We start from the raw sequence: 70,892 nt of genomic DNA, 5'->3' as shown, positions 1-70,892 counted from the left end.
GCGATCTGTACACAGTAAGGGTGGAAATAAGACTCCTGTTGCACAGCAGTTTCACCCATTCCAGGTTTTACTACCAGCTTGATCAGTAACAAGCTCAGGTGTGTCTGATTAGACTGATAGTGAAACCTGGAATGGATCACACTGCTGTGCAACTGGAGTCTTGTTTCCATCCCTGCACTGTAACCAATGCTTACAAACAGATACTTCTTTAACTGCACAAGTGAAACACACCAAGAACGCAAAAGTTAACCAAGAGAGGAAGATACATACCTGCTCTACATAAGACTATCTTTAAAAAAAGTTCAAATCTAAATAGCCACCCCATCAAATAAAAAATAAAAAATCTGGATTTCTGAAATGTAGTGAAAATTAGAACCGTTATTTCATTAGTTACTCAAGTACAAAGTTACAAAACAAATGCCGATTGTAGTAAAAATAGAAATAAAAACATAGATCAAGCAGTCAGGTCCAAACTGATAAAAAGGATCATCGATGCAATGGAAATACAATACAAGAATGATGAAAGGACAGGGAGCAGCTCACCCACCTGCTTTACATGTGGCACCACAGAAGTGACATCACTGCATGGTTTTGGGGGAGGCTATAAAGTTTGGACAAGTGTGGAAACAACGTTTTTTGTATTTATATTTGTTTCTCAAACACATCTTAATCACACATCATACACTGCAAGCATCTACTGTGTTATTACAGTACATTTGCATTCAGTTGTTAGTGTTGATAGTTCTATACAATCTGTTGTACTTTATAGGGGTCAGGACACACACACACACAGTCTATAGAATGGATGCAACCCCACTGTTTAAAGTCCATTTGTCTGAATTTAGCTCCAGTTACAAGGTACAAAAAGATTAGCTGCAAGTTTCACTTCAACGTTTTTGTCTTCTGTCTTTAAAAATTATGTATTTGTATTAAAAAATAATGGGTGTTTTTTTTTTTTCTCTGAAGATTTTTTTGGTTAATTTAAATACAAGATTCCTTTTATATTTCAAATAAGTCATGTTGTGTAATTAATTCCGTGGTATGTGGATTGGCCTCTTTAGTTCCAGAATTTAATGAACAAAAACTTAAAATGTTGATACATGTAAGGAAGGAAATAAGACTCCCATTGCATAGCACTTTCATCTATTCCAGATTTTACTTCGAGCTTGATTAGCCCCAGTGTGTATCAATAGCAAGCTCGGGTGCATCTTATTAAAGGGTACATAAGGACCTTTTTATTGTATTGTGTTACAGGTGTGTGTACTGTTTAAATTATTATTTTTTACATTTTGACCACTTTTTTAAACTTTTAAATTGCATTCCCTGCCTCAAGGTGGCTTCACATGTACCCGCATGGACCTCTCAGAACTACATTTCCCATCATCCCCCTGCTCGCTGGTAAATCCATCTCAAAAAATATTCATGGTGTCCAAAACATGAAAGGGTTAACGACGAGATACACAAGTGCAGCTGTAATCGAGTTCAGGTCTGCCGTACCTTGAGGTCGTCCAGCATCACCCGGTCTCCCAGTTTCAGCCCCAGCGAGGTCAGCATGAGGTTCCCCGGGATGTTGTCGTAGTTGGGCAGCGTGGCCTTGGGCAGGTTGCAGCTCAGAGGCACAGCGTCCAGCAGCAGCTGCTTCAGCTCCTTGGCCACCATGGCGGCCTCTGCCTTGTCCAGGGTCATGTCCATGGGGTCCGGAACCACGTCCGAAGGGCCCTGACCCTTGCTGTTCTGTGGGGGAGAGGGGCAGGGGGTCAGCTCACACCAGGACATCCCAGACGGGACACAAGCCTGCAAACTCACTGACTGTTATTGGGATCATCAATATTCTTATTGTCATGAGCAGCATTGTCATCATTAATAGGAGTCGTTTGCTTTTTACTACAAAGGGCAGAAACTCTATCTATCTATCTTGCTTGCTGAATTAAAAAACTTGATACTGTAGTTAAAAGGCTTGCTTTTTCTCTTTTTTGAAAAAAAAAACCCCAGGGGCTCCCGAGTGGCGCATCCAGTAAAAAGCACTCGCTAGAGTGCAGGATGCGCTCTATAGCCTGGAAGTCGCCGGTTCGAGTCCAGGCTATTCCACAGCCGACCGTGGACGGGAGCTCCCAGGGGGCGGCGCTCAATTGGCCGAGCGTCGTCCGGGGGGAGGGAGGGTTAGGTCGGCCAGGGTTTCCTCGGCTCACCGCGCACCAGCGACCCCTGTAGTCTGGCCGGGCGCCTGCGGGCTTGCCTGTAAGCTGCCCAAGAGCTGCGTTGTCCTCCGACGCTGTAGCTCTGAGGCGGCTGCACGGTGAGTCTGCAGAGTGTAAAGAAGCGGGCGGCTGACGGCACACGCTTCAGAGGACAGCGTGTGTTCATCTTCACCCCTCCCGAGTCAGCACAGGGGTGGTAGCGGTGAGCTGAGCCTAAAAAATAATTGGGCATTTCAAATTGGGGAGAAAATAATAAAAAAAAAACTAAGTGGCAATGACTAAATTAAAAAAAAAAAAAAAAAAAATTGCACTTTGTATTGCAGATTGTTAGCCATCATCAATAGACATTCTGGGAGAGTAGGGGAGGGAGTTGGGACCTAAATGATGCTAAAATTGAACAGCCCTAAATAACTATCTATTAGTATTGTAGCGTGCACGGGGGAAGGCAGCAGCAGGGCTGGTAGGTGACGGAATCACACACGAAGACAGAAGCCTGATATACGCTCCTTGCAAAGGTTCCGGCTCTTTGGTACAGCAGTATCGGCGCTATGCTTTAGTGCGAGAGGACCCGGGTTCGCGCCCGCCCTCCGCCTGTGTGTGGATCGCCTTGCTCTGTGTGATGCGCCTGCCTGTGTTAACCAAGATCGCTACAATATTATAAACCTCAAGTTCACACATCAAATCTTACCACGTGTGAAGTTTATACATCATTAAACCAGGAACCATAGATCTAACAATACAATGATGGATGTCGAAATTTGTTTTCAAGCTGATAACTGATCAGTATTATTATTTGGCAGACGCCTTTATCCAAGGTATGGTCCAGTTGCAGGTGTTACAGGGCAGTACGGGGTTACAATATAAGATTCATGTTTAAATACAGTACAGTTTACAGTAAGTGCAAATAATAATGTTACTAAAATACAATATGAACAATTGTATTTTATTGTATTCTTTACTTTGCTCTTATTTGAATTTGATCTTAGTTTCTAATGATCTTATTCTACTTTATAACTGCTCTTAACTGTAATGTGATATTTTGTAATAACTAAGTCGTCCTGGAGAAGGGCATCTGCTAAGAAATTAATAATAATAATAATAATAAATAATAATAATAATATTAATAATAATAATAATCTAGGATGCAACAAGTTAGGATTACAACAAGTTATATCTACAATGACATATTAGCAGTGCAATAGTGCAAGGAGAGCCACAATGGTTCGCTGCATGGTTTTGGGGGAGACTAACGGACAGACGTGGGGACCCCAGCAGGCGCTCACCCGGACGGTGGGGTTGGCTCCATGTTCCAGCAGACACTTCACAGCTCCCAGGCACAGGTTCGAGGCAGCGATGTGCAGGGAAGTCCCGTGGTGGAAATCACTGCATGTGGAGTTGAGCACTGCACACAACACAACAGTGTGAGCAAAGAAACCAGAAGCTGTGCACCATGCTGCAAAAAACACTCGCACATCAGGATGGGAATGAGACTCCTGTTGCATAGCAGTTTCACACGCACGCACGCACGCACGCATGCACGCACACACACACACACACTGGAGTAGTGGTTAGGGCTCTGGACTCTTGACTGGAGGGTCGTGGGTTCAGTCCCAGCTGGGGGACACTGCTGCTGTACCCTTGAGCAAGGTACTTTACCTAGATTGCTCCAGTAAAAACCCAACTGTATAAATGGGTAATTGTATGTAAAATAATAATGTGATATCTTGTAACAACTGTAAGTCGCCCCGGATAAGGGCGTCTGCTAAGAAATAAATATATATATAGCCTAGAACTTTTATATAAGTTTTTATTTTATGAGTTACTTTTCTTCTAGTGATTGATAAGTATTGTCTTTAGATATAGAGCTGTTTGCTGTTTTTGAATTCTCTGTATACACGGTATATATTTTTATAGGGGTGTGTATTTTGTGTCTGGTTAAACGCCTCGTTTCAGCTCACCTCTTGGCTTTGACCCTTTCAGTAAGATCCTGATGAGCTCGGGTACGTCGAAGTAAGCTGCATAGTGCAGCGCGTTCATGTTCGTCCAGCGACTCCGCAGACCGGCGTCAGCGCCCAGGGCAATCAGCCGATTGGTCAGCCTCAACGCCGCGGCCGGGTCACCTGTGAAAACCAGCAGGACAGTGACACAACAGGGTGACCAGAGACACTGCCAACGCACCTGCAATTAAACGATACCACAGCTTGCCTATGTATCTATTGACAGATATTTGTGATTTGCTTAGTGTCGACTAGCTGAAATCTATCACTTATTAATGTTATTCTGTGAAGACAATTATTATTATTATTATTATTATTATTATTATTATTATTATTATTAATAATAATAATAATAATAATAATAATAATAATAATAATTACTAACATTAAAATAAATATATACCTGGATTTACTTGTTTAATTACTATACGGATTAAATAAAGTAAGATTTTTTTTTTGTGATAATCTGATATCATTCAACAATTTAGTAGCGATTCAGTTCTGATGTGCCGTGTGCACATGTATTAGAACACCCTGTTGCTTCTGTAGTTTTGATTTGTTGTGCGTCTGAAATCAAACCACTGCAACCTGAAAATCTTGGAAAATTGTCAAAACGGGCAAAATTAGCCTGTGAAAATGTCAGACCACGGGTTCGCTACCTACCAACCCCATGAGCCCCTGCTTTGCAGGCGTAGTGCAGCAGAGTCATGTCTGTGAGTCCGTCTCGATCGTTCACGTGGCAACCTCGCTTTAAAATCTAGGGGAAACACCAACAAACACAAATCAGGTACAACTAGATCTAACTTTTCTTTTTTTTTTTTTTCTTTTTTATAAATTTAGTCGTCGCCAATTATTTTTACCCCGGTTTTCACCCCAATTTAGCATGCCCAATTATTATCTGTATCCCCGGCTCACCGCTCGCAACCCCCCCGCCGACTCGGGAAACGGAGGCTGAAACACGCGTCCTCCGAAACGTGCTCCTGCCAAGCCGTCATTTTTCGCACTGCAGATCCACAGCAATGCCACCAGACCTATAGTGCCGGAGGACAACACAGATCTGGCGGCTCCGCTGCAGAGCCACAGGCGCCCTATCGGCCACAGGGGTCGCTGATGCGCAGTGAGCCGTGGATTCCCCTGCCGACCTAAGCCCTCCCTACCCGGGCAGCGCTCAGCCAATTGTGCGCCGCCCCCTAGGAACTCTCGGTCACGGTCAGCTGTGACATAGCCTGGATTCGAACCTGCGATCTCCAGGCTATAGGGCACATCCTGCGAGGAGCGCCTTTACTGGATGCGCCACTCGGGAGCCCAACTAGATCTAACTAATAAATAAATAAATAAATAAATAAATGTCATAGACTTTAATCTACACTGTCCTTCACTCTTTCTGTCTGGGTGAACTCTGATGAGTAACCAAGCACAACTGAACTCGTCACAGTTAGATCTAGTTGCCAAGATTGGTTCGACCCTTAATGTGGTCCAGTATTGCCACTCAAACTGGTGCTGGCAATGCCTGTAATCCTGTAACGTGCTTTAAATAAATAAATAACACAAATATGGCACTTTTTGCTGCTTTATTTTCTACATCCACTAGGGGCAGTGTTGCAAGGGAACAGGTTAATACAGGGGTGTCCAATCCCATTCCTGGAGGGTCGTTCCACTCCAGGTTTAACATGAGATAATTAACTACTTCAGGGTTTGGACGGAGGCTTAATTGGTTCAATTAAACAACACAGAACAGGGTTGGAACAAAGACCAGGAGTGGAAGAGCTTAAATGTTCTTCTAGTTAGAATTTTAAAGGAGCTAAAAAGGAACATTTTCAAGTCAGTATCAGCATCAACTGCTGCCACACTCACCTTTAAAAACAGTTTGCCTTGTCTTTTGATTTGAGCAGTCCTGTCAGGAGAGAGGGACTGCTGACCCCCATCTAGCCTTACACATAATTATCAAGAGCCTTAGAGCATTTAGTCACAGCGCCCCCCTATGGCATGGTCTGGGATATGATCAGATATATAACCCAAAATGCATCGCCTAAACGTAGAACAAGGACTGAGATTACATCTGTTTGAATGTAAATGAATGTAAGTGTAAATGTTTCTGATCCCAGATTAAACGTATAGGATTGTCTTTTAGAGCGATGATGTTGTTTTTTAAATGATGTGAAATGACTGCTGTCTGTTGCTGGTCACCCTGTCAGGACACTCTTGTAAATGAGGCCTCGGTCTCAATGGGTTTATTCCTAGTTAAAATAATACATACATAACAGTGAAGGATTGTGGGTGATGCATTTCGAATTGTAACAACCAACAAGGCATGGTTTATTTGAAGTGGGGGTGTTGATCTGAAGGCTACAACAAACGCTTCTTACACACCACCGCTGCTCTATAGAAAAACAAGAAACGGGTTTGCTTAGTTTTGAGAGAAGATGTGTTTAAGAGCCTTTCTGAGGTCACCAACATGCTTTAAAACATTAAAAAAGGTCACCACGATGTGAAGACACATGGTGAAAGAAAAAGGGCTTGATACCAGGAGGTTCAAATCCCGGCTCAGCCACTGACTCACCGGGTGTGACCCTGAGCAAGTCACTTCACCTCCTTGTGCTCCGTCCTTCGGATGAGACGCAAAACAAACTAGCTCCTATTGGAAGAGACTCTGCAGCAGCAGTTGTTGATGAAGCATAGTTCACTCCCTAGTCTCTGTAAGTTGCTTTGGATAAAATGTTTGCTAAATTACTAAATAATAATAATAATAATAATAATAATAATAATAATAATAATAATAGTTAAGATAACCCAACCAAGTTTCTCTTTAAACTCCCCTGTTGCCTTCCAAACACAAGCAACCCTAAATCCAATCTCCACATCTGAATAACTTCAGAAACCTGCCAGGGTACGTTCATTTAGTGGCTTGGATACCGCGCGCCAAACCGGGCTAATGGAAAAGGCTTATTCTCAGAGCGATCAATCCTGCTGCCCAGACTCCATGGAATAAAAGCTGACATCCGGGGGGAATTTACTGCCTGCCAAATCAATAAAGCACTCCTGCAAAAGAGGGGTGAGAAGGGCCAGCCCACACACACCACTGCACTCTGATCAGTAGCCACAGCGCTTTTCAGCTTAACCCCCTGTTTTTATTTGTTTCTTTTTTATTAGTGCTTTTAAAAGAAGCAGCGAGGGACAATACAATGCGTGACTATAGTGTGCTTCACATAGACAGCCTTACTTAAATACACGGTCACTAACCGGAATGAAAAAGCTCAGAGGAAAACAGAAGTTTCCAGCAAACTTCGTAATACAGCTGGGCTTTTGATAATCATTTAAAAGCAGTGTCCCAATTCATAGAACAACAAAAAAATAAACAGAACTGAATTATGAGCAACAGCACTATGATTGCAATTATTGTAAAGTAAAAAAAATAATAATAATAATAATAATAATAAAAATAAATTTCATTTGACTTTAAACACAGACTGCCGAAGCGGCGTCACACTGAATGACAGTGTTATGGCAGGGATTTAGAATTATTTGGCCAAGCCTTCTTGCAGGCCCACCAGTTGAAACAAAAGCCTGGGCTGTTATTTTGGTGTCTCCCCCCACCCCCAGGACTGGAGTTGGGAAACCACAGCTTTATTAGATTTGCACAGCACTCAAGGCCCGTTTTAATAGCTACTTTAAAATCCTGTGCGGACCCATTGCGCTCTACAGAGAATTATATATTATGAATGTATATAGCCAGCTTTTATATCATTGCCTGACTGCTCATTAATCATGAGGCAAGAACAGAGAAAGAGAGAGGGAGAGAGAATTGATTTTCTGCTTCGGAGCAGTGTTTAGGGTTTAACTTTCAGACTGCTTTACAAGTAGAGAGTTGCTATAAATTTAAACCCTCTTGGCTGGCTGTTTTTTTAAATCTCATTTAGTTTGGATTGCTCTAGCTTGACAAAGCTTTGGGTTTTAAGGTCTCATCAGTACTGCTAACAAAGGATAATACATCACAAGGGTGATAGGGAGGTTTACAATACAAATGAACACAATCGCTCATTTGAGGATATTCAACAGCGATCTACCTATTAAAATATCAAAAACAGTCACTACAAAATGTAACACACATTAGAATTAACATTTGTAACATACTGTTTCTGAAACTATAGCAATAATTAACCAATTTCCAATCCCAGTGGTGTCCCCAATGGTTTTATCTTGGATTATATTAGTGGTTTGATGTTGTGCGTTTGTAAAAATGCTTTAGCAATAACAGGGCAATGTAGAAATAACATTGTTATTGTGGCACATCAAGAACACAAACATTTTACCTCGTTACAAAAAGGATATTGCTGCTCTAGAAAGAGTACAAAGAAGAGCAACCAGAATTATCCCTGCATGTCGTATGCAGACAGGCTAAAATAATTGAATCTATTCAGTCTTGAACAAAGAAGACTACGCGGCGATCTGATTCAAACATTCAAAATCCTAAAAGGTATAGACAATGTCGACCCAGGGGACTTTTTTGACCTGAAAAAAAGAAACAAGGACCAGGGGTCACTAATGGAGATTAGATAAAGGGGCATTCAGAACAGAAAATAGGAGGCACTTTTTTACACAGAGAATTGTGAGGGTCTGGAACCAACTCCCCAGTAATGTTGTTGAAGCTGACACCCTGGGATCCTTCAAGAAGCTGCTTGATGAGATTCTGGGATCAATAAGCTACTAACAACCAAACGAGCAAGATGGGCTGAATGACCTCCTCTCGTTTGTAAACTTTCTTATGTTCTTATGTACTTGCGCGGCAGTTAAAAGGGTCAAATTTATAAATTTGTACAGAACTGAAAAAACCTTCAGAAAAAAAACAATGAAAAGGGCCAGACCTAACGGGCTGAGAAAATGGATTTTAAGACCTTAACTTTGTGACCTCTGTTTCCCAGCAGGGAAAGGTACCTGGTGGCAGGAACCCACTTCTTACTCACCTCGTTTCCAATGACGTCGATTTTGTGCTGCACCTGCGGCACCCACTGTCTGATGATAGCGAAGAGCTCGGGGACGGTGGTCCGTGGATCAAGCAGGATTTCCTGGCAGGCAGGGTCGTTGGGGTCAAAAAAGGTGAAGGCTACAGTACAGGAACAAACATGAGACACACTTCAAAACAAACGATCCATCATTCCCGGGTAAAACAGAACGATCAGATGATGGTCACCTCAAACACATGCCTTTACTGTCGTCTTACATCTTCATGACGTCTGCTATCATTCGGTGCTTCTTGCAACGACTCAAAATATTGTATTTCACAAATTTGACAAACCTATAACAACGATTGGTTCATTTCTTGTACCCAATTTTATTATCCCACAGCTGTCACACGTTTTGTTATTTGGTACTTTTGATAAGTCGCCACAATTAAAGTTTAATCCAAGGGACAGCGCCACCCGGTGGCTAAATAATGTAACTGCTCTCAATCGTTACAAAGCTGTGAAACAGTTATTAATCGTCTCAATGTATTGCTGCCCCTCTGCAGTTTTGACTACAGAGGTTTGTCATGAAGGAGCGCACGCTGCACAGGGTTTGAAGATCTACTGAAGTTAAGGGAGGCACAGTCTACTGCAATGTGATGCAGCCCCTATTCTTGGAAGCAATGCCTTCACAGCAAAAAGACATCCTGACGTGCTCCCCTGCTGGGCTATTGATCGGATCAAGATTAATGCATGCCTTCACAGCTCCTCACACTTCACTGAACAATTGGGAGCACAGAATATAGTTTTATTTTTTTTTTATTTATTATTTTTTTTAATGTTCCCAGTGTTAGAACATAAGAAACGTTTGGGAACGAGAAAAGACCATTCATGCTGTACAGCTCTGGCCAAATCTTTTGCATCCCCCCTGTAGAACGAACTCATTTTGCTTCATAAAGTCTAATGAAACCTGCTGAATAATGTTACATTCACATATTGAATTGCACACCGCCGCTTTGGAGTTTTTCACATACTTAACAAAAAACTGACACATTGAACAAAATGTGACATTTTGAAATCTAATTGTGCTACTATTATGGCTTCCGGTAGACTTCTGGATTATCATTTTGTAGTTTATTTGATTACATGATGTTAAATAAAAGATCTGAATTACGTTCACATAGTTTTGTTTTTTTTATTGTCTCAATCCTAAAATTCTTGGGGATGCGAAACTTTTGGCCACAGCTGTAGACAATCAGTTTGCGCATGAGAAGTAAACTAGGCATTTGAAAATTATAATTATTATTATTATTATTATGTATTTCTTAGCCGACGCCCTTATCCAGGGCGACTTACAATTGTTACAAGATATCACGTTATTTTTACATACAATTACCCATTTATACAGTTGGGTTTTTACTAGAGCAATCTAGGTAAAGTACCTTGCTCAAGGGTACAGCAGCAGTGTCCCCCACCTGGGATTGAACCCACGACCCTCCGGTCAAGAGTCCAGAGCCCTAACCACTACTCCACACTGCTGCTAAAATCCACAATGATTTTAATTCTTCCATCTTAGGTGAAAACAGCATGTTTTTGTTTAGTAAAAAGCAGACAGAAAAGAAAAGTGTGCGAGAAAGAACAACAGACTAAGGAGAAAGTCACAACTATAGTTAAAATACAATCATGAGAGCTTTCAGACAATAATCTGAATTTTCATTCTCATCTGTACCATAGTCCTTGGGGAGGGGTGCTGGGGCAGAGTGGTGCACCATGGGCCTCTTCCTCGTCTCCAGAACCGGGCTCTGAAACCCTGAGGCTGGCTGGGCTTCCTCCACTTCTACTGCGTCCTCTTTCGTCATCTTTACACGACTACAGAAAAAGACAAACAAAAATCTGAAGCATCTAGAACCGTACAAATCACTGCATCAGAGGTCTCAGCGATAGGGTTGTCACGCTACACTAATGTTGCAATACGATGCATACCCTGGTATGCAGGTCGCAATACGATAGTGCGATGTTGTCACGATGTGCAGGTGACGATAAAATATGTATCACTTAATGCATCACGGCGCTATCGCGGTACATGTGTGTACTTTTAGGCTACGAGCGTGATGTTCAATTAGATAAAATTATCCTTTAACGATGGACTTTTTTTGCTAAATAACAGAAGTTAAACGAGTTAGGAGTTTTCCAATTTATATATATATATATATATATATATATATATATATATATATATATATATATATACACACACACACACACACACATATATATATATATATATATATATATATATATATATATATATATATATATATATATATATATATATATATATATATAGGTATTTTGGCATTGTTTCATTCGCCATTATTACAGACCGAAACACTATACACAGTACCACCAACATGCTATTACAAGTTAGCTCTGCATCTTAAAATGGCCACGAGTCGCTGTGCAACGGTAGGCAGTAGATTTCACTGCAGGGTGAAGAATGTCATTTAATTCTTTAACACTCCGCCAGAACCCCCCCCCCCCCCCCCCCCCCATTGCAGCCTTTCCTCCTCCAAAATTCGAAGCGCCTGACCGCCTTATGATTCACGTCATCACACATCTATTGCACACGTTTCTCTCAGCATCACGAATCAAGACAACAACATTATTTCAGAACTAAGCCCTTTAATTAAAATAAAATAGTTTCATGCATTAGGGAATATATTTTAAACAACATATATTAAAAAGCTATTGTAAAAAATGTCTCAGCTATATATATATATATATATATATATATATATATATATATATCTGAGACATATATATATATCTGAGACATATATATATATATATATATATATATATATATATATATATATATATATATATATAGATAGATAGATAGATAGATAGATATATATACAGACATACTGAATAGCAAAATTTATTTTATAAAATGCATTGTGGAATACAGAATCGCCCCTGATCGGTGCTTTTGGAAAGGATGAAAATAAATAAATTAATACGCACGCACGCACAAGGGGCGAACAAAATATCCTCCTTTACGAACTGGATGTAAATCACAACAACATATCGATTCCAAATCAAAGAACGCCCCAATACTAACATAACAGTGATAAATAATTCAATAAATAATTACCGGTTAAACAAAAGCGATTGCTATTATTATTATTATTATTATTAGTCTGTTGTTATTTCAATAAAAGTATGTATTGTTGTTTCACATGCATGCGCGTTCCGTTTGCATTTCCGTGGTTTCTCTCTGCAGGAACAAACGCGAGGCAGAACGCACACAAAAAAACCCCATCATCCTCGATTTTACCTTAAAAAGCAAAATATACAAAAAACTATTTTAAAAAACTGGCTTTATTATTATATGCGCGTCAAATAATATGGCTTTAGCGCTGAGATGAAAACACAAGCCTACCCCAGGAGCTAATTTTCTCTTCTTCGTTATCCTCCGTGTACCAGGAGTATACTGGTATATCTGTCTTATATCGATGGAGCACAACTGAATCAGACTGCTTGTCCCCCCTCGCCTCCTGCGTCATTCTGACTCACAGGGGGAACAACGCTACCCACCATTCTCCGCTCGCCCATGCATATTCTAGAAATGATCAGGACTGTCAATCCACGCTCATTCCCAGTGAAGCAGCAGCTCCTGAGTAAATATTCAGTCTTCAGAAAGAAACCCCTCATGCTAAACCAGCAACCTTGTTTCTGGTATATTTGGCCAAACATTTTTACAAAATAAAATATATTGTAGAGACAGGTACAGCATTATGTAAAATAATACAGACTCACCTATCAAACATAAGAAATAAAAAAAGGTAAATCAACCAATATTTCAACACTTTACAAAAGAAAAAAAAATTAATATAGCAAGGTGACTTTTATAAGAAAACACACACACACACACACACTCACACACACACACACACACACACACACACACACACACACATACACACGTTATTTGAAATTGTTTAAATAACTAATAGCAGAAATGCGAGTATCAGAAAACAGAATTTGTATTAAAGCAAGAAAAATGAAATATCTAAAAAATTTCGTGACTTAGGAGTCTGTGTGTCTAAGAAATGACCAGTATAAAGGGCCGAGATAGTCTTCCACAACATGTCAGTAATGTCAGTGGTCTTTTCAAGGGCTGTATTAGAATGATTTTTTTAAATTCTTTTGAATAGGTTTTAGCTCATTCTTTTTTTAAAAAAAAAAACACACAAAAAACATTCATTTTAAAACCTCCACTCATTGAAGTATTTATTGTAATATGATCGTTCTTTTTGTTTTATCTGTCAGGTGGGTATATCTGTATGTCCCTCAGAAGACTGGACAGTGTCCACGTAGGGTTCTGACCGATGAAGAGGAGAAGACTTCTATTCTGAATGAAGTTCATGCACTTTGAGATCAAGAGGAGGATGGGGAAAATCAATCAGTGGTTTTACTTCAAAGGGATTGTAAATGACGTGGAACACTGGGTACTTTTTTTTTTTTTTTTTAAAACAACTAACTTTTGGTTCTTGCCGCTTTTTCCATTCATGATTTAAGTATTACTTGTTTCATTACATTACTGAATTGTGAAGCAGACCCTGGTTCTGTAGTGAAACGTTTTGATTTGGAGAACACACTGCAGATGGGCAGCAATGTGGAGTAGTGGTTAGGGCTCTGGACTCTGGACCAGAGAGTCGTGGGTTCAATCCCAGGTGGGGGACACTGCTGCTGTACTGTTGAGCAAGGTACTTTACCTAGATTGCTCTAGTAAAAACCCAACTGTATAAATGGGTAATTGTATGTAAAAATAATGTGATATCTTGTAACAATTGTAATCGCCCTGGATAAGGGCATCTGCTAAAAAATAACAGATGCTTTGTCACTTAATTTGAATATTTCTAATCGTTCATTTTTAATTGGTCCAGTAGTCTTAGTTTCTGAGCTGCTGAATTATTGCCTGACTTGGTTATTTCCAGTGCAGAGTCATGAAAAGTAAATTGGATGTCAGTTATAACACCCATCTTGTTTAATGTAGTTATTGTGGACCGGAATAGCCTGTTTGGCAGTTGTGGAGTCACTGGATTTAAATTAAATTGTGCCAAATAATATGGGTGTAACATGATATGAAAGTACGGTAGATGTAATTCTGAATAACAGACAGCTTCACATTCTACATGGACGTGTGTCAGACAGTGCATATAATGCTTCAGCTTGAAATGTGATTTCCATTCCTATTACAGTGCCTTGCGAAAGTATTCGGCCCCCTTGAACTTTGCGACCTTTTGCCACATTTCAGGCTTCAAACATAAAGATATGAAACTGTAATTTTTTGTGAAGAATCAACAACAAGTGGGACACAATCATGAAGTGGAACGAAATTTATTGGATATTTCAAACTTTTTTAACAAATAAAAAACTGAAAAATTGGGCGTGCAAAATTATTCAGCCCCTTTACTTTCAGTGCAGCAAACTCTCTCCAGAAGTTCAGTGAGGATCTCTGAATGATCCAATGTTGACCTAAATGACTAATGATGATAAATAGAATCCACCTGTGTGTAATCAAGTCTCCGTATAAATGCACCTGCACTGTGATAGTCTCAGAGGTCCGTTTAAAGCGCAGAGAGCATCATGAAGAACAAGGAACACACCAGGCAGGTCCGAGATACTGTTGTGGAGAAGTTTAAAGCCGGATTTGGATACAAAAAGATTTCCCAAGCTTTAAACATCCCAAGGAGCACTGTGCAAGCGATAATATTGAAATGGAAGGAGTATCAGACCACTGCAAATCTACCAAGACCTGGCCGTCCCTCTAAACTTTCAGCTCATACAAGGAGAAGACTGATCAGAGATGCAGCCAAGAGGCCCATGATCACTCTGGATGAACTGCAGAGATCTACAGCTGAGGTGGGAGACTCTGTCCATAGGACAACAATCAGTCGTATACTGCACAAATCTGGCCTTTATGGAAGAGTGGCAAGAAGAAAGCCATTTCTTAAAGATATCCATAAAAAGTGTCGTTTACAGTTTGCCACAAGCCACCTGGGAGACACACCAAACATGTGGAAGAAGGTGCTCTGGTCAGATGAAACTAAAATCGAACTTTTTGGCAACAATGCAAAACGTTATGTTTGGCGTAAAAGCAACACAGCTCATCACCCTGAACACACCATCCCCACTGTCAAACATGGTGGTGGCAGCATCATGGTTTGGGCCTGCTTTTCTTCAGCAGGGACAGGGAAGATGATTAAAATTGATGGGAAGATGGATGGAGCCAAATACAGGACCATTCTGGAAGAAAACCTGATGGAGTCTGCAAAAGACCTGAGACTGGGACGGAGATTTGTCTTCCAACAAGACAATGATCCAAAACATAAAGCAAAATCTACAATGGAATGGTTCACAAATAAACATATCCAGGTGTTAGAATGGCCAAGTCAAAGTCCAGACCTGAATCCAATCAAGAATCTGTGGAAAGAACTGAAAACTGCTGTTCACAAATGCTCTCCATCCAACCTCACTGAGCTCGAGCTGTTTTGCAAGGAGGAATGGGCAAAAATTTCAGTCTCTCGATGTGCAAAACTGATAGAGACATACCCCAAGCGACTTACAGCTGTAATCGCAGCAAAAGGTGGCGCTACAAAGTATTAACTTAAGGGGGCTGAATAATTTTGCACGCCCAATTTTTCAGTTTTTTATTTGTTAAAAAAGTTTGAAATATCCAATAAATTTCGTTCCACTTCATGATTGTGTCCCACTTGTTGTTGATTCTTCACAAAAAATTACAGTTTCATATCTTTATGTTTGAAGCCTGAAATGTGGCAAAAGGTCGCAAAGTTCAAGGGGGCCGAATACTTTCGCAAGGCACTGTAATTGATATTAGACAATTACATTATTATTATTATTATTATTATTATTATTATTATTATTATTATTATTATTTATTTCTTAACAGGCGCCCTTATCCAGGCAATCGTAAGCAAATACATTTCAAGTGTTACATACTATACACTTTAAGATTATGACATGTCCATATGATTTACTGATAACATATATACATTTGTAATGTCATTTTTAGACAGGCAGCCTCTTTAAAGCCCTAAGTCAGGGCCTTTTGCCATGACAACGGCACCTCCTTTGTAGCAGAGTACCGGACAATAAATGTTACTGGACTAAAGGGCACTAACTACAATACACACAGTAATACAGAGCGTCCTTGTGATAACTTGCTTACCAAAGAATATGTCAGGCGTTTTTTTTTTTTTTTTAATGAAAACAAACCACAGTTGATTATACATCACAAAGGAATCATGTAAAATGATGCACAATGTAGCTGCGTGCACACATCACCCGTAATTCACCACAGACACAAACAGAATGAGCCGTGCCTCTGTGGGCCATCTCATATTACGCATGCGCATTGTGTCATGGGAGACAGGATCCTGAGGGGATGCAGAACTGGTTACAGCACAAATTAACTCTTTGAGTCGTCATAATTTATGAGACGGACAGCAGATGTCTTGTACCAACTCAGCTTTAAGCAAAAAAAAAATAAAAAATAACTGCGCCAATAACTGCGCCTTTGGAGGCTGGTCCAGTGGTTAAAGAAACGACTTTGTAACTAGACGGTCCCCGGTTCACATCCCAGCTCAGCCACTGACTCATCGTGTGACCCTGAGCAAGTCTCTTAACCTCCTTGTGCTCCGTCTTTCGGGTGAGACGGTTTTGTAAGTGACTTTGCAGCTGGTGCATAGTTCACACACCCTAGTCTCTCATATCTTGTAAAACGCTTTGTGATGGTGACCCACTTCTTCCTCCACCCCAACAAATACTGTGATGCCACACCTCCTCCCTCCCCTCTCCTGAACCTCCAGAGGCACAACTCTGGAGCATCTGCTTATCTGCGTCACACTCTCTCCGAAAGTACCATCGTGCAACAGGTTCTCGCTGACCTTGGCTTCATGGATCTTGTGTTTCTGCTCGAGTCCAACGCCCTTTCGGTTCTCCTGGGGTTGGTTGTGTTGCTGGTCCTGGTTTTAATGAGCCGCGGGTCTAGCGGTAAGACCAGTAGGCTGCCCCCCGGACCCTCTCCCTGGCCTGTACTCGGGAACTTGCTGCAGGTGGATTTGAAGAAGCCGTACAAATCTTACCTAGAGGTAAGCGATACTCCTATTGAATTCCATTTCTTCAATGTGAGCGCCGACTTCAGTCCTCGGTATGCTGTTTAGCAATAAGAGACGCGACACACCTTTAAGCCACTGTTGTTTGAAGATGACACCCGCTCACATTAAAAACATGGATGCAAAGTACGAAACGATGACCTTACAGTCAACAAAATTGCACAAGTGGACCTGCATATAGGGTTCCATGCACATAAAAGTGAAGCACAGTATTTCTGCAGCTTTAACATGCTTTTCCCATGGCTGTACAATATGTACCGTACCTCTCTTTTCTTTAAAAGGGTTACCTTTGCTATGCTTTTACTACGGGGAAACTGCTGCAAGGGTTAGTTTAATGTGGTTTATTTGTTAATATGCGTTACTGTGCTTTATTCCACTCTGCTGTGCTTTAACCTTGAGAAACCTGTACAATAGAATTTGAGGTATTGTGAAAATGTAAACGGGAGGTCAGCGTTTCTAAGGTTACAGGCAGGTATTATAATTCCTGATTTGATCTACTTGAATCTACCTGTTATGCAGAGCAGCTGTACTTAAGTCGTTTAACAATAGTACTGTGAAGATTGAGGTTGCAAACAAGTACAGTGTGTTCTTACCAGCCAAAACAAGATCTTCTATAAAGCAGGTTATTTTGGAAGAGTTCTGAATTGGCAGTGCCCTGTTTTCTTAATATGCTTTACTTATTATTATTATTATTTATTTCTTAGCAGACGCCCTTATCCAGGGCGACTTACAGTTGTTACAAGATATCACATTATTTTACATTATACAGGTATCACATTATTTTTACATACAATTACCCATTTATACAGTTGGGTTTTTACTGGAGCAATCTAGGTAAAGTACCTTGCTCAAGGGTACAACAGCAGTGTCCCCCACTGGGGATTGAACCCACAACCCTCCGGTCAAGAGCCCAGAGCCCTAACCACTACTCCACACTGCTGCCCACACTTTACTATACCTCTCTGTGCTTTACAATGCTTGCCTATGCTTTACCAGCCCTCTCTGTGCTTTACAATGCTTCCCTATGCTTTACCACACCTCTCTGTGCTTTACAATTTTGCAAAGGATGGTGGACGTACAGCCCCCTAACATGCAGGCGTTTCCTCCCCAGCTCAGTCAGAAATATGGTTCGGTGTTCACAGTGTGGTTGGGTCCGAAGCCGGTGGTGATTCTCAGCGGTTACGAGACGATAAGGGACGCTCTGGTGAACCAAGCAGAGGAGTTCAGTGGGAGAGCCAACTACCCCACATTACTGAGAGTGACCGGTGGTTATGGTAAGGAACTTTTAATGGTAGATCCAACACTAATGGCTGTATAATTCAACCAGGCTTTGCACTTGGGGTTTTATATGTTAACAGAACCCCCTGAGATGTAATAAGTTGAATTACTTAGCCTCGATTGTACCTATAATTGCGTCTTGCTGTTAACAACCTTCTCTGTCTGTGTATAGTGTAATCACTGAAGCCCATATCTTATTCGACGTACACTTTTGAGCATTTTATTTAGGCCAGCGTGTGCCCTCAGACAAAATCGACAACTTTTCACGTACAGGATTCAAACTACAATTGCATGACTTCTGGCTGCAGTGCTGTAATTCAGAGCTGCGGAGGATCCTGCTGTAAAGTTAACTATTCATGTCTCCCTCAGTTTCCTGGAGTTACATTTTGAGACAGGAGAAATATTCCAGATAGGAATGAAAGTGTCAAGCAATACTTTTTTTCTCTGTGCTGTTCTCTGTACTCGCCACTAGGGGTGCTGGTCAGCAGCGGGGAGAGGTGGAAACAGCTCCGCAGGTTTTCCATCACCACGCTGAAGAATTTCGGGATGGGACGGAGGAGCATTGAGGAGAGAATCCAAGAGGAAGCAAAGTCTGTGGTTGAGGCCTTTGCAGAAAAAGGAGGTAGGCTGTTTGGAAAGCGACATTAGTTTATCTTTAGTGTATTCACTTTGTGCCCACAGGACCAGCTCAGGTACATCATCGTGCAGACCCAAGTAGATCATAATTAAATAACAATACAACAATAAAGTAATTCCAAGCAATTACTATACAGCCACTATATGTTAGATTCTGTTTCCTTACCTGAACTTTAGACTTGAACGTGTTTAAAAAGAGGACATACTGGAATTTCTGCAACGAATCAAAACACCTGTCATGACAAGGCCTCTATTAGATGGTGGTTACTTCTGTTGTGAGACACATGAACTCGGAGAGCAGACTGAATAGATAACCGCGCAATGTAAAAACCATGCAGATGAACTCTACATCTGACACGCATATCTTTGGCAATGGTTAAATCGTTTTATAAAAATGTAACTCTTAGAAAATATAAACTTTTAAACTCCAAACTATTAACATGCCTACTTCATGGAACGGCACACAGTTTGACTTTCAAATTATTGTCTGATCTTTCACAGGAGCTCTTTTTAACCCCAAATTCATCCTTTACAATGCGGTCTCCAATGTCATCTGCTCCATTGTCTTTGGAAAGAGGTTTCAATACAACGACGAACAGTTCCAGCATCTTCTGCTGACAATAGACAGCTATTTCAAGGTTCTCAGCAGCTCCACTGGAATGGTAATGTGTTATTGTGAAGTGAGCATGCTTGCACAACACGTTTGAGATCACTGTGCAAGGTGCAGACCTGCACGCTTATAAGTGTCCCACAGTACAAGCACAGCAAAGTGCAATAAAGCACAGTGACAGCATGGTACAGCATATGTAAGTATTATAAAGCACACAGGTCTGGTAAAGCATAGGGAAGCATTGTAAAGCACAGAGAGGTACAGCATATGTAAGTATTATAAAGCACACAGGTATGGTAAAGCATAGGGGAGCATTGTAACGCACAGAGAGGTCTGGTAAAGCATAGGGGAGCATTGTAAAGCATAGAGAGGTCTGGTAAAGCATAGGGGAGCATTGTAAAGCACAGAGGTGTGGTAAAGCATAGGAAAGCATTGTAAAGCACAGAGGTATGGTAAAGCATAGGGAAGCATTGTAAAGCACAGAGAGGTCTGATAAAGCATAGGGAAGCATTGTAAAGCACAGAGAGGTCTGGTAAAGCATAGGGGAGCATTGTAAAGCACATAGAGGTGTGGTAAAGCACAGGAAAGCATTGTAGAGCACAGAAAGGTATGGTAAAGCATAGGGAAGCATTGTAAAGCACAGAGGTGTGGTAAAGCATAGGGAAGCATTGTAAAACACAGAGAGGTATGGTAAAGCATAGGGAAGCATTGTAAAGCACAGAGGTGGGAAAAACTGCAAAATCACTGCAATAATTTTATTGCATTGATTTTGCAATAATAAGTTATTTAAAGTAAAGGGACAGTAAACACTTTACATTTGCTGTGTATTTACATAGTAGTTGCGTGAAATGTGCAAGTACACAATTGTATCAGAAAAAGGATAGGGTAATTCAATTTCAAATAGACAGGCCTTTGTTTCATGAGTGCCTGGCATATTCGAGATGTTAGGTAAATCGTAAATTTAGTTTTGTGTTAAAATATTTAATATCCATGACATTTGCACTATATTTGTGATGACAAAGACTGTATGATCTACAAACTCCTGCCTTCCTCCATCCCCTCCCCTCGCAGCTCTACAACATGTTCCCCAATGTTGTCAAACACCTTCCTGGAACTCATAACAAGATGTTCGAAGAGATAGAAAATCTCAAGGACTTTGTGAAGGAACAAGCTCAAAGCCGGGAGAAAGACCTGGACCCTGACTGCCCTGGTGACTTCATAGAGGCCTTCATGATCAAAATGCAACAGGTGAGACTCCCGTAGCCTTCACACAGTACGCGTCGGAGGGTGTCAGAGGCACTAGGGTCTCTTATGGAATGTGCAGTGTTTTAAAAGTTCCTCTCATTTTGGGGTGCTGACATTTTTACCGCCGTAGTGCTGAATCTAAGTATCAGCGCACCCCGACTTAACACTGTCGTCTCCCCTGTAGGAGAAAGACAACCCCGAGACTGAATTCCACTATGAAAACCTGGTGGCGACGGTGTTCAATCTGTTCTCTGCTGGGACAGAAACCACTGCCTCCACATTGAGACAGGCTCTGCTGATCATGATCAAGTACCCCCACATTCAAGGTATTAACTTTCTATTGCACAGCTACAAGGAGACAACACTCTGTGGTCTGAGGAAGGCACTAGCTGAAACAATTAATCATTTGCTGTTCTAGACTGCATATTAACAGGGGATAGGGAACATGTTTATTCCCTGTTAATAAATCACCAGGATGGGAACATACAGATATACAAGTTAAGTATTAGTTACTTATGTTTTTACTAACATTAGGGTTACATTTGAATTGCAGTACCATTATTATTGAGGTTAGCTGTTCAGTGGTCCAGTACAGTGATGGAAATAAGGCTCCCTTTGCCTAGCCGTTTCATCCATTCCTGGTTTTGCTATGAGTTTAATAAGACACACCTGAGCTGGTACACTGTGGCTGATCAAGCTCGTAGTAAAACCTGGAATGGGTGAATCTGCTCTGCAGTAGGAGTCTTCTTGTTAATATCACTCTCCGCTCATCCCCACATTGAATTAGCTCTGGGACAAGTACCCCAGCATTCAAACTAACACTGCTGGCAGGCACTAAAATAAACACAATGATCTTTCAGAGAAGATTCATCGCGAGATCGACGCTGTGATTGGCTCGGAGCGAAGCCCCTCTACCCAGGACAGGCAGCACATGCCCTACACAGACGCTGTGATTCATGAAGTCCAGAGGTCAATGGATCTTGCACCGACTGCAGTCCCTCACAAAGTGATTAAAGACACTGAATTCAAAGGATACTCCATTCCAGAGGTGAGCAAACGAAGCTCCATGCAAGGGGGGTGTGCTGATACCCGCCTTCAAGAAGTATTTAAAAATTGGCAGGTATTAGGCACGCCCGTGCTCTGTGCCGTGTCCACTTTAGAGGGAGTTACGAATTAGGAAACAATGGATTGGCTTGGCAGTGGGATTGGAGGGCACTCAAATTGTAGGGGTTGACTTCAAAATAGAACTTAAAACATTTGCAACTGTCTTTGTGTCATTGATTTGCGATGAAAAATAAATGTATGAAAAAAACACAAATCAAAGACCGGACAAGGGTCAGTTTGGTCAGTCCTTCAGTCTCTTTGTGATTGGTTTGCCTAGGGGACCATGGTGCTGCCCCTGCTGTCCTCAGTCCTGTCTGACTCCAATCTGTGGAAAACCCCTGACAAATTCAACCCCGAGCACTTTCTGGATGAAGACGGAGGCTTCAAGAAGAACGACGCCTTCCTGGTCTTTTCTCTAGGTGGGTAAAAGCATTATGATAAGTCACAGTTAGGTCCTGGTGACAAACTTCTGTTAACCAAACTAACTGGGTCCCGGTGGTGTTTGGATACTTGATTTATGGCAGTGACATTTTACTACATGACTTTCCCAATCAAGGAACCTCCAAAAAAGATCTAATCCACCTGTACCTCTGCATGTATAACCTACAGCAATGCAGTGTTCTGTAGGTACCAGAAATGGAGGGCTGGTTGGAGTATTTTCTTGGCAAGCAGGGCAGAAGAGCACAGCACACAGCAAGGCAGGTTAACCAGGGGCTGTTGGGATAACAGAAGGGTTTGGATCCTCAGTTTCACTGTAAGCTGTTTTCCTTTTTCCCCCTGTGGCTGTGCACAGGGAAGCGGGTTTGCCTGGGAGAGGGGCTGGCTAGGATGGAGCTTTTCCTTTTCTTCACCTCTCTCCTGCAGAAGTTCCGCTTCACCGGGACTCAGCCCCCGGAAGAGATAGACGTCAGCCCTGCTCTGAGCAGCTTCGGGAAACTGCCCAAAGCTTACGAGTTCTACGCCCACCGCAGGTGCTGAAGATGGGGCTGAGAAGAGATCAGACGCAACAGTATCCCCTTCACCCCCATCCCTGCTCTGTTCCCTGTAGTACTCTGCTTCTGCCACAAGAGGGAGGCAGCACAATGCATTATACTGTGTTATTCATTCAATAAAACATATTCCCTATCAGAATTAAGTGTGAGTTTGTAAAGTAACATAGGTCAATAATTTACTGGGGTCAATCTGAATACACAAACAGCCGTTCTCAGTACAACATGTCTTTCTCGAAGGCAGAGCCAGCTCTGCATTATTATTTGTTCATTTAGCAGACTCCAAGGCAACTTGCAGAGACTAGGGCGTGTGAACTATGCATCAGCTGCAGAGTCACTTACAATTACATCTCACCTGAAAGACGGAGCACAAGTGACTTGCTCAGGGTCACACAATGAGTCAGTGGCTGAGGTGGGATTTGAACCGGGAACCTCCTGATTACAAGCCCTTTTCTTTAACCATTGGACCACACAGCCTCCATCATAGCTGATATAAAGACAGTGTGACTAGTGATCTAGGCTGTGTTACATTTAACTGGCTTGTCAAACTTGCACAAGTTTGGGAGGTGAGACCGTTAATCACAATTTGCTTCCAATCGGCTTTTAAGACGCTTGGTGCGGGAGTTAATTGCCATTGATTGATACTCCATTGTAAAGGTGAGGGAAGGAGAGCCTTTCTTGTTTGGAAACACTTCAATGAATGGATACATTTAGTACCTACCGCTAAATACGTCTTAAAAGCAATTGCGAGTACCAGTATCGGAACACCCCTACAAAAGATGCAGTGCTGGAGTTCTCAAATCAGGCTCTCAATATGTCATTAAAAAGTTTCACACACACACTCATATACAAAGAGTCTCAAGACTTACTGACTGTGGGCATTGCGGTGTTAAGCAAAACAAGTATGTCACAGCTTGGCTTCTTTGTTAAGGTGGGCCAGACTTTGTTTTCCTGATAGGGTCTAACAACACCCCCCCCCTTCCTCCTCCTCCTCATCCTCCTCCTCCTTCTCCTCCCCCCTCCCCAACAAATACTGTGATGCCACACCTGCTCCCTCCCCTCTCCTGAACCTCCAGAGGCACAACTCTGTTGCACCTGCTTATCTGCGTCACACTCTCTCCGAAAGCTACCTTCGTGCAACAGGTTCTCGCTGACCTTGGCTTCATGGATCTTGTGTTTCTGCTCGAGTCCAACGCCCTTTCGGTTCTCCTGGGGTTGGTTGTGTTGCTGGTCCTGGTTTTAATGAGCCGCGGGTCAAGCGGTAAGACCAGTAGGCTGCCCCCCGGACCCTCTCCCTGGCCTGTACTCGGGAACTTGCTGCAAGTGGATTTGAAGAAGCCGTACAAATCTTACCTAGAGGTAAGCGATACTCCTATTGAATTCCATTTCTTCAATGTGAGCGCCGACTTCAGTCCTCGGTATGCTGTTTAGCAATAAGAGACGCGACACACCGTTGTTTGAAGATGACACCCGCTCACATTAAAAACATGGATGCAAAGTACGAAACGATGACCTTACATTCAACAAAATTGCACAAGTGGACCTGCATATAGGGTTCCATGCACATAAAAGTGAAGCACAGTATTTCTGCAGCTTTAACATGCTTTTCCCATGGCTGTACAATATGTACCGTACAGTGTTTCTAAGGTTACAGGCAGGTATTATAATTCCTGATTTGATCTACTTGAACAGGTAAATACCTGTTATGCAGAGCAGCTGTACTTAAGTGGTTTAACAATAGTACTGTGAAGATTGAGGTTGCAAACAAGTACAGTGTGTCCTTACCAGCCAAAACAAGATCTTCTATAAAGCAGGTTATTTTGGAAGAGTTCTGAATTGGCAGTGCCCTGTTTTCTTAATATGCTTTACCAGACCTCTCTGTGCTTTACAATGCTTCCCTATGCTTTACCAGACCTCTCTGTGCTTTACAATGCTTCCCTATGCTTTACCAGACCTCTCTGTGCTTTACAATGCTTCCCTATGCTTTACCACACCTCACTGTGCTTTACAATGCTTGCCTATGCTTTACCAGACCTCTCTGTGCTTTACAATGCTTCCCTATGCTTTACCAGACCTCTCTGTGCTTTACAATGCTTCCCTATGCTTTACCAGACCTCTCTGTGCTTTACAGTGCTTCCCTATGCTTTACCATACCTCTCTGTGCTTTACAATGCTTAACTATGGTTTACCAGACCTCTTTGTGCTTTACAATGCTTGCCTATGCTTTACCATACATTCAGTGTGCTTTACTACACTTTGCTGTGCATTTACTACAGTACACTTTCATAAGGGTAGCGAATGGACAGCTGGTAAGATTTAAGGAGCTGTTTTTGCAAGCTAGGACCGCTTTGCAAAGGACGGTGGACGTACAGCCCCCTAACATGCAGCCGTTTCCTCCCCAGCTCAGTCAGAAATATGGTTCGGTGTTCACAGTGTGGTTGGGTCCGAAGCCGGTGGTGATTCTCAGCGGTTATGAGACGATAAGGGACGCTCTGGTGAACCAAGCAGAGGAGTTCAGTGGGAGAGCCAACTACCCCACATTACTGAGAGTGACCGGTGGTTATGGTAAGGAACTTTTAATGGTAGATCCAACATTAATGGCTGTATAATTCAACCAGGCTTTGCACTTGGGGTTTTATATGTTAACAGAACCCCCTGAGATGTAATAAGTTGAATTACTTAGCCTCGATTGTACCTATAATTGCGTCTTGCTGTTAACAACCTTCTCTGTCTGTGTATAGTGTAATCACTGAAGCCCATATCTTATTCGACGTACACTTTTGAGCATTTTATTTAGGCCAGCGTGTGCCCTCAGACAAAATCGACAACTTTTCACGTACAGGATTCAAACTACAATTGCATGACTTCTGGCTGCAGTGCTGTAATTCAGAGCTGCAGAGGATCCTGCTGTAAAGTTAGCTATTCATGTCTCCCTCAGTTTCCTGGAGTTATCTTTTGAGACAGAAGAAATATTCCAGATAGGAATGAAAGTGTCAAGCAATACTTTTTTTCTCTGTGCTGTTCTCCGTACTCGCCACTAGGGGTGCTGGTCAGCAGCGGGGAGAGGTGGAAACAGCTCCGCAGGTTTTCCATCACCACGCTGAAGAATTTCGGGATGGGACGGAGGAGCATTGAGGAGAGAATCCAAGAGGAAGCAAAGTCTGTGGTTGAGGCCTTTGCAGAAAAAGGAGGTAGGCTGTTTGGAAAGCGACATTAGTTTAGCTTTAGTGTATTCACTTTGTGCCCACAGGACCAGCTCAGGTACATCATCGTGCAGACCCAAGTAGATCATAATTAAATAACAATACAACAATAAAGTAATTCCAAGCAATTACTATACAGCCACTATATGTTAGATTCTGTTTCCTTACCTGAACTTTAGACTTGAACGTGTTTAAAAAGAGGACATACTGGAATTTCTGCAACGAATCAAAACACCTGTCATGACAAGGCCTCTATTAGATGGTGGTTACTTCTGTTGTGAGACACATTAACTCGGAGCAGACTGAATAGATAACCGCGCAACGTAAAAACCATGCAGATGAACTCTACATCTGACACGCATATCTTTGGCAATGGTTAAATCGTTTTATAAAAATGTAACTCTTAGAAAATATAAACTTTTAAACTCCAAACTATTAACATGCCTACTTCATGGAACGGCACACAGTTTGACTTTCAAATTATTGTCTCCTCTTTCACAGGAGCTCTTTTTAACCCCAAATTCATCCTCTACAACGCGGTCTCCAATGTCATCTGCTCCATTGTCTTTGGAAAGAGGTTTCAATACAACGACGAACAGTTCCAGCATCTTCTGCTGACAATAGACAGCTATTTCAAGGTTCTCAGCAGCTCCACTGGAATGGTAATGTGTTATTGTGAAGTGAGCATGCTTGCACAACACGTTTGAGATCACTGTGCAAGGTGCAGACCTGCACGCTTATAAGTGTCCCACAGTACAAGCACAGCAAAGTGTAATAAAGCACAGTGACAGCATGGTACAGCATATGTAAGTATTATAAAGCACAGAGGTATGGTAAAGCATAGGCAAGCATTGTAAAGCACAGAGAGGTATGGTAAAGCATAGGCAAGCATTGTAAAGCACAGAGAGGTCTGGTAAAGCATAGGGGAGCATTGTAAAGCACATAGAGGTGTGGTAAAGCACAGGAAAGCATTGTAAAGCACAGAAAGGTATGGTAAAGCATATGGAAGCATTGTAAAGCACAGAGAGGTATGGTAAAGCATAGGCAAGCATTGTAAAGCACAGAGAGGTGTGGTAAAGCATAGGGGAGCATTGTAAAGCACAGAGAGGTATGGTAAAGCATTGTAAAGCACAGAGAGGTGTGGTAAAGCATAGGGAAGCATTGTAAAGCACAGAGGTGGGAAAAACTGCAAAATCACTGCAATAATTTTATTGCAGTGATTTTGCAATAATAAGTTATTTAAAGTAAAAGGGACAGTAAACACTTTACATTTGCTGTGTATTTACATAGTAGTTCACTATTTTTGCGTGATATGTGCAAGTACACAATTGTATCAGAAAAAGGATAGGGTAATTCAATTCCAAATAGACAGGCCTTTGTTTCATGAGTGCCTGGCATATTCGAGATGTTAGGTAAATCGTTATCACCAGTCACAGCTAAACAAATTAGATTTCATTCAATTTAGTTTTGTGTTAAAATATTTAATATCCATGACATTTGCACTATATTTGTGATGACAAAGACTGTATGATCTACAAACTCCTGCCTTCCTCCATCCCCTCCCCTCGCAGCTCTACAACATGTTCCCCAATGTTGTCAAACACCTTCCTGGAACTCATAACAAGATGTTCGAAGAGATAGAAAATCTCAAGGACTTTGTGAAGGAACAAGCTCAAAGCCGGGAGAAAGACCTGGACCCTGACTGCCCTGGTGACTTCATAGAGGCCTTCATGATCAAAATACAACAGGTGAGACTCCCGTAGCCTTCACACAGTACGCGTCGGAGGGTGTCAGAGGCACTAGGGTCTCTTATGGAATGTGCAGTGTTTTAAAAGTTCCTCTCATTTTGGGGTGCTGACATTTTTACCGCCGTACTGCTGAATCTAAGTATCAGCGCACCCCGACTTAACACTGTCGTCTCCCCTGTAGGAGAAAGACAACCCCGAGACTGAATTCCACTATGAAAACCTGGTGGCGACGGTGTTCAATCTGTTCTCTGCTGGGACAGAAACCACTGCCTCCACATTGAGACAGGCTCTGCTGATCATGATCAAGTACCCCCACATTCAAGGTATTAACTTTCTATTGCACGGCTACAAGGAGACAACACTCTGTGGTCTGAGGAAGGCACTAGCTGAAACAATTAATCATTTGCTATTCTATACTGCATATTAACAGGGGATAGGGAACATGTTTATTCACTGTTAATAAATCACCAGGATGGGAACATACAGATATACAAGTTAAGTATTAGTTACTTATGTTTTTACTAACATTAGGGTTACATTTGAATTGCAGTACCATTATTATTGAGGTTAGCTGTTCAGTGGTCCAGTACAGTGATGGAAATAAGGCTCCCTTTGCCTAGCCGTTTCATCCATTCCTGGTTTTGCTATGAGTTTAATAAGACACACCTGAGCTGGTACACTGTGGCTGATCAAGCTCGTAGTAAAACCTGGAATGGGTGAATCTGCTCTGCAGTAGGAGTCTTATTGTTAATGTCACTCTCCGCTCATCCCCACATTGAATTAGCTCTGGGACAAGTACCCCAGCATTCAAACTAACACTGCTGGCAGGCACTAAAATAAACACAATGATCTTTCAGAGAAGATTCATCGCGAGATCGACGCTGTGATTGGCTCGGAGCGAAGCCCCTCTTCCCAGGACAGGCAGCACATGCCCTACACAGACGCTGTGATTCATGAAGTCCAGAGGTCAATGGATCTTGCACCGACTGCAGTCCCTCACAAAGTGATTAAAGACACTGAATTCAAAGGATACTCCATTCCAGAGGTGAGCAAACGAAGCTCCATGCAAGGGGGGTGTGCTGATACCCGCCTTCAAGAAGTATTTAAAAATTGGCAGGTATTAGGCACACCCCTGCTCTGTGCCGTGTCCACTTTAGAGGGAGTTACGAATTAGGAAACAATGGATTAGCTTGGCAGTGGGATTGGAGGGCACTCAAATTGTAGGGGTTGACTTCAAAATAGAACTTAAAACATTTGCAACTGTCTTTGTGTCATTGATTTGCGATGAAAAATAAATGTATGAAAAAAAACACAAATCAAAGACCGGACAAGGGTCAGTTTGGTCAGTCCTTCAGTCTCTTTGTGATTGGTTTGCCTAGGGGACCATGGTGCTGCCCCTGCTGTCCTCAGTCCTGTGTGACTCCAAGCTGTGGAAAACCCCTGACAAATTCAACCCCGAGCACTTTCTGGATGAAGACGGAGGCTTCAAGAAGAACGACGCCTTCCTGGTCTTTTCTCTAGGTGGGTAAAAGCATTATGATAAGTCACAGTTAGGTCCTGGTGACAAACAAACTTCTGTTAACCAAACTAACTGGGTCCCGGTGGTGTTTGGATACTTGATTTATGGCAGTGACATTTTACTACATGACTTTCCCAATCAAGGAACCTCCAAAAAAGATCTAATCCACCTGTACCTCTGAATATATAACCTACAGCAATGCAGTGTTCTGTAGGTACCAGAAATGGAGGGCTGGTTGGAGTATTTTCTTGGCAAGCAGGGCAGAAGAGCACAGCACACAGCAAGGCAGGTTAACCAGGGGCTGTTGGGATAACAGAAGGGTTTGGATCCTCAGTTTCACTGTAAGCTGTTTTCCTTTTTCCCCCCGTGGCTGTGCACAGGGAAGCGGGTTTGCCTGGGAGAGGGTCTGGCTAGGATGGAGCTTTTCCTTTTCTTCACCTCTCTCCTGCAGAAGTTCCGCTTCACCGGGACTCAGCCCCCGGAAGAGATAGACGTCAGCCCTGCTCTGAGCAGCTTCGGGAAACTGCCCAAAGCTTACGAGTTCTACGCCCACCGCAGGTGCTGAAGATGGGCTGAGCAGAGATCAGACGCAACAGAATCCCCTTCACCCCCATACCTGGTCTGTTCCCTGTAGTACTCTGCTTCTGCCACAAGAGGGAGGCAGCACAATGCATTATACTGTGTTATTCATTCAATAAAACATTCCCTATCTGAATTAAGTGTGAGTTTGTAAAGTAAAATAGGTCAATATTTTACTGGGGTCAATCTGAATACACAAACAGCCGTTCTCAGTACAACATGTCTTTCTCGAAGGCAGAGCCAGCTCTGCATTATTATTTGTTCATTTAGCAGACTCCAAGGCAACTTGCAGAGACTAGGGCGTGTGAACTATGCATCAGCTGCAGAGTCACTTACAATTACATCTCACCTGAAAGACGGAGCACAAGTGACTTGCTCAGGGTCACACAATGAGTCAGTGGCTGAGGTGGGATTTGAACCGGGAACCTCCTGATTACAAGCCCTTTTCTTTAACCATTGGACCACACAGCCTCCATCATAGCTGATATAAAGACAGTGTGACTAGTGATCTAGGCTGTGTTACATTTAACTGGCTTGTCAAACTTGCACAAGTTTGGGAGGTGAGACCGTTAATCACAATTTGCTTCCAATCGGCTTTTAAGACGCTTGGTGCGGGAGTTAATTGCCATTGATTGATACTCCATTGTAAAGGTGAGGGAAGGAGAGCCTTTCTTGTTTAGAAACACTTCAATGAATGGATACATTTAGTACCTGTCGGTAAATACTTCTTAAAAGCAATTGCGAGTACCAGTATCGGAACACCCCTACAAAAGATGCAGTGCTGGAGTTCTCAAATCAGGCTCTCAATATGTCATTAAAAAGTTTCACACACACACTCATATACAAAGAGTCTCAAGACTTACTGACTGTGGGCATTGCGGTGTTAAGCAAAACAAGTATGTCACAGCTTGGCTTCTTTGTTAAGGTGGGCCAGACTTTGTTTTCCTGATAGGGTCTAACAACACCCCCCCCTTCCTCCTCCTCCTCATCCTCCTCCTCCTTCTCCTCCCCCCTCCCCAACAAATACTGTGATGCCACACCTGCTCCCTCCCCTCTCCTGAACCTCCAGAGGCACAACTCTGTTGCACCTGCTTATCTGCGTCACACTCTCTCCGAAAGCTACCTTCGTGCAACAGGTTCTCGCTGACCTTGGCTTCATGGATCTTGTGTTTCTGCTCGAGTCCAACGCCCTTTCGGTTCTCCTGGGGTTGGTTGTGTTGCTGGTCCTGGTTTTAATGAGCCGCGGGTCAAGCGGTAAGACCAGTAGGCTGCCCCCCGGACCCTCTCCCTGGCCTGTACTCGGGAACTTGCTGCAGGTGGATTTGAAGAAGCCGTACAAATCTTACCTAGAGGTAAGCGATACTCCTATTGAATTCCATTTCTTCAATGTGAGCGCCGACTTCAGTCCTCGGTATGCTGTTTAGCAATAAGAGACGCGACACACCTTTAAGGCGCTGTTGTTTGAAGATGACACCCGCTCACATTAAAAACATAGATGCAAAGTACGAAACGATGACCTTACAGTCAACAAAATTGCACAAGTGGACCTGCATATAGGGTTCCATGCACATAAAAGTGAAGCACAGTATTTCTGCAGCTTTAACATGCTTTTCCCATGGCTGTACAATATGTACCGTACAGCGTTTCTAAGGTTACAGGCAGGTATTATAATTCCTGATTTGATCTACTTGAACAGGTAAATACCTGTTATGCAGAGCAGCTGTACTTAAGTGGTTTAACAATAGTACTGTGAAGATTGAGGTTGCAAACAAGTACAGTGTGTCCTTACCAGCCAAAACAAGATCTTCTATAAAGCAGGTTATTTTGGAAGAGTTCTGAATTGGCAGTGCCCTGTATTCTTAATATGTTTTACCAGACCTCTCTGTGCTTTACAATGCTTCCCTATGCTTTACCAGCCCTCTCTGTGCTTTACAATGCTTCCCTATGCTTTACCAGACCTCTCTGTGCTTTACAATGCTTCCCTATGCTTTACCACACCTCACTGTGCTTTACAATGCCTGCCTATGCTTTACCAGACCTCTCTGTGCTTTACAATGCTTCCCTATGCTTTACCAGACCTCTCTGTGCTTTACAATGCTTCCCTATGCTTTACCACACCTCTATGTGCTTTACAGTGCTTCCCTATGCTTTACCATACTCTCTGTGCTTTACAATGCTTCCCTATGGTTTACCAGACCTCTCTGTGCTTTACAATGCTTGCCTATGCTTTACCATGCATTCAGTGTGCTTTACTACACTTTGCTGTGCATTTACTACAGTACACTTTCATAAGGGTAGCGAATGGACAGCTGGTAAGATTTAAGGAGCTGTTTTTGCAAGCTAGGACCGCTTTGCAAAGGACGGTGGACGTACAGCCCCCTAACATGCAGGCGTTTCCTCCCCAGCTCAGTCAGAAATATGGTTCGGTGTTCACAGTGTGGTTGGGTCCGAAGCCGGTGGTGATTCTCAGCGGTTACGAGACGATAAGGGACGCTCTGGTGAACCAAGCAGAGGAGTTCAGTGGGAGAGCCAGCTACCCCACATTACTGAGAGTGACCGGTGGTTATGGTAAGGAACTTTTAATGGTAGATCCAACACTAATGGCTGTATAATTCAACCAGGCTTTGCACTTGGGGTTTTATATGTTAACAGAACCCCCTGAGATGTAATAAGTTGAATTACTTAGCCTCGATTGTACCTATAATTGCGTCTTGCTGTTAACAACCTTCTCTGTCTGTGTATAGTGTAATCACTGAAGCCCATATCTTATTCGACGTACACTTTTGAGCATTTTATTTAGGCCAGCGTGTGCCCTCAGACAAAATCGACAACTTTTCACGTACAGGATTCAAACTACAATTGCATGACTTCTGGCTGCAGTGCTGTAATTCAGAGCTGCGGAGGATCCTGCTGTAAAGCTAGCTATTCATGTCTCCCTCAGTTTCCTGGAGTTATCTTTTGAGACAGAAGAAATATTCCAGATAGGAATGAAAGTGTCAAGCAATACTTTTTTTCTCTGTGCTGTTCTCCATACTCGCCACTAGGGGTGCTGGTCAGCAGCGGGGAGAGGTGGAAACAGCTCCGCAGGTTTTCCATCACCACGCTGAAGAATTTCGGGATGGGACGAAGGAGCATTGAGGAGAGAATCCAAGAGGAAGCAAAGTCTGTGGTTGAGGCCTTTGCAGAAAAAGGAGGTAGGCTGTTTGGAAAGCGACATTAGTTTAGCTTTAGTGTATTCACTTTGTGCCCACAGGACCAGCTCAGGTACACCATCGTGCAGACCCAAGTAGATCATAATTAACTAACAATACAACAATAAAGTAATTCCAAGCAATTACTATACAGCCACTATATGTTAGATTCTGTTTCCTTACCTGAACTTTAGACTTGAACGTGTTTAAAAAGAGGACATACTGGAATTTCTGCAACGAATCAAAACACCTGTCATGACAAGGCCTCTATTAGATGATGGTTACTTCTGTTGTGAGACACATGAACTCGGAGCAGACTGAATAGATAACCGCGCAATGTAAAAACCATGCAGATGAACTCTACATCTGACACGCATATCTTTGGCAATGGTTAAATCGTTTTATAAAAATGTAACTCTTAGAAAATATAAACTTTTAAACTCCAAACTATTAACATGCCTACTTCATGGAACGGCACACAGTTTGACTTTCAAATTATTGTCTGATCTTTCACAGGAGCTCTTTTTAACCCCAAATTCATCCTCTACAACGCGGTCTCCAATGTCATCTGCTCCATTGTCTTTGGAAAGAGGTTTCAATACAACGACGAACAGTTCCAGCATCTTCTGCTGACAATAGACAGCTATTTCAAGGTTCTCAGCAGCTCCACTGGAATGGTAATGTGTTATTGTGAAGTGAGCATGCTTGCACAACACGTTTGAGATCACTGTGCAAGGTGCAGACCTGCACGCTTATAAGTGTCCCACAGTACAAGCACAGCAAAGTGCAATAAAGCACAGTGACAGCATGGTACAGCATATGTAAGTATTATAAAGCACACAGGTATGGTAAAGCATAGGGGAGCATTGTAACGCACAGAGAGGTATGGTAAAGCATAGGCAAGCATTGTAAAGCACAGAGAGGTATGGTAAAGCATAGGGAAGCATTGTAAAGCACAGAGAGGTACAGCATATGTAAGTATTATAAAGCACACAGGAATGGTAAAGCATAGGGGAGCATTGTAACGCACAGAGAGGTATGGTAAAGCATAGGCAAGCATTGTAAAGCACAGAGAGGTATGGTAAAGCATAGGGAAGCATTGTAAAGCACAGAGAGGTATAGCATAGGAAAGCATTGTAAAGCACAGAGAGGTATGGTAAAGCATAGGGAAGCATTGTAAAGCACAGAGAGGTGTGGTAAAGCATAGGGAAGCATTGTAAAGCACAGAGAGGTATGGTAAAGCATAGGGAAGCATTGTAAAGCACAGAGAGGTATGGTAAAGCATAGGGGAGCATTGTAAAGCACAGAGAGGTGTGGTAAAGCATAGGGAAGCATTGTAAAGCACAGAGAGGTGTGGTAAAGCACAGGAAAGCATTGTAAAGCACAGAGAGGTATGGTAAAGCATAGGGAAGCATTGTAAAACACAGAGAGGTATGGTAAAGAATAGGGAAGCATTGTAAAGCACAGAGAGATCTGGTAAAGCATAGGCAAGCATTGTAAAGCACAGAGAGGTGTGGTAAAGCATAGGGAAGCATTGTAAAGCACAGAGGTGGGAAAAACTGCAAAATCACTGCAATAATTTTATTGCAGTGATTTTGCAATAATAAGTTATTTAAAGTAAAAGGGACAGTAAACACTTTACATTTGCTGTGTATTTACATAGTAGTTCAGTATTTTTGCATGATATGTGCAAGTACACAATTGTATCAGAAAAAGGATAGGGTAATTCAATTCCAAATAGACAGGCCTTTGTTTCATGAGTGCCTGGCATATTCGAGATGTTAGGTAAATCGTTATCACCAGTCACAGCTAAACTAATTAGATTGCATTCAATTTAGTTTTGTGTTAAAATATTTAATATCCATGACATTTGCACTATATTTGTGATGACAAAGACTGTATGATTTACAAACTCCTGCCTTCCTCCATCCCCTCCCCTCCCCTCGCAGCTCTACAACATGTTCCCCAATGTTGTCAAACACCTTCCTGGAACTCATAACAAGATGTTCGAAGAGATAGAAAATCTCAAGGCCTTTGTGAAGGAACAAGCTCAAAGCCGGGAGAAAGACCTGGACCCTGACTGCCCTGGTGACTTCATAGAGGCCTTCATGATCAAAATGCAACAGGTGAGACTCCCGTAGCCTTCACACAGTACGCGTCGGAGGGTGTCAGAGGCACTAGGGTCTCTTATGGAATGTGCAGTGTTTTAAAAGTTCCTCTCATTTTGGGGTGCTGACATTATTACCGCCGTACTGCTGAATCTAAGTATCAGCGCACCCCGACTTAACACTGTCGTCTCCCCTGTAGGAGAAAGACAACCCCGAGACTGAATTCCACTATGAAAACCTGGTGGCGACGGTGTTCAATCTGTTCTCTGCTGGGACAGAAACCACTGCCTCCACATTGAGACAGGCTCTGCTGATCATGATCAAGTACCCCCACATTCAAGGTATTAACTTTCTATTGCACGGCTACAAGGAGACAACACTCTGTGGTCTGAGGAAGGCACTAGCTGAAACAATTAATCATTTGCTGTTCTAGACTGCATATTAACAGGGGATAGGGAACATGTTTATTCACTGTTAATAAATCACCAGGATGGGAACATACAGATATACAAGTTAAGTATTAGTTACTTATGTTTTTACTAACATTAGGGTTACATTTGAATTGCAGTACCATTATTATTGAGGTTAGCTGTTCAGTGGTCCAGTACAGTGATGGAAATAAGGCTCCTTTTGCCTAGCCGTTTCATCCATTCCTGGTTTTGCTATGAGTTTAATAAGACACACCTGAGCTGGTACACTGTGGCTGATCAAGCTCGTAGTAAAACCTGGAATGGGTGAATCTGCTCTGCAGTAGGAGTCTTCTTGTTAATATCACTCTCCGCTCATCCCCACATTGAATTAGCTCTGGGACAAGTACCCCAGCATTCAAACTAACACTGCTGGCAGGCACTAAAATAAACACAATGATCTTTCAGAGAAGATTCATCGCGAGATCGACGCTGTGATTGGCTCGGAGCGAAGCCCCTCTTCCCAGGACAGGCAGCACATGCCCTACACAGACGCTGTGATTCATGAAGTCCAGAGGTCAATGGATCTTGCACCGACTGCAGTCCCTCACAAAGTGATTAAAGACACTGAATTCAAAGGATACTCCATTCCAGAGGTGAGCAAACGAAGCTCCATGCAAGGGGGGTGTTCTGATACCCGCCTTCAAGAAGTATTTAAAAATTGGCAGGTATTAGGCACACCCCTGCTCTGTGGCATGTCCACTTTAGAGGGAGTTACGAATTAGGAAACAATGGATTGGCTTGGCAGTGGGATTGGAGGGCACTCAAATTGTAGGGGTTGACTTCAAAATAGAACTTAAAACATTTGCAACTGTCTTTGTGTCATTGATTTGCGATGAAAAATAAATGTATGAAAAAAAACACAAATCAAAGACCGAACAAGGGTCAGTTTGGTCAGTCCTTCAGCCTCTTTGTGATTGGTTTGCCTAGGGGACCATGGTGCTGCCCCTGCTGTCCTCAGTCCTGTGTGACTCCAAGCTGTGGAAAACCCCTGACAAATTCAACCCCGAGCACTTTCTGGATGAAGACGGAGGCTTCAAGAAGAACGACGCCTTCCTGGTCTTTTCTCTAGGTGGGTAAAAGCATTATGATAAGTCACAGTTAGGTCCTGGTGACAAACAAACTTCTGTTAACCAAACTAACTGGGTCCCGGTGGTGTTTGGATACTTGATTTATGGCAGTGACATTTTACTACATGACTTTCCCAATCAAAGAACCTCCAAAAAAGATCTAATCCACCTGTACCTCTGAATATATAACCTACAGCAATGCAGTGTTCTGTAGGTACCAGAAATGGAGGGCTGGTTGGAGTATTTTCTTGGCAAGCAGGGCAGAAGAGCACAGCACACAGCAAGGCAGGTTAACCAGGGGCTGTTGGGATAACAGAAGGGTTTGGATCCTCAGTTTCACTGTAAGCTGTTTTCCTTTTCCCCCCCGTGGCTGTGCACAGGGAAGCGGGTTTGCCTGGGAGAGGGGCTGGCTAGGATGGAGCTTTTCCTTTTCTTCACCTCTCTCCTGCAGAAGTTCCGCTTCACCGGGACTCAGCCCCCGGAAGAGATAGACGTCAGCCCTGCTCTGAGCAGCTTCGGGAAACTGCCCAAAGCTTACGAGTTCTACGCCCACCGCAGGTGCTGAAGATGGGGCTGAGCAGAGATCAGACGCAACAGTATCCCCTTCACCCCCATCCCTGTAGTACTCTGCTTCTGCCACAAGAGGGAGGCAGCACAATGCATTATACTGTGTTATTCATTCAATAAAACATATTCCCTATCCGAATTAAGTGTGAGTTTGTAAAGTAACATAGGTCAATAATTTACTGGGGTCAATCTGAAAATGCAAATAGCCGTTCTCAGTACAACATGTCTTTCTCGAAGGCAGAGCCAGCTCTGCATTATTATTATTATTATTTGTTCATTTAGCAGACGCCTTTATCCAAGGCAACTTGCAGAGACTAGGGTGTGTGAACTATGCATCAGCTGCAGTGTCACTTACAATTGCGTCTCACCCCCAAGACGGAGCACAAGGAGGTTAAGTGACTTGCTCAGGGACACGCAATGAGTCAGTGGCTGAGGTGGGATTTGAACCGGGGACCTCATGGTTACAAGCCCTTTTCTTTAACCACTGGACCACACAGCCTCTATCATAGCTGATCTAAAGACAGTGTGACTAGTGATCTAGGCTGTGTTACATATAACTGGCTTGTCAAACTTGCACAAGTTTGGGAGGTGAGACTGTTAATCACAATTTGCTTCCAATCGTCTTTTAAGACGCTTGGTGTGGGAGTTAATTGCCATTGATTGATACTCCATTGTAAAGGTGAGGGAAGGAGAGCCTTTCTTGTTTGGAAACACTTCAATGAATGGATACATTCAGTACCTGCCGCTAAATACTTCTTAAAAGCAATTGCGAGTACCAGTATCGGAACACCCCTACAAAAGATGCAGTGCTGGAGTTCTCAAATCAGGCTCTCAATATGTCATTAAAAAGTTTCACACACACACACTCATATACAAAGAGTCTCAAGACTTACTAACTGTGGGCATTGCGGTGTTAAGCAAAACAAGTATGCCACAGCTTGGCTTCTTTGTTAAGGTGGGCCAGACTTTGTTTTCCTGATAAGGTCTAACAACCCCCCCCCCTTCCTCCTCCTCCTCATCCTCCTCCTCCTTCTCCTCCCCCCTCCCCAACAAATACTGTGATGCCACACCTGCTCCCTCCCCACTCCTGAACCTCCAGAGGCACAACTGTGGAGCACCTGCTTGGCTGCATCACACTCTCTCTGAAAGCTAACTTCGTGCAACAGGTTCTCGCTGACCTTGGCTTCATGGATCTTGTGTTTCTGCTCGAGTCCAACGCCCTTTCGGTTCTCCTGGGGTTGGTTGTGTTGCTGGTCCTGGTTTTAATGAGCCGCGGGTCTAGCGTTAAGACCAGTAGGCTGCCCCCCGGACCCTCTCCCTGGCCTGTACTCGGGAACTTGCTGCAGGTGGATTTGAAGAAGCCACACAAATCTTACCTAGAGGTAAGCGATGCTCCTATTTCATTTGACAGTCCATTAACGATCAGGGAACACTAGCTATTCCATTATTTTAATGCAAGCGCCGCAGACGCCCTTATCCAAGGCAACTTACAGGTGTTACAGGGCAGTACCGGGTTACAATATAAGATTCATATTTAAATATAGTATAGTTTACAGTAAGTGCAAATAATACTAATAGAAAACAATAAAATAGGATGCAGAAATTTAGGCTTGCAACACATTATCACTACAGTGAAACAGCAGTGCAATAATACATTAGCGTCAGTATGTTTAGCAATACGGGACATGACAAATATTAATGACGGAACGTATTTTCAAAGTGTTTTTACTTAACTGCGATTTTTTAAAATTTTTTTAAAGAGGTTAAAAAGCTGTTAACTGTACAAAACTAGTATAAAACAATCGAGTAATATAATCGGAGTTCTCCTAAGCAAAGTGTTTGTTTCTCACTTTGTAACATTACTGTGACGTTCTCTCCTTGCAGAAGAATAGGGGTTGATTTAAAGAATGGATGAAATGGTTTTGAAAGTATTTGCCCACTTTGCTCTCTATTTTTTTTAGTTTTACCATGATTTTTGAATGGTGTACGATGCATTTACTATCGTTTACCCAGGTTTGCCATGTTAATTGATAAACTTTACCATGGCATAGTTTGATATTATTTACAATACTTCCCTATGTTTTACCATACCTCTCTGTGCTTTACAATGCTTCCCTATGCTTTACCACACCTCTGTGCTTTACAATGCTTCCCTATGCTTTACCACACCTCTATGTGCTTTACAATGCTTCCCTATGCTTTGCCAGACCTCTCTGTGCTTTACAATGCTTCCCTATGCTTTACCATAACTCTCTGTGCTTTACAATGCTTCCCTATGCTTTACCATACCTCTCTGTGCTTTACAATGCTTCCCTATGCTTTACCAGACCTCTCTGTGCTTTACAATGCTTCCCTATGCTTTACCAGACCTCTCTGTGCTTTACAATGCTTCCCTATGCTTTACCAGACCTCTCTGTGCTTTACAATGCTTCCCTGTGCTTTACCAGACCTCTTTGTGCTTTACAATCCTTCCCTATGCTTTACCATGCATTCACTGTGCTTTACTACACTTTGCTGTGCATTTACTACAGTACACTTTCATAAGGGTAGCGAATGGACAGCTGGTAAGATTTAAGGAGCTGTTTTTGCAAGCCAGGACCGCTTTGCAAAGGACAGTGGACGTACAGCCCCCTAACATGCAGCCGTTTCCTCCCCAGCTCAGTCAGAAATATGGTTCGGTGTTCACAGTGTGGTTGGGTCCGAAGCCGGTGGTGATTCTCAGCGGTTACGAGACGATAAGGGACGCTCTGGTGAACCAAGCAGAGGAGTTCAGTGGGAGAGCCAGCTACCCCATGTTATTGAGAGTGACCGGCGGGTACGGTAAGGAACTTTTAATGGTAGAGCCAACACTGATGGCTGTGTAATTCAAGGAATAATTCAAGCTTCACTCTTGTGGTTTTATCAGGACACCCCGAGATGGAATGACAGTCTTACATTATAAAGCATATAGCAGAAATCAACCAATCACAGTGCAGTATTTGCCAAAACTCCAGTACCTCTTACCCTGTTTGCAAATGTTATCCTGTGCATAGAACACCACACCTAATTGCAATTGTCAAAAATAAAAACAAAACAAACACACACACACACTTGGTCCTTTTCGTAAAATGGATCATCCTATTAACTTCACTGCTGCAACCAGAGAACTATGAATTAACAGAGAAAACATTAGTACAACTACTCATGAGGCACTTTAGTAGCAGCATGCTTACCAGAACAGCTGCATTAGAATTATGGGATCATCAGCCCTATAAACATGTAGGGGTACTTTGAAGAGTAAGTAACGAGGTTCTGACAAACATAGCGTTACACGTCCCCAGTTGTTGCTACAACTGTTTAAATAGCGTACCTGTCATTTTTCTGTTCCTTGTTAACATCCTGACAACTTTTAAAGTCTGTTTCAAAGCTCTTTTTCAAAATGTCTGCTCTAGTGCACTGATAGCGTCAGGATTGTTGCTCACACTGTCAAACAGGCAACACAAAGATGACGATCCGTGACGTGGTACGGAACAGAAAAACCACAGCACTTATGTTTTTTTCCTCTTTCTTTTTAATCGCTCGTCCTGCAGTGATTGAGGACAGATCTCAAACCCCAGTGCACTAGAGCGGACATTTTCAAGAGCTTTGAAACAGACTTTAGTAAAAAATCTGATAGCCAGCTATGAACAATGCAGCACAGTCCGTGTAAATGAATAAGGAGCTTAAAAACATAAACATAGAAAATCATGTAACATGTTCTCAGAACGCTAGTAACAAAGCACAAAGCACCTCTGTTGACAAGTTTATTCAAGTACCAACATGATAATTCCAATTGACACATTCCAATGAATGCTTCAGTGATATCAGCGCTGGCAAGTCTGTGGAATGTTACTGAGAAGGAGATACAGTAGACTATGGTATGTGAAAGCTGGTTAGATTGTATTGAAATGCCTGCAGCAATGCAAGCCCGCAGCTGCAGAAACAGAAATTAGTATAACCATTTCTAAAAGTAAGATTTAAAACTCACTTAACCGTTTTGTATTTTTTTTTTTTTTTTTAAGTAACAGATTTATATATCTGTATTGGAATGATGTGTATGCGCACTGCTTTTGACCTGACCTGATAAAAGAAACAAGGACCAGGGGTCACAAATGGAGATTAGATGAAGGGGCATTCAGAACAGAAAATAGGAGGCACTTTTTTACACAGAGAATTGTGAGGGTCTGGAACCAACTCCCCAGTAATGTTGTTGAAGCTGACACCCTGGGATCTTTCAAGAAGCTGCTTTATGAGATTCTGGGATCAATAAGCTACTAACAACCAAACGAGCAAGATGGGCCGAATGGCCTCCTCTCGTTTGTAAACGTTCTTATGTTCTTCTTATGTTCTTGTATAGTATAAGCTGAATAAAGTTTTTATTACAGAATGTACTGGATTTTAGGGAGTAAATAGTTGCATTATCTGCAAGGTCACAATGTCTGAGGCTGGGAAGGACCAGCATTGTTCTGTTATTTTCAGTGATAAAGATTCAAAGCAAGCGAAATGAAGATAAGCAGATGTTACAACTAAGCAAGTATTACGAAACACTGATTGATGCAGAACAATTGGGTGAAGCCAAGAGTTCTGGTTCATATTGTATTTTAGAAGTATTATTTCCACTTACTGTAAACGACACTGTAGTATATATTAGTCTTACAATGTAACCGTTTACTGACCTGTAACACCTGTTAGTCGCCTTGGATAAATAAATTAATTAAATTAGAATGACTTTCTCTGTGGTGTTCTCCGTACTCGCCACTAGGGGTGCTGGTCAGCAGCGGGGAGAGGTGGAAACAGCTCCGCAGGTTTTCCATCACCACGCTGAAGAATTTCGGGATGGGACGGAGGAGCACTGAGGAGAGAATCCAAGAGGAAGCAAAGTCTGTGGTTGAGGCCTTTGCAGAAAAAGGAGGTAGGCTGTTTGGAAAGCGATGCTCTAAGCAATTTCGCTGGATAGATCTTTGACAATGCTTAATCATCACTCTTTGCCAAGAGTCTTTGGAAATATTTCAACTTTAAACTATTAGAATCTATACTTCATTCTTTTAAAGGACTTACGGTCTCCTCTTTCACAGGAGCTCTTTTTAACCCCAAATTCATCCTCTGCAACGCGGTCTCCAATGTCATCTGCTCCATTGTCTTTGGAAAGAGGTTTCAATACAACGACGAACAGTTCCAGCATCTTCTGCTAGCAGTAGAAAGCTATTTCATTGTTATCAACAGCACCACTGGAATGGTAATGTGTTATTGTGAAGTGATGATGTTTCCAGAACACGTTTGAGATCACTGTGCAAGGTGCAGAACTACACCCTTATAAAAGTGCCCCATAGTAAAAGCACAGCAGTATAATAAAGCACAGAGAGGTATGGTAAAGTATAGGGAAGCATTGTAAAGCACAGAGAGGTCTGGTAAAGCATAGGGAAGCATTGTAAAGCACAGAGAGGTATGGTAAAGCATAGGGAAGCATTGTAAAGCACAGAGAGGTGTGGTAAAGCATAGGGAAGCATTGTAAAGCACAGAGAGGTGTGGTAAAGCATAGGGAAGCATTGTAAAGCACAGAGAGGTATGGTAAAGCATAGGGAAGCATTGTAAAGCACAGAGAGGTGTGGTAAAGCATAGGGAAGCATTGTAAAGCACAGAGAGGTGTGGTAAAGCATAGGGAAGCATTGTAAAGCACAGAGAGGTCTGGTAAAGCATAGGGAAGCATTGTAAAGCACAGAGAGGTGTGGTAAAGCATAGGGAAGCATTGTAAAGCACAGAGAGGTGTGGTAAAGCATAGGGAAGCATTGTAAAGCACAGAGAGGTCTGGTAAAGCATAGGCAAGCATTGTAAAGCACAGGGAGGTCTGGTAAAGCATAGGGAAGCATTGTAAAGCACAGAGAGGTCTGGTAAAGCATAGGGAAGCATTGTAAAGCACAGAGAGGTCTGGTAAAGCATAGGGAAGCATTGTAAAGCACAGAGAGGTATGGTAAAGCATAGGGAAGCATTGTTAAGCACAGAGAGGTGTGGTAAAGCGTATACAAAAATAAATAGTAAGCTGTGGTAAATGCATAGTATGACCATGGGAAAGTCATGTGGAATATGGCAAAATGACCATGCAAAAGGGAAAATAAGATCCACAGACTCTTTTTGCAAATGCAATATATACACTTACAGTTCCAACAAAACTGTTCAGTGGAAATTTTACGGATAACGTAGCCTACAGTATAAGTGAGGTACAAAAATGGGTATTATTCCTTTGTAAGTGAGAGTAACTCCTGCCTTCCTCCATCCCCTCCCCTCGCAGCTCTACAACATGTTCCCCAATGTTGTCAAACACCTTCCTGGAACTCATAACAAGATGTTCGAAGAGATAGAAAATCTCAAGGCCTTTGTGAAGGAACAAGCTCAAAGCCGGGAGAAAGACCTGGACCCTGACTGCCCTGGTGACTTCATAGAGGCCTTCATGATCAAAATACAACAGGTGAGACTCCCGTAGCCTTCACACAGTACGCGTCGGAGGGTGTCAGAGGCACTAGGGTCTCTTATGGAATGTGCAGTGTTTTAAAAGTTCCTCTCATTTTGGGGTGCTGACATTTTTACCGCCGTACTGCTGAATCTAAGTATCAGCGCACCCCGACTTAACACTGTCGTCTCCCCTGTAGGAGAAAGACAACCCCGAGACTGAATTCCACTATGAAAACCTGGTGGCGACGGTGTTCAATCTGTTCTCTGCTGGGACAGAAACCACTGCCTCCACATTGAGACAGGCTCTGCTGATCATGATCAAGTACCCCCACATTCAAGGTATTAACTTTCTATTGCACGGCTACAAGGAGACAACACTCTGTGGTCTGAGGAAGGCACTAGCTGAAACAATTAATCGTTTCTATACTGTATATATCAGATGTTCAGTGGTACAGTACAGGGATGGAAAAAGACCAGTTGCATAGCACTTTGATCCATTCCTGGTTTAATAAGACACACCTGTGCTTGCTACCTGCACACTGGGGCTAATCAAGCTCATAGTAAAACCTGGAATAGGTAAAACTGCTCTGCATTAAGTGGGTTATTTACATCCCGGGTCGTATTTGTCTTTCTTTTGTGTCATGTTTGGTGGTGCTTAAAAATTGCAGGCATTAAATAAACACAATGATCTTTCAGAGAAGATTCATCGCGAGATCGACGCAGTGATTGGCTCGGAGCGAAGCCCCTCTGCCCAGGACAGGCAGCACATGCCCTACACAGATGCTGTGATTCATGAAATCCAGAGGTCAATGGACCTGACACCCACTGCAGTCCCTCACAAAGTGATTAAAGACACTGAATTCAAAGGATACTCCATTCCAGAGGTGAGCAAACAAAGCTCCATGCAAGTTTTCAATCAAAAACTATTACATTTAGGCTAGGAGGTAGTCTCTGTACTTTTCAGAAACACAGCCAAGATATGTGAATGTATATCCATATCCAATGCCACTGTTGCATGCTGTGTCTCCTCATCGCGCTACAGCGCACCATACTGGCCAGACGACTGGTGAGCTCAGGCAGACACCTGCAGGGCTGGCCTTTGTCCTCCAGAGGCCAGTAGATCACTGACATCCGCTCTCGAGTAACGAGGCAATACAGTATGTAAGATATTGCAACTGTTTCTGATGAAAAATAAGTATCAAAAACACAAATCAAAGACCGGACAAGGGTCAGTTTGGTCAGTCCTTCAGTCTCTTTGTGATTGGGTTGTCTAGGGGACCATGGTGCTGCCCCTGCTGTCCTCAGTGCTGTCTGACCCCAGGCTGTGGAAAACCCCTGACAAATTCAACCCCGAGCACTTTCTGGATGAAGACGGAGGCTTCAAGAAGAACAACGCCTTCCTGGTCTTTTCTCTAGGTGGGTAAAAGCATTATGATAAGTCACACCCCCACTGGAACCTATGAGGAACAGCCACATTTTTAGATCTTGCACTCAGAACGTCCGTGACAATCCATTTTGAACATTTAAACCACAATGCACGCGATATAAACAAGTACAGTAATATTAGGATTTTGTCCACTTTTTATTCAGAGCTTGTGGCTTGTGTTGTGTTTCCCAGTGTTTGGTGGCTTCCTCTAATCAAGTTCAGAGTGTATTTTCTCTTGCACTCTTTGTAGGACAGACATAGCAAAGAGTGCGCGAGAACGAAATGCGCCAGCAACTTGATTCGAGGTCACCACTTCACACGTGGACACAGACAACCGAGGGGGCTGTGCACCGCACGCAACGAGGCAGGTTAACCAGGGGCTGTTGGGATAACAGAAGGGTTTGGATCCTCAGTTTCACTGTAAGCTGTTTTCCTTTTTCCCTCCGTGGCTGTGCACAGGGAAGCGGGTTTGCCTGGGAGAGGGTCTGGCTAGGATGGAGATCTTCCTTTTCTTCACATCTCTCCTGCAGAAGTTCCGCTTCACCGGGACTCAGCCCCCGGAAGAGATAGACGTCAGCCCTGTTCTGAGCAGCTTCGGGAAACTGCCCAAAGCTTACGAGTTCTACGCCCACCGCAGGGGCTGAAGATGGGGCTGAGAAGAGATCAGACGCAACAGTATCCCCTTCACCCCCATCCCTGGTCTGTTCCCTGTAGTACTCTGCTTCTGCCACAAGAGGGAGGCAGCACAATGCATTATACTGTGTTATTCATTCAATAAAACATTCCCTATCCGAATTAAGTGTGAATTTGTAAAGTAAAATAGGTCAATATTTTACTGGGGTCAATCTGAAAATGCAAATAGCCGTTCTCAGTACAACATGTCTTTCTCGAAGGCAGAGCCGGCTCTGCATTATTATTATTATTATTTGTTCATTTAGCAGACGCCTTTATCCAAGGCAACTTGCAGAGACTAGGGTGTGTGAACTATGCATCAGCTGCAGTGTCACTTACAATTTCGTCTCACCCCCAAGACGGAGCACAAGGAGGTTAAGTGACTTGCTCAGGGTCACGCAATGAGTCAGTGGCTGAGGTGGGATTTGAACCAGGGACCTCCTGGTTACAAGCCCTTTTCTTTAACCACTTTACCACACAGCCTCCATCATAGCTGATATAAAGACAGTGTGACTACTGATCTAGGCTGTGTTACATATAACTGGCTTGTTAAACTTGCACAAATTTGGGAGGTGAGACTGTTAATCACAATTTGATTCCAATCGTCTTTTAAGACGCTTGGTGTGGGAGTTAATTACCATTGATTGATACTCCATTGTAAAGGTGAGGGAAGGACAGCCTTTCTTGTTTGGAAACACTTCAATGAATGGATACATTCAGTACCTGCTGGTAAATACTTCTTAAAAGCAATTGCGACTACCAATATCGGAACACCCCTACAAAAGATGCAGTGCTGGAGTTCTCAAATCAGGCTCTCAATATGTCATTAAAAAGTTTCACACACACACACTCATATACAAAGAGTCTCAAGACTTACTAACTGTGGGCATTGCGGTGTTAAGCAAAACAAGTATGCCACAGCTTGGCTTTTTTGTTAAGGTGGGCCAGACTTCATCCTCCTCCTCCTCCCCCCTCCCCAACAAATACTGTGATGCCACACCTCCTCCCTCCCCTCTCCTGAACCTCCAGAGGCAAAACTCTGGAGCACCTGCTTGGCTGCATCACACTCTCTCTGAAAGCTAACTTTGTGCAACAGGTTCTCGCTGACCTTGGCTTCATGGATCTTGTGTTTCTGCTCGAGTCCAACGCCCTTTCGGTTCTCCTGGGGTTGGTTGTGTTGCTGGTCCTGGTTTTAATGAGCCGCGGGTCAAGCGGTAAGACCAGTAGGCTGCCCCCCGGACCCTCTCCCTGGCCTGTACTCGGGAACTTGCTGCAGGTGGATCAGGGAACACTAGCTATTCCATTATTTTAATGCAAGCGCCGCAGACGCCCTTATCCAAGGCAACTTGCAGGTGTTACAGGGCAGTACCGGGTTACAATATAAGATTCATATTTAAATATAGTATAGTTTACAGTAAGTGCAAATAATACTAATAGAAAACAATAAAATAGGATGCAGAAATTTAGGCTTGCAACACATTATCACTACAGTGAAACAGCAGTGCAATAATACATTAGCGTCAGTATGTTTAGCAATACGGGACATGACAAATATTAATGACGGAACGTATTTTCAAAGTGTTTTTACTTAACTGCGATTTTTAAAAATTTTTTTAAAGAGGTTAAAAAGCTGTTAACTGTACAAAACTAGTATAAAACAATCGAGTAATATAATCGGAGTTCTCCTAAGCAAAGTGTTTGTTTCTCACTTTGTAACATTACTGTGACGTTCTCTCCTTGCAGAAGAATAGTGGTTGATTTAAAGAATGGATGAAATGGTTTTGAAAGTATTTGCCCACTTTGCTCTCTATTTTTTTTAGTTTTACCATGATTTTCGACTGGTGTACGATGCATTTACTATCGTTTACCCAGGTTTGCCATGTTAATTGATATACTTTGCCATGGCATAGTTTGATATTATTTACAATACTTCCCTATGTTTTACCATACCTCTCTGTGCTTTACAATGCTTCCCTATGCTTTACCATACCTCTCTGTGCTTTACAATGCTTGCCTATGCTTTACCATACCTCTCTGTGCTTTACATTACTTCCCTATGCTTTACCATACCTCTATGTGCTTTACAATGCTTCCCTATGCTTTACCAGACCTCTCTGTGCTTTACAATGCTTCCCTATGCTTTACCATAACTCTCTGTGCTTTACAATGCTTCCCTATGCTTTACCATACCTCTCTGTGCTTTACAATGCTTCCCTATGCTTTACCAGACCTCTCTGTGCTTTACAATGCTTCCCTAAGCTTTACCAGACCTCTCTGTGCTTTACAATGCTTCCCTGTGCTTTACCAGACCTCTTTGTGCTTTACAATCCTTCCCTATGCTTTACCATGCATTCACTGTGCATTACTACACTTTGCTCTGCATTTACTACAGTACACTTTCATAAGGGTAGCGAATGGACAGCTGGTAAGATTTAAGGAGCTGTTTTTGCAAGCTAGGACCGCTTTGCAAAGGACGGTGGACGTACAGCCCCCTAACATGCAGCCGTTTCCTCCCCAGCTCAGTCAGAAATATGGTTCGGTGTTCACAGTGTGGTTGGGTCCGAAGCCGGTGGTGATTCTCAGCGGTTACGAGACGATAAGGGACGCTCTGGTGAACCAAGCAGAGGAGTTCAGTGGGAGAGCCAGCTACCCCATGTTATTGAGAGTGACCGGCGGGTACGGTAAGGAACTTTTAATGGTAGAGCCAACACTGATGGCTGTGTAATTCAAGGAATAATTCAAGCTTCACTCTTGTGGTTTTATCAAGACACCCCGAGATGGAATGACAGTCTTACATTATAAAGCATATAGCAGAAATCAACCAATCACAGTGCAGTATTTGCCAAAACTCCAGTACCTCTTACCCTGTTTGCAAATGTTATCCTGTGCATAGAACACCACACCTAATTGCAATTGTCAAAAATAAAAACAAAACAAACACACACACACTTGGTCCTTTTCGTAAAATGGATCATCCTATTAACTTCACTGCTGCAACCAGAGAACTATGAATTAACAGAGAAAACATTAGTACAACTACTCATGAGGCACTTTAGTAGCAGCATGCTTACCAGAACAGCTGCATTAGAATTATGGGATCATCAGCCCTATAAACATGTAGGGGTACTTTGAAGAGTAAGTAACGAGGTTCTGACAAACATAGCGTTACACGTCCCCAGTTGTTGCTACAACTGTTTAAATAGCGTACCTGTCATTTTTCTGTTCCTTGTTAACATCCTGACAACTTTTAAAGTCTGTTTCAAAGCTCTTTTTCAAAATGTCTGCTCTAGTGCACTGATAGCGTCAGGATTGTTGCTCACACTGTCAAACAGGCAACACAAAGATGACGATCCGTGACGTGGTACGGAACAGAAAAACCACAGCACTTATGTTTTTTTCCTCTTTCTTTTTAATCGCTCGTCCTGCAGTGATTGAGGACAGATCTCAAACCCCAGTGCACTAGAGCGGACATTTTCAAGAGCTTTGAAACAGACTTTAGTAAAAAATCTGATAGCCAGCTATGAACAATGCAGCACAGTCCGTGTAAATGAATAAGGAGCTTAAAAACATAAACATAGAAAATCATGTAACATGTTCTCAGAACGCTAGTAACAAAGCACAAAGCACCTCTGTTGACAAGTTTATTCAAGTAACAACATGATAATTCCAATTGACACATTCCAATGAATGCCTCAGTGATAGCAGCGCTGGCAAGTCTGTGGAATGTTACTGAGAAGGAGATACAGTAGACTATGGTATGTGAAAGCTGGTTAGATTGTATTGAAATGCCTGCAGCAATGCAAGCCAGCAGCTGCAGAAACAGGAATTAGTATAACCATTTCTAAAAGTAAGATTTAAAACTCACTTAACCGTTTTGTATTTTTTTTTTTTTTTTTTTTTTAAGTAACAGATTTATATATCTGTATTGGAATGCTGTGTATGCGCACTGCTTTTGACCTGACCTGATAAAAGAAACAAGGACCAGGGGTCACAAATGGAGATTAGATAAAGGGGCATTCAGAACAGAAAATAGCAGGCACTTTTTTACACAGAGAATTGTGAGGGTCTGGAACCAACTCCCCAGTAATGTTGTTGAAGCTGACACCCTGGGATCCTTCAAGAAGCTGCTTGATGAGATTCTGGGATCAATAAGCTACTAACAACCAAACGAGCAAGATGGGCCGAATGGCCTCCTCTAGTTTGTAAATGTTCTTATGTTCTTCTTATGTTCTTGTATAGTATAAGCTGAATAAAGTTTTTATTACAGAATGTACTGAATTTTAGGGAGTAAATAGTTGCATTATCTGCAAGGTCACAATGTCTGAGGCTGGGAAGGACCAGCATTGTTCTGTTATTTTCAGTGATAAAGATTCAAAGCAAGCGAAATGAAGATAAGCAGATGTTACAACTAAGCAAGTATTACGAAACACTGATTGGTGCAGAACAATTGGGTGAAGCCAAGAGTTCTGGTTCATATTGTATTTTAGAAGTATTATTTCCACTTACTGTAAACGACACTGTAGTATATATTAGTCTTACAATGTAACCGTTTACTGACCTGTAACACCTGTTAGTCGCCTTGGATAAATAAATTAATTAAATTAGAATGACTTTCTCTGTGCTGTTCTCCGTACTCGCCACTAGGGGTGCTGGTCAGCAGCGGGGAGAGGTGGAAACAGCTCCGCAGGTTTTCCATCACCACGCTGAAGAATTTCGGGATGGGACGGAGGAGCACTGAGGAGAGAATCCAAGAGGAAGCAAAGTCTGTGGTTGAGGCCTTTGCAGAAAAAGGAGGTACACTGCTTGGAAAGCGATGCTCTAAGCAATTTCACTGGATAGATCTTTGACAATGCTTAATCATCACTCTTTGCCAAGAGTCTTTGGAAATATTTCAACTTTAAACTATTAGAATCTATACTTCATTCTTTTAAAGGACTTACGGTCTCCTCTTTCACAGGAGCTCTTTTTAACCCCAAATTCATCCTCTGCAACGCGGTCTCCAATGTCATCTGCTCCATTGTCTTTGGAAAGAGGTTTCAATACAACGACGAACAGTTCCAGCATCTTCTGCTAGCAGTAGAAAGCTATTTCATTGTTATCAACAGCACCACTGGAATGGTAATGTGTTATTGTGAAGTGATGATGTTTCCAGAACACGTTTGAGATCACTGTGCAAGGTGCAGAACTACACCCTTATAAAAGTGCCCCATAGTAAAAGCACAGCAGTATAATAAAGCACAGAGAGGTATGGTAAAGTATAGGGAAGCATTGTAAAGCACAGAGAGGTCTGGTAAAGCATAGGGAAGCATTGTAAAGCACAGAGAGGTCTGGTAAAGTATAGGGAAGCATTGTAAAGCACAGAGAGGTCTGGTAAAGTATAGGGAAGCATTGCAAAGCACAGAGAGGTCTGGTAAAGCATAGGGAAGCATTGTAAAGCACAGAGAGGTCTGGTAAAGCATAGGCAAGCATTGTAAAGCACAGAGAGGTGTGGTAAAGCATAGGGAAGCATTGTAAAGCACAGAGAGGTCTGGTAAAGCGTATACAAAAAAAAAAAGTGGAATATGGCAAAATGACCATGCAAAAGGGAAAATAAGATCCACAGACTCTTTTTGCAAATGCAATATATAGTTTAGCAATGCACCTCAATAGAGCCACTTACAGTTCCAACAAAACTGTTCAGTGGAAATGGTACGGATAACGTAGCCTACAGTATAAGTGAGGTACAAAAATGGGTATTATTCCTTTGTAAGTGAGAGTAACTCCTGCCTTCCTCCATCCCCTCCCCTCGCAGCTCTACAACATGTTCCCCAATGTTGTCAAACACCTTCCTGGAACTCATAACAAGATGTTCGAAGAGATAGAAAATCTCAAGGACTTTGTGAAGGAACAAGCTCAAAGCCGGGAGAAAGACCTGGACCCTGACTGCCCTGGTGACTTCATAGAGGCCTTCATGATCAAAATGCAACAGGTGAGACTCCCGTAGCCTTCACACAGTACATGTCGGAGGGTGTCAGAGGCACTAGGGTCTCTTATGGAATGTGCAGTGTTTTAAAAGTTCCTCTCATTTTGGGGTGCTGACATTTTTACCGCCGTACTGCTGAATCTAAGTATCAGCGCACCCCGACTTAACACTGTCGTCTCCCCTGTAGGAGAAAGACAACCCCGAGACTGAATTCCACTATGAAAACCTGGTGGCGACGGTGTTCAATCTGTTCTCTGCTGGGACAGAAACCACTGCCTCCACATTGAGACAGGCTCTGCTGATCATGATCAAGTACCCCCACATTCAAGGTATTAACTTTCTATTGCACGGCTACAAGGAGACAACACTCTGTGGTCTGAGGAAGGCACTAGCTGAAACAATTAATCATTTCTATACTGTATATATCAGATGTTCAGTGGTACAGTACAGGGATGGAAAAACCAGTTGCATAGCACTTTGATCCATTCCTGGTTTTCCTCCGAGTTTAATAAGACTGTGCTTGCCACCTGCACACTGGGGCTAATCAAGCTCATAGTAAAACCTGGAATAGGTAAAACTGCTCTGCATTAAGTGGGTTATTTCCATCCCGGGTCGTATTTGTCTTTCTTTTGTGTCATGTTTGCTGGTGCTTAAAAATTGCAGGCATTAAATAAACAAAATGATCTTTCAGAGAAGATTCATCGCGAGATCGACGCAGTGATTGGCTCGGAGCGAAGCCCCTCTGCCCAGGACAGGCAGCACATGCCCTACACAGACGCTGTGATTCATGAAGTCCAGAGATTAATGGATCTTGCACCGACTGCAGTCCCTCACAAAGTGATTAAAGACACTGAATTCAAAGGATACTCCATTCCAGAGGTGAGCAAACAAAGCTCCATGCAAGTTTTCAATCAAAAACTATTACATTTAGGCTAGGGTAGTCTCTGTACTTTTCAGAAACACAGCCAAGATATGTGAAAGTATATCCATATCCAATGCCACTGTTGCATGCTCATCGCGCTACAGCACACCCTACTGGCCAGACGACTGGTGAGCTCAGGCAGACACCTGCAGGGCTGGCCTTTGTCCTCCAGAGGCCAGTAGATCACTGACATCCACTCTCGAGTAACGAGGCAATACAGTATGTAAGATATTGCAACTGTTTCTGATGAAAAATAAGTATCAAAAACACAAATCAAAGACCGGACAAGGGTCAGTTTGGTCAGTCCTTCAGTCTCTTTGTGATTGGGTTGTCTAGGGGACCATGGTGCTGCCCCTGCTGTCCTCAGTGCTGTCTGACCCCAGGCTGTGGAAAACCCCTGACAAATTCAACCCCGAGCACTTTCTGGATGAAGACGGAGGCTTCAAGAAGAACGACGCCTTCCTGGTCTTTTCTCTAGGTGGGTAAAAGCATTATGATAAGTCACACCCCCACTGGAACCTATGAGGAACAGCCACATTTTTAGATCTTGCACTCAGAACGTCCGTGACAATCCATTTTGAACATTTAAACCACAATGCACGCGATATAAAAGTACAGTAATATTAGGATTTTGTCCACTTTTTATTCAGAGCTTGTGGCTTGTGTTGTGTTTCCCAGTGTTTGGTGGCTTCTAATCAAGTTGAGAGTGTATTTTCTCTTGCACTCTTTGTAGGACAGACATAGCAAAGAGTGCGCGAGAACGAAATGCACCAGCAACTTGATTCGAGGTCACCACTTCACACGTGGACACAGACAACCGAGGGGGCTGTGCACCGCACGCAACGAGGCAGGTTAACCAGGGGCTGTTGGGATAACAGAAGGGTTTGGATCCTCAGTTTCACTGTAAGCTGTTTTCCTTTTTCCCCCCGTGGCTGTGCACAGGGAAGCGGGTTTGCCTGGGAGAGGGGCTGGCTAGGATGGAGCTTTTCCTTTTCTTCACCTCTCTCCTGCAGAAGTTCCGCTTCACCGGGACTCAGCCCCCGGAAGAGATAGACGTCAGCCCTGCTCTGAGCAGCTTCGGGAAACTGCCCAAAGCTTACGAGTTCTACGCCCACCGCAGGTGCTGAAGATGGGGCTGAGAAGAGATCAGACGCAACAGTATCCCCTTCACCCCCATCCCTGGTCTGTTCCCTGTAGTACTCTGCTTCTGCCACAAGAGGGAGGCAGCACAATGCATTATACTGTGTTATTCATTCATTAAAACATATTCCCTATCCGAATTAAGTGTGAGTTTGTAAAGTAAAATAGGTCAATATTTTACTGGGGTCAATCTGAAAACACAAACAGCCATTCTCAGTACAACATGTGTAGGGACCTTAGAATAGGCACCCCCCATAACGTATTTTTGCTTGGGTTATTATAGTGAGTAGTCCTGTGGAGGAAAGTAACCTGAAACTCTTATCTAATAATATAAGGTAGTTATGACGTCCTCCAGCCACTAGGGAGCAACAGCAGGTACACTGGAGGTTGGGTTAGTACATTAGACCTGATAGTGCAGTGTAGCTGAGTGAATAAGAGTGAGACTGCCTGTAAAACAAATATTAGTGTTATCTGTTTCAGAAATTAAAGCTGGATAATTGAACAGCAGTGGTACTGTGCTTTGTGTCTTAGTTTTAAGCATTGGGAAGAAACTCACAGCAGAGTGCCATTCAAGTAAACATCCAAATCAACTATATATGTAACATAAACTTGCCCGGCCCATCAAGTGTGTTACACATGTCTTTCTCGAAGGCAGAGTCAGCTCTGCATTATTATTTGTTCATTTAGCAGACACCTTTATCCAAGGCGACTTACAGAGACTAGGGTGTGTGAACTATGCATAAGCTGCAGAGTCACTTATAATTGCGTCTCACCCAAAAGACAGAGCACAAGTAACTTGCTCAGGGTGAGTCAGTGGCGGGATTTGAACCGGTAACCTCCTGATTACAAGCCCTTTTATTTAACCACTGGACCACACAGCCTCCATCATAGCTGATATAAAGACAGTGTGACTAGTGATCTAGGCTGTGTTACATTTAACTGGTCAAACTTGCACAAGTTTGGGAGGTGAGACCATTAATCACAATTTGCTTCCAATCGTCTTTTAAGACGCTTGGTGTGGGAGTTAATTGCCATTGATTGATACTCCATTGTAAAGGTGAGGGAAGGAGAGCCTTTCTTGTTTGGAAACACTTCAATGAATGGATACATTCAGTACCTGCCGCTAAATACTTCTTAAAAGCAATTGCGAGTACCAGTATCGGAACACCCCTACAAAAGATGCAGTGCTGGAGTTCTCAAATCAGGCTCTCAATATGGCATTAAAAAGTTTCACACACACACACTCATATACAAAGAGTCTCAAGACTTACTGACTGTGGGCATTGCGGTGTTAAGCAAAACAAGTATGCCACAGCTTGGCTTCTTTGTTAAGGTGGGCCAGACTTTGTTTTCCTGATAGGATCTAACAACCCCCCCCCCCTTTCTCCTCCTCCTCCCCCCCCCCCTCCCCAACAAGTACTGTGATGCCACACCTCCTCCCTCCCCTCTCCTGAACCTCCAGAGGCACAACTCTGTTGCATCTGCTTATCTGCGTCACACTCTCTCCGAAAGCTACCTTCGTGCAACAGGTTCTCGCTGACCTTGGCTTCATGGATCTTGTGTTTCTGCTCGAGTCCAACGCCCTTTCGGTTCTCCTGGGGTTGGTTGTGTTGCTGGTCCTGGTTTTAATGAGCCGCGGGTCTAGCGGTAAGACCAGTAGGCTGCCCCCCGGACCCTCTCCCTGGCCTGTACTCGGGAACTTGCTGCAGGTGGATTTGAAGAAGCCGTACAAATCTTACCTAGAGGTAAGCGATACTCCTATTGAATTCCATTTCTTCAATGTGAGCGCCGACTTCAGTCCTCGGTATGCTGTTTAGCAATAAGAGACGCGACACACCTTTAAGCCACTGTTGTTTGAAGATGACACCCGCTCACATTAAAAACATAGATGCAAAGTACGAAACGATGACCTTACAGTCAACAAAATTGCACAAGTGGACCTGCATATAGGGTTCCATGCACATAAAAGTGAAGCACAGTATTTCTGCAGCTTTAACATGCTTTTCCCATGGCTGTACAATATGTACCGTACCTCTCTTTTCTTTAAAAGGGTTACCTTTGCTATGCTTTTACTACGGGGAAACTGCTGCAAGGGTTAGTTTAATGTGGTTTATTTATTAATATGCGTTACTGTGCTTTATTCCACTCTGCTGTGCTTTAACCTTGAGAAACCTGTACAATAGAATTTGAGGTATTGTGAAAATGTAAACAGGAGGTCAGCGTTTCTAAGGTTACAGGCAGGTATTATAATTCCTGATTTGATCTACTTGAACATGTAAATACCTGTTATGCAGAGAAGCTGCACTTAACAGGTTTAACAATAGTACTGTGAAGATTGAGGTTGCAAACAAGTACAGTGTGTTCTTACCAGCCAAAACAAGATCTTCTATAAAGCAGGTGATTTTGGAAGAGTTCTGAATTGGCAGTGCCCTGTATTCTTAATATGCTTTACCAGACCTCTCTGTGCTTTACAATGCTTCCCTATGCTTTACCATACCTCTCTGTGCTTTACAATGCTTCCCTATGCTTTACCATACCTCTCTGTGCTTTACAATGCTTGCCTATGCTTTACCATACCTCTCTGTGCTTTACAATGCTTGCCTATGCTTTACCATACCTCTCTGTGCTTTACAATGCTTCCCTATGCTTTACCAGACCTCTCTGTGCTTTACAATGCTTCCCTATGCTTTACCATACCTCTCTGTGCTTTACAATGCTTCCCTTTGGTTTACAAGACCTCTTTGTGCTTTACAATGCTTGCCTATGGTTTACCAGACCTCTTTGTGCTTTACAATGCTTGCCTATGGTTTACCATGCATTCAGTGTGCTTTACTACACTTTGCTGTGCATTTACTACAGTACACTTTCATAAGGGTAGCGAATGGACAGCTGGTAAGATTTAAGGAGCTGTTTTTGCAAGCTAGGACCGCTTTGCAAAGGACGGTGGACGTACAGCCCCCTAACATGCAGCCGTTTCCTCCCCAGCTCAGTCAGAAATATGGTTCGGTGTTCACAGTGTGGTTGGGTCCGAAGCCGGTGGTGATTCTCAGCGGTTACGAGACGATAAGGGACGCTCTGGTGAACCAAGCAGAGGAGTTCAGTGGGAGAGCCAGCTACCCCATGTTATTGAGAGTGACCGGCGGGTACGGTAAGGAACTTTTAATGGTAGATCCAACACTAATGGCTGTATAATTCAACCAGGCTTTGCACTTGGGGTTTTATATGTTAACAGAACCCCCTGAGATGTAATAAGTTGAATTACTTAGCCTCGATTGTACCTATAATTGCGTCTTGCTGTTAACAACCTTCTCTGTCTGTGTATAGTGTAATCACTGAAGCCCATATCTTATTCGACGTACACTTTTGAGCATTTTATTTAGGCCAGCGTGTGCCCTCAGACAAAATCGACAACTTTTCACGTACAGGATTCAAACTACAATTGCATGACTTCTGGCTGCAGTGCTGTAATTCAGAGCTGCGGAAGATCCTGCTGTAAAGTTAACTATTCATGTCTCCCTCAGTTTTGTGCAGTTACATTTTGAGACAGGAGAAATATTCCAGATAGGAATGAAAGTGTCAAGCAATACTTTTTTTCTCTGTGCTGTTCTCCATACTCGCCACTAGGGGTGCTGGTCAGCAGCGGGGAGAGGTGGAAACAGCTCCGCAGGTTTTCCATCACCACGCTGAAGAATTTCGGGATGGGACGGAGGAGCACTGAGGAGAGAATCCAAGAGGAAGCAAAGTCTGTAGTTGAGGCCTTTGCGGAAAAAGGAGGTAGGCTGTTTGGAAAGCGACATTAGTTTAGCTTTAGTGAATTCACTTTGTGCCCACAGGATCAGCTCAGGTACATCATCGTGCAGACCCAAGTAGATCATAATTAAATAACAATACAACAATAAAATAATTCCAAGCAATTACTATACAGCCACTATATGTTAGATTCTGTTTCCTTACCTGAACTTTAGACTTGAACGTGTTTAAAAAGAGGACATACTGGAATTTCTGCAACGAATCAAAACACCTGTCATGACAAGGCCTCTATTAGATGATGGTTACTTCTGTTGTGAGACACATGAACTCGGAGCAGACTGAATAGATAACCGCGCAATGTAAAAACCATGCAGATGAACTCTACATCTGACACGCATATCTTTGGCAATGGTTAAATCGTTTTATAAAAATGTAACTATTAGAAAATATAAACTTTTAAACTCCAAACTATTAACATGCCTACTTCACGGAACGGCACACTTTAAATTTATTGTCTCCTCTTTCACAGGAGCTCTTTTTAACCCCAAATTCATCCTCTACAACGCTGTGTCCAATGTCATCTGCTCCATTGTCTTTGGAAAGAGGTTTCAATACAACGACGAACAGTTCCAGCATCTTCTGCTGACAATAGACAGCTATTTCAAGGTTCTCAGCAGCTCCACTGGAATGGTAATGTGTTATTGTGAAGTGAGCATGCTTGCACAACACGTTTGAGATCACTGTGCAAGGTGCAGACCTGCACGCTTATAAGTGTCCCACAGTACAAGCACAGCAAAGTGTAATAAAGCACAGTGACAGCATGGTACAGCATATGTAAGTATTATAAAGCACACAGGTATGGTAAAGCATAGGCAAGCATTGTAAAGCACAGAGAGGTATGGTAAAGCATAGGGAAGCATTGTAAAGCACAGAGAGGTCTGGTAAAGCATAGGGAAGCATTGTAAAGCACAGAGAGGTCTGGTAAAGCATAGGGAAGCATGGTAAAGCACAGAGAGGTCTGGTAAAGCATAGGGAAGCATTGTAAAGCACAGAGAGGTCTGGTAAAGCATAGACAAGCATTGTAAAGCACAGAGAGGTATGGTAAAGCATAGGGAAGCATTGTAAAGCACAGAGAGGTATGGTAAAGCATAGGGAAGCATTGTAAAGCACAGAGAGGTATGGTAAAGCATAGGGAAGCATTGTAAAGCACAGAGAGGTATGGTAAAGCATAGGGAAGCATTGTAAAGCACAGAGAGGTATAACATAGGAAAGCATTGTAAAGTACAGAGGTATGGTAAAGCATAGGGAATCATTGTAAAGCACAGAGAGGTATGGTAAAGCATAGGGGAGCATTGTAAAGCACAGAGAGGTGTGGTAAAGCATAGGGAAGCATTGTAAAGCACAGAGAGGTCTGGTAAAGCATAGACAAGCATTGTAAAGCACAGAGAGGTATGGTAAAGCATAGGGAAGCATTGTAAAGCACAGAGAGGTATGGTAAAGCATAGGGAAGGATTGTAAAGCACAGAGGTGGGAAAAACTGCAAAATCACTGCAATAATTTTATTGCAGTGATTTTGCAATAATAAGTTATTTAAAGTAAAAGGGACAGTAAACACTTTACATTTGCTGTGTATTTACATAGTAGTTCAGTATTTTTGCGTGATATGTGCAAGCACACAATTGTATCAGAAAAAGGATAGGATAATTCAATTTCAAATAGACAGGCCTTTGTTTCATGAGTGCCTGGCATATTCGAGATGTTAGGTAAATCGTTATTGTATGTGTAAAATCCAAATTTGCATAGCTTGGGCTGGTATGGCTGACGCGTATCCATCTAACGTTATCCAATCCACACAGACTCCGTAGTAAAATAAAGCAATACAACTTTTATTCCTCAGGTTTCCACAGGTTAGTATTCACAGTTATTTTACAGGATCTTCAGCGTAATAACAGATAAGTTATTGACTGGTAATTTCCACAGAATAACGAAGATAACACGACACGGTAAGAAAACCGTGAGGCTCCAAAGCTATGTCTACAACAGAGTAACAAGTGACCGTTATTTTCCGAATTTATACAAAAGCGCGCGAGCCCCAGAACCTAACAAAGCTCGCTCTCTTAAAGATATACTACCCTATTACTGTAAATGCGTAATAGACCAATATAATGTATCAAAATATGTCTTCTCATAAATAATATAGGCAAAAAATACTAATTGGCTCCTACATACCGGCCCCTAATTGTTATCTAAATCACAAAACAATTACTAACCAAATAAAAACAAGGAGCCAAGTTAACTGAAAACCTTTTCTTGAGCAATCTTGAGTCTTCAATTACCTTACATTACCTGAAGTCAAAGGTTACTAGTACATGACTCACCGTAGGAGAACAGTCTTTACCACTGTCTCATTCTTATTCAGCTTCTTGAAGTAGACAGACCTTAGTGATGGGTCTGTACAGTACGCTGGTCTTAGTCTTGATGCGGACCTGAAGTACAAATCCATGTCTGTCTGGCACAAACTGGATGACCTTTCCCATGACCCAGGAATTATGAGGTGCTGAGTCGTCCACCACCAGCACGACATCTCCAACAACGAAGTTGCGCGACGCACGTGACCACTTCTGGCGCTCCTGTAGCTGAGTTAGATATTCCCTAGTCCATCTCTTCCAGAACAGGTCCGACATGTACTGGACTTGCTTCCACCTTCTACGAGAGTAGATGTCTTCCTTCTGAAAGAGCCCTGGAGGCAGAGACGACTTGATCTTGAGGAGCAGCAGGTGATTAGGTGTTAACGCCTCCAGATCATTTGGGTCATTGGATGCCTTAGTAATCGGACGACTATTGATGATAGCTTCTGCCTCACACAGAACAGTGTGAAGGCCCTCCTCGTCCAGAGCTTGTACTCTCAAAGTGGCATTAAGAATCTTCCTTACTGACCTGATCAACCTCTCCCAGACACCACCATGATGAGATCCAGTAGGGGGGTTGAACATCCACTTGATTCCATTCTGAAGGAGAGTGTTTTTGATCTTGGAGCAATTCCATCCTTTGATTGCTTCCCTAAGTTCACGTTCAGCTCCAATGAAGTTAGTTCCGTTGTCTGAACGAAGCAATGACACTTGACCTCTTCTGGCTATAAAGTGGCGAAGTGCATTGGTAAACGAGTCTGTATCCAGAGATGACGCTACGTCAATATGGACAGCCCGGATAGCCATGCAGGTAAAGATAACCCCATACCTCTTCACGACACTTCTTCCACGCCGAACCTCAAACGGACCAAAGTAGTCTACACCAGTGTTCGTGAATGGAGGTTCATCCGGCAAGACTCTGTCCTGGGGTAGATCAGCCATCTGTTGTCGCCCAGGAGCACCATGAAACCGCCGACAGACAACACACTTGGATAGAACTCTTCTTATAGCTGCATTGGCACCAGGAATCCAATAGTTTAAGCGCAGCTTGGATAGCATATGGTTGTGACCACTGTGACCCACATCCTGGTGGATCTCACGTAGGATAAGCTCTGCCACATGGAGGTCTTTCGATAGGATGGCAGGGTGTTTGGATTCTTCAGGCATAGCTGCCCTACTGAGTCTTCCACCGACTCTAAGTACTCCATCTTGTAACACAGGGTTGAGCTTATAAATATGACTGCTCTTCTTCACACTCTCACCCTTCTGCAGGGTGGATATCTCCTCAGGAAACTTCTTCCTCTGGCTGTAGCGGATAATCTCCAACTCAGCATCCTTAAGGTCCTTCACAGTGACGTTTCTCTTGTCTAGGCTTGCTTTGAAGCTCTGCATCTCCTTGTCCAGCACAAGTTTTTGTCGATTCTTATCATCCTCAGACTGAGCGATGGCCACACTCAACTCCTTCCTCTTTTGACAAAAACGCACCAGAGTGCCTCTCAACTTGAGGACCCATGCCACTGCCCTCTTAAGACGAATCCAAGAAGAGAAGTGTTCCATCATCTGCTGAATTGTATCCAACTCCTCTTCAGCAGTCAGAGTGTACACCACAACATCCCTTCTGACCTCTGGGTCCTCCATGGCAGAATCTACAGGGAGGTCTGGGTACTCTGGCCAATCCTCCTTCGACTTCACAAGAAAGTCTGGCCCTGAGATCCAGGCTTCATTTCGCATGAAGGAATCCACCTTCAGTCCCCTCGACGCATGATCAGCTGGATTCTTGGCAGTATTAACGTACCTCCACTGCGAAGCTTCAGACATCTTCAGAATCGCTGATATTCTATTGGCCACAAAGGTGTGGAACCTAGTGGTCTCATTTTTAATGTACTTCAGTACAGCAGTACTATCTGTCCAAAACACGGAATCTTTGAGCTGCAGCTGCAGCTCCCTTCTCAGCATCTTATCCATGCGTCCTGCCATAGTGGCTGCAGTGAGCTCCATGCGAGGAATGGTGGTTGTCTTGAGCGGAGCAACTCTGGCCTTCCCCATAACAAAGGAGCAATGTACTTGATTGCAGCTGTTCCATTGCAGCAGGTAGCTCACTGTACCATAGCCTTCTTCACTCGCATCTGCAAAATGATGCAACTGAGCGAATGAGGAGTCTCCAAAGCCTGCAGGTTTAAAACACCGCTCAACCTCAAAGTCTTTCAGCAGATGGAGCTCTTTCATCCAGTCATACCACTGCTGAGCAAGCTGATCTGGTATGACATCATCCCAGCTTAGCTTCATTCTGCAAAGCTCTTGCAGGATCTTCTTAGCTGGCAGAACCACTGGCGACAAGATTCCCAAAGGATCATAGATCGAGCTGACTACAGAAAGGATACCCCTTCTGGTAAAAGGCCTGTCTTGAATGACAATTCTGAACTTGAAGGTATCAGACTGGACACACCACTGTACGCCTAATGCTCGCTCTACAGGGAGTACATCTTGTTCCAGGTCCAAGTCCTTGACTTCCTTGGCTCTCTCCTCTTCGGGAATAGCAGACAGTACACCTCGACAATTACTCATCCATTTCGTCAGTCGGAATCCTCCCTTTGCACAGATGGCTCTCAGGTCATGATACAATAACACAGCTTCTTCCTTTGAGCTGACTGATTTCAGACATAAACATGTCATCGACATAAAAATTGTGCAGCACTGTGTCGACCACCTTGGCGTCAAACTGTTCTCTGTTGTCTTCGGCACATTTTCTGAGGGCAAAACTGGCACAGCTTGGTGACGACGTTGCACCGAACAAGTGCACGACCATCTTGTACTCCACCATGGCTAGTCTGATGTCACCCTGTGGCCACCAGAGAAATCTGAGAAGGTCAGAATCTTCAGCTGGCACTTTCACTTGATGAAACATGGCTTCCACATCAGCCATAATCACCACTGGCTCCTGTCTGAACCTGGTGATAACACCTATCAGAGTGCTGGTGAGATCCGGCCCCTGTAGCAGTTGGTCATTCAATGTGGTACCTTGAAACGATGCCCCACAATCGAACACCACACGGATCTTCTTCTTCTTGGGATGGTACACCTCGTGATGTGGTATGTACCATACCTTTCCGTCATTGCGGCTGGCCTCCTCGCAGGTAACCCTCTTGGCATAGCCTTTCGCAATGATGTCACCCATGAATGCAGTGTAGTCGGCGTGAAACAAGGGATTCTTGATTAACTTATTTCTTAAATTCAGAGCGCGCTGCTCAGCTACTCTGCGGTTGTTCGGCATGTTGATCACTTCATTCCTTAACGGCAGCCTAATGCTGTAATATCCGTCCACTAGTTTGGCAGACTGTGAGACCAAATCCATAAACTGGTGGTCTTCCCTTGACATTTCCAGTTGGTCATCCTGACCACACTCAGGGAAATCATTCTTGAACTGCTGACTCCACAGCTCATCCAGCCTGGCCACTGATATTCAGTTTGTTGTTACCTGGATCAGTCCACTTCTTATCCCGTTACCTGTGTCTTCTCTAAGAGGACCATTCACAGTCCATCCCAGTATGGTTCTGTGACAGAGATCGAATGAGTCTTAGTGTTAGATCTCCCTCTCGACCTGTGAGAGCACGGTATACGAGGAACAGAGTAAGGGTACGACAATTTATTCCGTAGGGTAGATGGAAGTCGGTCAGTTCGGAAGGGGGCGGAGCCATGGCACCCGAGCTCAGTGACCCAGACGGTAAGCGGCGTGGCATCCGAGGACTGGAGGAGCGGATGCGCTCGTTAACCTCGGGGTCATGGGCGAGGGTATAAATAGGGGGCATGGCTTGAGTGATCTGTTCCTTTGCATATGGTTAAGTTAAATAACCGAGAAGGAGCCCGTACTGTGAGGAAACCGTGAGTGTTCTGTGTCTGTGTATTAACACTGTGTGTCTTGTGTGTTATTTGTCACAGAAGATTACTGAGCACGATCCGGAGCTGCAGCCGCAGGCCAGCGAAAAACCCGGACTTCACCACTCACCTTTCACTACCAACTGTCTTTGTGTTTGCACCTTTTAGCACTTGAATCACGCACTGTCTTTTGTGTTCGTGTTTAGTGTGGGTGTCGGAACGGGACTTTGGGGTTGCGGGTCAAACCCGCGGGATTATAAATTAGAAGTGATACACGCCGCTGTATCACTTCCAGCACTATTATTATTTACAGGTTTTGCCTTGAGGCTCTGGACATTTACTAAAATAAATAAACACCCTTGCACCTGTACCAACGTCTGTCTGTGTAATTATTCTGCACTGCACTCACCTGCACGTCATTACCACTTTGCCACAGGTTCTCACTGCATAAGGTCCATCATCAACACTACTGATGACCTGCCATGGCTCCATTGCCTTTGGCGTGTTCGTCCCTATCAGCAGCCCTATCTCTGCGTCAATATAAGGGAGTCGCACTTGTTCCAGGTAAGGCCACCTGTTCACCTCCTTTTGCAGTGGGATGTTCTCCTTGCTCACTGGAATGGTCTTCTGAGCGAAGACATCTGGAAGATCTATGAAGTTGCTGTCCTCCAGACTGCTCACCTCCAAACCTGACACAACCTGACTGCTGACAATCTTTTCTTCACCCATGGTTCTCAGCAGTATGTCTATCTTCCTACCGTTGACATTGAGCTCACTCATAAGCTCCTCAGTGCAGAAAGTGGCAGTACTGCCTGGGTCAAGGAAAGCATAGGTAGCCACCACTTTATTGCCCTTCTTCTACTTGATTCGAACGGGTACAATAGCCAAAATGCTGTCAGCGTCACCGGCCTTGGTGCGTCCACAGATCGCCTTCTCTGTTCCAACGAAACCACTGGTGACTGACCGTTTTTCACCATCTTCTGATGGCTCTTCCGGCTCTTTCTTGAGAGTAGCATTTTCCTTGATCTTCATGTGCAACACAGTAGGGTGTGTCAACGAGCATACTTTGCAACTTAGCTTCTCCTTGCAAGTTTTACTCATATGTCCTTTTTTCAGACAGCCAAAGCATAGCCCTTTGCTCCGTAGAAAGTCAATCTTCTCCTTGTGAAGAGACTTCTTCATCTGTTTACACAGCTCCATGCTATGATCACCTTGGCAGAAGAGACAGGGCTTGGTAAATGCGCTGCTAGGACTGCCATAATTATTTCCCATAGGCCTAGACTCTGTGCCTTCCGTCTGGTTGTCCACCGGTGTGGCAGCTGTGGTGAAACTCTTCCTGCTACCACTTGTCTTGTGTGACTTTGAGTATGTATGAGACTTCACTTGTCCCCTCACTGCAGCGGCATCCTTTATGTCTCCAAACAGCGGGTGCAGTGCTATCTTAGCTTGCTTGTTGACAAAGTTGACAAGGTCTTTGAACTTTGCTCTTCGTTTCTGCCGCTCCTGTATATCACAGGCCATGCCTCTCCACCTCTCCCTCAGCTTGTATGGAAGTTTGGCAATAATAGCACGCATGTTAGCTGCATTGTCGAGCTCTTCCATGTACTCCATATCGGTCATGGCATTACAACATCCAGTGAGAAAGAGAGCGTACGAATGGAGTGCCTCTCCATCATCAGACTTAATGGTAGACCAACTCAGAGCCTTGTCTATGTATGCCACAGAGACCTTGTATTCATCTCCAAAGTGCTCTTCCAAAAGCTTCTTCGCTTTACGATACCCTCGTTCTGGATCCATGTGGAGGCAGCTCCTAATCAACTCTCTGGGCTGTCCATTGGTGTATTGCTCCATGAAGTAAAGTCTGTCCTTGCTGCTATCTGTCCTATCCTCCACTCCGTGTTCAAACGCTCTGATGAACAGCTTGTACTCCAAAGGGTCCCCTTTGAAGATGGGTATGTCCAATGGTGGTAGTGTAGATAGCCTTTGTTGTTTCACCAGGAATTCTGTGATATTGTTTTGTCGCAGCATGACACCGTACAACGTCCCTGTAACATCATCTTCTGGCAGAGCGGCACTGGTAGGTGTTCTTTGGTTACTGAAACTCAACTGTTGTTCTCCCTCCACAGCAGTACGTACGGCGGTAGAGGTAGGCTGGCTTTGGCTTCGAGCTTCAAGTGACTCTTCATCTTTGTTGCTATAACTAACCTTTTTCATAGCAGGTAGGACCTTGTGTGACTCCAGGTAGTTCATTTCATCACTCGGGCATTTGGGTGGGACTTGAAAACCCTCCAACTTTTCCAAAACCTTAATTTTAGCATTTGAGGCTGCTAAAGCGGTTTGTAACTCAAGCTCTTCTCTCTGAGCCTTTAGCTGGATTTCCTGTCTGTCTAAAGCTTGTTTTTGCTTCAGAGCAGCTGCTTGAGCTAGCAAAGCAGCTCTTTCTACTTCAGCCTTTAAACGTGCAGATGAGGCAGAAGATGAAGCTTGTGAAGAAAGCCCAGCGTGACTTTGCTTTTTCCTCCGAGTAGTAAATGACGCACTAGATATGCTATCTGATGGCTGTACCTCTTCATCACACTGCCTAACTTGCTCCATACGTTGATGGACTTCTTCCATCCATACCTCTGTTTTCTCTATGAATTCTCTGAATGAACTAGCTTTGGGCTCAAACCAGTTAAGCTGATCATCATTCATATCCTTCTCTGATTGCTGCTGAAGTAACCGTTTTACTGATGTGTTTAGCTCACAAAATTCCCCAAACAGCTGGCTGAGCTCAATCATCAGCTTGTTCTTAATTACTTCCAAGTTACCATCATCATCCATTAAATAATGCATCTAATTCATTTTGCCTGTCAGCTGACCTAGCTTGGCTTTCCGTGAGCCGATGAGACGATTCTGCGTTTCCTCCATAGCTTTCACTTGCCTTTTAACCACAGGTAAAACAGCTAACGCTTCATCACCATCCATGATGACGTAGCTTAGCTAGCACAGTACGTTCCAAAGCACTTCCAAAGTATAGCTGCGTCACACTAAATACAGCAAATGGTCCAATATTCCACTAATATTCCTTCACGACGTCCGACACATAGAACTAGCAACGAAGGAGATAAATCCGGTACTGTACTATCCCTTTTTACTGTCACATAAATAGCGAAGGCTACACTGAGAAATAAACAGGACTTACTTTGCTGTAGAGTTTGCCCATTCAACGCGACCTTCCGTATCCTTCTTTGTACTTGTCCTAGTATCCAAAAGCTCTTTTTTTTACACGTTCACTTTTCCAACCGGAGCTGGGTTTTCTTACTATGTGTATGTGTAAAATCCAAATTTGCATAGCTTGGGCTGGTATGGCTGACGCGTATCCATCTAACGTTATCCAATCCACACAGACTCCGTAGTAAAATAAAGCAATACAACTTTTATTCCTCAGGTTTCCACAGGTTAGTATTCACAGTTATTTTACAGGATCTTCAGCGTAATAACAGATAAATTATTGACTGGTAATTTCCACAGAATAACGAAGATTACACGACACGGTAAGAAAACCGTGAGGCTCCAAAGCTATGTCTACAACAGAGTAACAAGTGACCGTTATTTTCCGAATTTATACAAAAGCGCGCGAGCCCCAGAACCTAACAAAGCTCGCTCTCTTAAAGATATACTACCCTATTACTGTAAATGCGTAATAGACCAATATAATGTATCAAAATATGTCTTCTCATAAATAATATAGGCAAAAAATACTAATTGGCTCCTACAGTTATCACCAGTCACAGCTAAACTAATTAGATTTCATTCAATATAGTTTTGTGTTAAAATATTTAATATCCATGACATTTGCACTATATTTGTGATGACAAAGACTGTATGATCTACAAACTCCTGCCTTCCTCCATCCCCTCCCCTCGCAGCTCTACAACATGTTCCCCAATGTTGTCAAACACCTTCCTGGAACTCATAACAAGATGTTCGAAGAGATAGAAAATCTCAAGGCCTTTGTGAAGGAACAAGCTCAAAGCCGGGAGAAAGACCTGGACCCTGACTGCCCTGGTGACTTCATAGAGGCCTTCATGATCAAAATGCAACAGGTGAGACTCCCGTAGCCTTCACACAGTACATGTTGGAGGGTGTCAGAGGCACTAGGGTCTCTTATGGAATGTGCAGTGTTTTAAAAGTTCCTCTCATTTTGGGGTGCTGACATTTTTACCGCCGTACTGCTGAATCTTAGTATCAGCGCACCCCGACTTAACACTGTCGTCTCCCCTGTAGGAGAAAGACAACCCCGAGACTGAATTCCACTATGAAAACCTGGTGGCGACGGTGTTCAATCTGTTCTCTGCTGGGACAGAAACCACTGCCTCCACATTGAGACAGGCTCTGCTGATCATGATCAAGTACCCCCACATTCAAGGTATTAACTTTCTATTGCACAGCTACAAGGAGACAACACTCTGTGGTCTGAGGAAGGCACTAGCTGAAACAATTAATCATTTCTATACTGTATATATCAGATGTTCAGTGGTACAGTACAGGGATGGAAAAACCAGTTGCATAGCACTTTGATCCATTCCTGGTTTAATAAGACACACCTGTGCTTGCTACCTGCACACTGGGGCTAATCAAGCTCGTAGTAAAACCTGGAATGGGTGAAACTGCTGTGCAGTAAGAGGGTTATTTCCATCCCGGGTCGTATTTGTCGTTTTTTTTGTGTCATGTTTGGTGGTGCTTAAAAATTGCAGGCATTAAATAAACACAATGATCTTTCAGAGAAGATTCATCGCGAGATCGACGCAGTGATTGGCTCGGAGCGAAGCCCCTCTGCCCAGGACAGGCAGCACATGCCCTACACAGATGCTGTGATTCATGAAATCCAGAGGTCAATGGACCTGACACCCACTGCAGTCCCTCACAAAGTGATTAAAGACACTGAATTCAAAGGATACTCCATTCCAGAGGTGAGCAAACAAAGCTCCATGCAAGTTTTCAATCAAAAACTATTACATTTAGGCTAGGAGGTAGTCTCTGTACTTTTCAGAAACACAGCCAAGATATGTGAATGTATATCCATATCCAATGCCACTGTTGCATGCTGTGTCTCCTCATCGCGCTACAGCGCACCCTACTGGCCAGACGACTGGTGAGCTCAGGCAGACACCTGCAGGGCTGGCCTTTGTCCTCCAGAGGCCAGTAGATCACTGACATCCACTCTCGAGTAACGAGGCAATACAGTATGTAAGATATTGCAACTGTTTCTGATGAAAAATAAGTATCAAAAACACAAATCAAAGACCGGACAAGGGTCAGTTTGGTCAGTCCTTCAGTCTCTTTGTGATTGGGTTGTCTAGGGGACCATGGTGCTGCCCCTGCTGTCCTCAGTGCTGTCTGACCCCAGGCTGTGGAAAACCCCTGACAAATTCAACCCCGAGCACTTTCTGGATGAAGACGGAGGCTTCAAGAAGAACGACGCCTTCCTGGTCTTTTCTCTAGGTGGGTAAAAGCATTATGATAAGTCACACCCCCACTGGAACCTATGAGGAACAGCCACATTTTTAGATCTTGCACTCAGAACGTCCGTGACAATCCATTTTGAACATTTAAACCACAATGCACGCGATATAAACAAGTACAGTAATATTAGGATTTTGTCCACTTTTTATTCAGAGCTTGTGGCTTGTGTTGTGTTTCCCAGTGTTTGGTGGCTTCCTCTAATCAAGTTGAGAGTGTATTTTCTCTTGCATTGTAGGACAGACATAGCAAAGAGTGCGCGAGAACGAAATGCACCAGCAACTTGATTCGAGGTCACCACTTCACACGTGGACACAGACAACCGAGGGGGCTGTGCACCGCACGCAACGAGGCAGGTTAACCAGGGGCTGTTGGGATAACAGAAGGGTTTGGATCCTCAGTTTCACTGTAAGCTGTTTTCCTTTTTCCCCCCGTGGCTGTGCACAGGGAAGCGGGTTTGCCTGGGAGAGGGGCTGGCTAGGATGGAGATCTTCCTTTTCTTCACATCTCTCCTGCAGAAGTTCCGCTTCACCGGGACTCAGCCCCCGGAAGAGATAGACGTCAGCCCTGCTCTGAGCAGCTTCGGGAAACTGCCCAAAGCTTACAAGTTCTATGCCCACCGCAGGTGCTGAAGATGGGGCTGAGCAGAGATCAGATGCAACAGTATCCCCTTCACCCCCATCCCTGGTCTGTTCCCTGTAGTACTCTGCTTCTGCCACAAGAGGGAGGCAGCACACATTATGCCAGGGCTGTCCAACACTTAAATCATTAAATGATATGGCTCTTGTATATTATTATTATTATTATTATTATTTATTTCTTAGCAGACGCCCTTATCCAGGGCGACTTACAATCGCAACAAATACAAATACATTCAAGTGTTACAATATAAGTCATACAATAAGAACAAGAAATACAATAATTCAAGTGTGACAAACCACAATTCAATAATACAGCAGATAATAGTGAAAGTTACATCAGGATATGATTAAATAGTGATAGTTACATCAGGATATGATTAAGTACAAAATACTACAGATTAAACACTTGGCAGATTACAATATTCTGAGGCATAGGATTAAATGCAGTAAAATAGGGGGCGGATAAGAGCAAAAT

General features: G+C 43.2%; 4 protein-coding genes across 6 annotated transcripts in view; 3 read left to right on the top strand and 1 right to left on the bottom strand.

Annotated features, from left to right (window-relative positions):
- LOC117394401 (CAP-Gly domain-containing linker protein 3-like) overlaps positions 1 to 12,720 on the bottom strand; it is a 22,083-nt gene extending 9,363 nt beyond the window's left edge. For 2 of the 3 annotated variants that reach the window (XM_033992641.3, XM_033992659.3), the window contains exons 1-8: positions 12,581 to 12,720; positions 10,865 to 11,004; positions 9,157 to 9,296; positions 4,859 to 4,952; positions 4,157 to 4,318; positions 3,482 to 3,600; positions 1,498 to 1,734; positions 548 to 601 (exon numbers count right to left, since the gene is read on the bottom strand). In XM_033992641.3, the coding sequence (XP_033848532.2) occupies positions 548 to 601; positions 1,498 to 1,734; positions 3,482 to 3,600; positions 4,157 to 4,318; positions 4,859 to 4,952; positions 9,157 to 9,296; positions 10,865 to 10,994 (936 nt within the window). In that variant the 5' untranslated portion in view covers positions 10,995 to 11,004; positions 12,581 to 12,720. The remainder of the gene's footprint in view (positions 1 to 547; positions 602 to 1,497; positions 1,735 to 3,481; positions 3,601 to 4,156; positions 4,319 to 4,858; positions 4,953 to 9,156; positions 9,297 to 10,864; positions 11,005 to 12,580) is intronic. The other variant, XM_033992647.3, reaches the window with a different exon arrangement.
- A 4,095-nt stretch (positions 12,721 to 16,815) lies between these two features.
- Positions 16,816 to 30,386, top strand: LOC117394475 (uncharacterized). The gene is made up of 18 exons (XM_059004526.1): positions 16,816 to 17,315; positions 18,451 to 18,613; positions 19,090 to 19,239; positions 19,755 to 19,915; positions 20,935 to 21,111; positions 21,293 to 21,434; positions 21,969 to 22,156; positions 22,490 to 22,631; positions 23,006 to 23,185; positions 24,271 to 24,560; positions 25,604 to 25,766; positions 26,243 to 26,392; positions 26,906 to 27,066; positions 27,976 to 28,152; positions 28,334 to 28,475; positions 29,010 to 29,197; positions 29,532 to 29,673; positions 30,052 to 30,386. The coding sequence occupies exons 1-18, from the start codon at positions 16,956 to 16,958 to the stop codon at positions 30,234 to 30,236; spliced, it is 3,261 nt and encodes a 1,086-aa protein (XP_058860509.1). The 5' UTR covers positions 16,816 to 16,955; the 3' UTR covers positions 30,237 to 30,386.
- Positions 30,387 to 31,287: 901 nt separating this feature from the next.
- On the top strand, positions 31,288 to 46,339 carry LOC131702719 (uncharacterized). Its single transcript, XM_059004525.1, has 19 exons — positions 31,288 to 31,602; positions 32,656 to 32,818; positions 33,295 to 33,444; positions 33,958 to 34,118; positions 35,391 to 35,567; positions 35,749 to 35,890; positions 36,425 to 36,612; positions 36,947 to 37,088; positions 37,467 to 37,648; positions 38,234 to 38,241; positions 38,753 to 39,035; positions 40,311 to 40,473; positions 42,434 to 42,583; positions 42,747 to 42,907; positions 43,958 to 44,134; positions 44,316 to 44,457; positions 44,815 to 45,002; positions 45,393 to 45,534; positions 46,004 to 46,339. The coding sequence occupies exons 1-19, from the start codon at positions 31,408 to 31,410 to the stop codon at positions 46,186 to 46,188; spliced, it is 3,099 nt and encodes a 1,032-aa protein (XP_058860508.1). The 5' UTR covers positions 31,288 to 31,407; the 3' UTR covers positions 46,189 to 46,339.
- Positions 46,340 to 48,407: 2,068 nt separating this feature from the next.
- Positions 48,408 to 70,565, top strand: LOC117394429 (uncharacterized). The gene is made up of 18 exons (XM_059004524.1): positions 48,408 to 48,897; positions 50,861 to 51,010; positions 51,174 to 51,334; positions 52,008 to 52,184; positions 52,366 to 52,507; positions 52,870 to 53,057; positions 53,437 to 53,578; positions 54,043 to 54,222; positions 54,524 to 54,575; positions 55,703 to 55,985; positions 57,226 to 57,388; positions 57,865 to 58,014; positions 58,520 to 58,680; positions 68,183 to 68,359; positions 68,541 to 68,682; positions 69,039 to 69,226; positions 69,617 to 69,758; positions 70,224 to 70,565. The coding sequence occupies exons 1-18, from the start codon at positions 48,423 to 48,425 to the stop codon at positions 70,406 to 70,408; spliced, it is 3,258 nt and encodes a 1,085-aa protein (XP_058860507.1). The 5' UTR covers positions 48,408 to 48,422; the 3' UTR covers positions 70,409 to 70,565.
- Positions 70,566 to 70,892: the final 327 nt, after the last annotated feature.

This window comes from Acipenser ruthenus, chromosome 30 (assembly GCF_902713425.1).
Source record: "Acipenser ruthenus chromosome 30, fAciRut3.2 maternal haplotype, whole genome shotgun sequence".
NCBI lineage: Eukaryota > Metazoa > Chordata > Actinopteri > Acipenseriformes > Acipenseridae > Acipenser > Acipenser ruthenus.
Note: the sequence above shows the minus strand (reverse complement) of the source record. Positions and strands in the feature narration are given on the sequence as shown.

Coding starts and splice junctions, on each gene's coding strand:
- LOC117394475 (XM_059004526.1), top strand. CDS start 16,956: ATGGTGACCCACTTCTTCCTCCACCCCAACAAATACTGTGATGCCACA. Junction 19,916..20,934: donor TCAGCAGCTCCACTGGAATG/GTAATGTGTTAT, acceptor CTCCCCTCGCAG/CTCTACAACATGTTCCCCAA. Junction 26,393..26,905: donor GGCCTTTGCAGAAAAAGGAG/GTAGGCTGTTTG, acceptor CCTCTTTCACAG/GAGCTCTTTTTAACCCCAAA.
- LOC117394429 (XM_059004524.1), top strand. CDS start 48,423: ATGCTTCCCTATGCTTTACCAGACCTCTCTGTGCTTTACAATGCTTCC. Junction 52,185..52,365: donor TCATGATCAAAATGCAACAG/GTGAGACTCCCG, acceptor TCTCCCCTGTAG/GAGAAAGACAACCCCGAGAC. Junction 58,015..58,519: donor GGCCTTTGCGGAAAAAGGAG/GTAGGCTGTTTG, acceptor CCTCTTTCACAG/GAGCTCTTTTTAACCCCAAA.
- LOC131702719 (XM_059004525.1), top strand. CDS start 31,408: ATGGATCTTGTGTTTCTGCTCGAGTCCAACGCCCTTTCGGTTCTCCTG. Junction 34,119..35,390: donor TCAGCAGCTCCACTGGAATG/GTAATGTGTTAT, acceptor CTCCCCTCGCAG/CTCTACAACATGTTCCCCAA. Junction 45,003..45,392: donor AAGGATACTCCATTCCAGAG/GTGAGCAAACAA, acceptor TGGGTTGTCTAG/GGGACCATGGTGCTGCCCCT.